Source organism: Zea mays, chromosome 1 (assembly GCF_902167145.1).
Source record: "Zea mays cultivar B73 chromosome 1, Zm-B73-REFERENCE-NAM-5.0, whole genome shotgun sequence".
In the NCBI taxonomy this organism is placed as follows: Eukaryota; Viridiplantae; Streptophyta; class Magnoliopsida; order Poales; family Poaceae; genus Zea; species Zea mays.
In genome coordinates, this window is record NC_050096.1 from 186,931,050 (window position 1) to 187,002,769 (window position 71,720).

Consider the following 71,720-nt stretch of genomic DNA (forward strand, 5'->3'; position numbering starts at 1 on the left):
AAAGTACAAGGGTTGAAGAACGCCAAGGAGGTTTGGGATGTACTCAAAACCGCGCACGAGGGAGATGAGCTCACCAAGATCACCAAGCGGGAAACGATCGAGGGGGAGCTCGGTCGGTTCCGGCTTCACAAAGGGGAGGAGCCACAACACATGTACAACCGGCTCAAGACTTTGGTAAACCAAGTGCGCAACCTCGGGAGCAAGAAGTGGGACGACCACGAAGTGGTAAATGTTATTTTAAGATCTCTTATTTTTCTTAATCCCACTCAAGTTCAATTGATTCGTGGCAATCCTAGATATACTAAAATGACCCCCGAGGAAGTCATCGGGCATTTTGTAAGTTTTGAGTGCATGATAGAAGGCTCGAGGAAAATCAACGAGCTTGGCGACACATCCGAAGCTCAACCCGTTGCATTCAAGGCGACGGAAGAAAAGAAGGAGGAGTCTACACCAAGTCGACAACCAATAGACGCCTCCAAGCTTGACAATGAGGAGATGGCGCTCGTCATCAAGAGCTTCCGCCAAATCCTCAAACAAAGGAGGGGGAAAGACTACAAGTCCCGCTCCAAGAAGGTTTGCTACAAATGTGGTAAGCCCGGTCATTTTATTGCTAAATGTCCTATGTCTAGTGACAGTGACCGAGGCGACGACAAGAAGGGGAGAAGAAAGGAGAAGAAGAGGTACTACAGGAAGAAGGGCGGCGATGCCCATGTTTGTCGCGAGTGGGACTCCGACGAGAGCTCAAGCGACTCCTCCGACGACGAGGACGCCGCCAACATCGCCGTCACCAAGGGACTCCTCTTCCCCAACGTCGGCCACAAGTGCCTCATGGCAAAGGAAGGCAAAAAGAAGAAGGTTAAATCCAACTCCTCCACTAAATATGAATCGTCTAGTGATGATAATGCTAGTGATGAGGAGGATAATTTGCGTATTCTCTTTGCCAATCTTAACATGGAGCAAAAAGAAAAACTAAATGAATTGATTAGTTGTGAGACCCTGTTTGGTTTTGGTAATTGATTGACAACTTATGTGGACTAATAAGTGTTTATGTTGAGATACACAGGTGATTAGTCCACAGGTACACTAGTGTGAGTTATTTTAGCCATGGTGATGATGTGGCTTGGTGATATTGAGATGCTCAACTAGTGTGATAAAGGAGCTCATTGCATATGAAGACATGACATGGTGTCATGTGGCTATATGGAGAAGATCAAGAGATATGGCTTGGTTTCGATGGACCGAGTGGCTAGTGTGAAGGGCAAGTCAAAGGCTCATGTGTGAGGGACCGCGTGGCGGTGAAGCAAGAGCAAGGACTTAGCACCGATGGACATAAAGCAACGGTGAAGAGCAAGCTATGTTGAGATTGATGAACCAAGAAGGCTATGTGATAACATGGAGTGGATCATATCATTACAGAAATATCAAGCCATGTGTTGATCTGGGATATTGATCAAGTGGCTTGATGATGATGGTGGAGGAACTTCATGCTATGGACAAATGGTAAAAGGTATCATGGTTAGCTACACTTATGGATGCCCATTGTTAATCATTTAAGGAGATGGAATTGAATGCTCAAGGCAAAGGTATAACAATAGGTTTTTGTTTTACCGGTCAAAAGGTGCTTAGAGGTTGATAATTGACCGGGTTAGTAGGCTAGATAGCCGTACTATCAAGAGGGGTCAATTATCTTACTTGACATGTCTTTAGTGCCTCATTGCTCATATAGTTGGTGCATTTGCATGAGGGCTAACAACGCTTTGGTTCGTGTAATAAAACTTATTCAAAAGCGATTTCTTGAATGTGAGCTGAATTGAGGTACCGCGGACCGTCCGGGCCAGCATGGCGGACTCTCTGCAGGTCTAACTTGAGATGATGGGCAGAAACACAGAGTTTCTGTGTTTCGTGAAGTTTTTGTACTGCGGACCGTCTGGTCCCAGGTGGCGGACCGTCCGTAGTTGAAGGATTGATGTTTGGACAGAACTCGAGTAGTTCTGTGTTGGTTTTATTTTTTGAACTGCGGACCGTCCGGGGCCTGAGTGCGGACCGTCCACAGTACAAATATTTTGTATTGCGGACCGTCCAGGGTCCAGGTGCGGACCGTCCACAGTACAAAGATTTTGTATTGCGGACCGTCCGGGGTCCAGGTGCGGACCGTCCGCAGTACAAATTTCAGCAAATGTGCAGAATGAGCAAAACTTCGTTTTGGCTCAGTTTTATGTATCGCGGACCGTCCGACCTTGAGGGGCAGACCGTCCGCAAGTCATTTTTGAATGCTCTGACATTTTTAAAACCGTTTATAGCCGTTGGGATTCTTGTGCGGACAGTCCGGGCTTGTATTGCAGACCGTCCGCATGTGCGCAGAAAAGGGGCAATTGACCCATAACGGCTAGTTTTGGAGAGGGGGCTATATATCCTTGTGTTGCCCCGGTTGAAAGTATGAAGGAGGCCATTTGGAACACTTGTGAGCATATTGGAGCCCTTTCCTCTCCCTCTCTCTCACTCATATTGGTTGGGATTGCATTCTAGTGAGATTGAGAGCCATCTAGTGCATTGCATCAAGTTGTTGATCTTTGAGGCACTAGGGAGATCATCAAGTGAGGTCGTTGGCTTGTTACTCTTGGAGGTTGCCGCCTCCTAGACGGCTTGGTGGTGGTTCCTCGTGAGCTCTTCAAAGGAGACTGTGAAGAGGCCGCGGTGGTGATTGTGAGAGGCGTTGTGCTTGCCTCGCCGGAGCGGTGAAAAGCAACTCTAGTGGAATCGAGGTTTGAGGGTTCATTGACCAATCCAGCTCAAGAGATCAAGTGGAGACTTGATAGAGGAGCGGTTGGGAGCTTTGAATCTACCTCAACGTGGACTAGGGGTGACCGGCAAGTCATCGACACCACGGGAAAAAATCATTGTGCCACGTGTCATCATCTTTCCGTTGGTTTGCAACTTTCCTCACTAGCTTGTATTTACTTGTTCATATACTTATGCTAGTGAGTATTTGTTGCTCGTATATGCTCTTGTATATCTAGTCATATCTATAATAAAATAGTTGCTCACTTGTTGTTAGCTTGTGTAGCTAATCTGTTTTACTTAGCTTGTGTAGCTAAGTAGTTGTTTCTCTCTAGTAGTGCTTGTGCTTTGTGCTCTTTGCTTACTAGTATGTTTAGGAGCTATCGTTGTGCTTAAAATTACATTTGCATAATTTGTATGTCGTTGCTAACTAGATATGTATGGGAGAGCTCTTTCACTATCTTGGCACCTTAGTTGTTTCAATTAGAATCTTTTGTCAGGTGTTTGTAATAGTTAGAGGAGTGTAGTCTTGGCTAAACCAAAATAGTTTTAATTCCGTATTTATTTGTGTTAGCCATTGTAATTAGTTTTAGAAAGGACTATTCACCCCCCCTCTAGTCCGCCATCTCGACCCTACAAGTGGTATCAGAACCTGGTTCTCTCATTTGGTGGTCTTAACCGACCCGAGAGTAAGCTGGATGGCGACTAAAGGGCTAGAGGTTACTTGTGAACCACATATTTTTGATGGCACACATTTTGCACAGTGGAAAACTTGCATGAGTCATTATTTTCATACAATTGATGCAAAATTGTGGTGGATCATAAGTGTAGGCTTTTATAAACCCTTTGATGAGAACACAAAAGATCTCACCCAAGAAAAAGAGAAATGCTTACATCTTGAACACCAAGCTACTAACATTTTATATCAATGGATAAGTGATAAGGTGTTTAAGGAAATTATGTATATGGAGACCGCCCATGATATTTGGACATATCTTGATGGCGTATATGGGAGGATCTCTAGCGAGGATGTGGAGCACATCCTCAACACGGTGGTTGTGGAAGATTGCTCCACCTCATGGTCAAGTGATAATGATGAAAGACACACCACAAGTTCACTTGATAATAATGATTGTGTTGGCTCTAACTCAAGTAATGCAAATGATGGTTCTATCTCAAGCATACTTGATGATTATGGTGATTGTTCATGCTCGTACAATGATATCGCTACTACAAGCCCAACCATTGCATCACATTGCTTCATGTCACAAGGTAATACGAAGGTATATAATGCTAATGTGACTAATCATTCATATTCATATGATGAGCTTGTTGGTATACTTGCAAGCATGAACATTGCTTTAGAAATTGAGAAAGATAAAACAAGAAACTTGGAAAATGAAAACTCATTTCTAAAGTATTCATGTGAACAACAAAAGCATCTACTTTATGTTGTTACTTGTTCACATGAGGAGCTAAAATTGAGTCATGAGGAACTTAGTGTTGCTCATGAAAATTTGATACAAGAGCATGTTTTTCTCACTAACGAGTTTTCTAGTAAAGAAAATAAAACTAGTGATAATTCATCCCATGAATTATATGATCAATTGAAAAATGTTGCTAATCCATGTGATGAAGACAAGAAGCATGTATCCACCTCTTGTGATGATTTATTAGCTATGCCATGTTCTTCAAGTATAGATTATTACTATTCTTCCTTGTCTTGTGAGACTAACCTTTTGAAGGAAAATAATAAGCTCAAAAACAAAGTGAAGAATTTAAGCAACATGTTTGAGAGATGGCATAAATCAAAAGTCACTCATGATCTTATATTGAAAAATCAAAGAAGATATGATGACAAGAGTGGCCTTGGTTTCAACAAGAGCAATATCAAAGGCAGACAATTCAAATTAAAAGGAAATGAGCTATCTCACTTCATGTGCTATAAATGCCATGAGATGGGTCATCTTGCAAAGGCATGCCCCAATAAAAGGAAGCTCAAGTTGAAGAAGGAAGAAAGGAGGCTAAAGCATGACAAGTGCTTCAAGTGCCACACTTGGGGTCACCTCACCTCAATGTGCCCAACCAAGAAATTAGTTAAGCCACAAGTGAAGCCTCAACCAAAGCCACGAGTTGAGCAAAGGAAGGATCCCCAAAAGCAAATCAAGATTAACCATGAATATAATGGTGATGTGGGGAAGAAAAAGAAAACAAGAAGAAGACATTCAATATATAATCAAGATAACATGATGAGCACAAATCAAAAGAAGAAGGATGGTTTGGCTCAAATCAAGTGCTACATGTGTGATGATATGGGTCACTTTGCCTCAAGGTGTCCCGACAATCTTGAGAAGAAGGCTCAAGCAAATGAGAAGAGGCAAGACAATGTGAAGCAAAATTTGAGAAAGAAAGAAAAGGCTCAAACAAAGAGAACTTGCTACACATGTCGGGAAAGGGGACACATGGCAAATTCATGTCCCTTAGGTAACAATTCTAAGCCTATTTTAATTCATAATAATATTATGCTTAGAAAGGATGGCAATGGTACCTCATTTGTTGCAATTGCAAAACATCCCGCTATTCATACTAAGGCAATGCCTAAGTATGTTGCTCCTAACTTAAGAGGACCCAACTTAGTTTGGGTACCATCAAAACATGGATGATCATGAACAGGTACCTTGGGTGTTGGAGGCTTGATTCAATAATATTCATTTAATCATCATATGTTGAATTAAGTGTTGAAGACTTATAAAATTCTATCCCAGTGCCAAGTCAATAATAAGTGAAGTCCAAATTCTACCAAATACAAGTGCTTTATTCAAGTTGGTTAAATTATGAATGGATTGCAAATAAGTTAAGCTCAAACTTGCTATTGGATGATCATGAGGTATATAAAGTATAATAATTGTCGATCAAATTCATTTGAATGCATATGAGTTGATTGAATTGGATATATATGCATATGTTGCTTGCTATAAGATGATTGAATGGACAATTTGCTAAATAATCAAGCTTGGATTGATTTATGTTGAATAAATTCAAGAGACTTCATTTACCATGTTTGAGTGATCAAATCTATTTGGATTGGCTTGAAATTCAGTGTACTTGCTCTATGCATATGATAGCAAAGTCTGTGCAAATTTCATAATCATTGGATAAGTGAAACTTCTTGATTAAGTCAATCTTGTCAGCACAAACACAACAGTTTTCAGCATATACCTATTATGGGAGATGTTATGGCTGGCAGCACATATGAAGTCAAATGAGTCTCAACTTTTTACAGCTGTTAGCAGACTTATTGAAGCACATCTCCACCAATTTTCGTGGTCATAGCATCTGTACATCAAAATTTATGAATGATTCTTTGGAGTATACAGAATCTGTCATAAGTGACAAGTATTTGAAATATTGAAAGTCACTTTGATTGGAAGGCTCTCATATAGGATAAATCACATAAGTTGTTTGAGAGACCATAGTTTGGTTTTGAATTGATCTATAATCATGGAAAGTGAAGGGGTACAAGGATATTTGTTAAGAAAAATTTTGGCACTTATCTTGCTACTCCAAGTTGAAGATCAAGACCAAAGATGATCAAAATTGAGGTTATCATATAACAGATTGCATAATCTTCTTTCTTACATATGGCAGTCCAAATACTTAAATTGGTTGTAAGTATTTCTTGGCACATTTCAATTTGATTACTCTATTATTGCCATGATCTAGACATAAAAGAGAAAAACCCCGTGTTCGTGAATGAATAAGGTGCTAAGTAAGAAATTCAAATTCTTAAAGCACTTATCAAAAAGGGAATTCTCTATATGACTAGAGTTGTGAAACTAATGTTTTTACCTAAGTGATCTATGTAGTTTCACAACATGAGAATGAGTTTCTCAATGGACTATGCAATTAAACGTATAAAGAAGAGCAATCCAAAACTATGTGATGTATTCTCTCTTGTACATTTGGATTTATTTCTTCTACATTAAATACTCACCATGATATGATTTAAAATTAGCCTTTGAACTTAATCAATTTATCATGCATGTTTAATTTGTTAAAATTAAGCATTGAAGATTAAGAGAAATTTAGTTCATATAATAAGATTTCCTTGTTTTAGTAACTGCCAACTTTATATATTCAAAGTGCTATAAAAGGGAAATTGGTGCTTGTATTACTAACGACATCTCTTTTGAGCTTGTTCATGAAGTTCAGTGAAAAGAGATTCCATATGTTCAAATTGGTTACTCCTCACCAAAAAGTAAGAAAAGGATTGCTAGAGGCAAAGTGGTACTTAATTGGAGCAATCAAAAGATTGATCGAGAAAGAGAGCAAGCAACACATTCAAAGGCAAATCAAGCAAATATGATTGATGTTTCAAACATGGATTGATTTTGAGTATTTTCCAAGTATTTTTGGTTTGACATCAATTCATGATCACTTATACTCAAATCATGTACATTCATGCAAATTATTTATATATGGTTGAATACTAATGCTTGGTGCAGTCATAAAGTTCAATGATCCTATTTTAAAATTCAACTATTGAGAAGTTAACAGTCAGCTCAATGGAATGCAAGTTCCAGGTCTCGGACCGTCCGGTCCTAGGCCACGGACAGCCCGAGAGATCAGGCCACGGACAGTCCGAGCTCCCACTGTGGACCGTCCGTGAGTAGCAGTCTTGCATAAACAAAGGAATTTTCTGGACCAACATCTCCACAAGTGGTATCATCCTTACAAGTGATATTCCTATATTCCGTGCAAATTCATAATTCTCTCACATACAAGTGGTATTGAAGGAACAAATGCATGTGAACTACAACATTCAAATTGTGCACTTGATCTTAAATGGGTTCTCGACTTCATACTGGTGAAGAATGGATTTCTTATTGATAATTGGTCTTCACCAAGCTATTAAATTGGACTTCACATTGCTATTGGAGAGCTAATCAAAAGAATCTTGACTATCCTCTACTCCAACATAGCAAAGGTATCATTGTGATGTGCATGATCATATCATCCCCTACTAGTATGTGGTTAGTGCATATAGTACATACTTAATAGTATCATGCATATTAAATGAAATATTTAAATTCATGTTCTACCACTATTGGTTATTTTCGTTGATTGAAACTAGTGGTAGCATATGAGTTTGTTCATGAGCAAAGTGAACACATGTACTTAATTTATTTTGGATTGCAACAAGCTACAAGAACAACCTCGATAAGATAACCGCTTAATGCGTGTGAAGAAGCTTAAAGAGGGTTCAACCCGAACTTGGAAGCTTAAGCAAATCTATTTGGTTAAGTCACATATTGAGCTGCTCATGAGGATGACTTATGAAGAAGATACCAATGCAAATGAATATCAAAACCTTCAAGTGGCATCAATATCTACAGAGAAATGTCTAGGCCAATATTATTCCTTCAATTGGTATTCACTAAGTGGTTTCTAGATCAATCATACAATTGATATCCTTTGAGTGGTACAAGACTTCAAGTGATCCACAACCTTAAGTGATCATCAACTCAAGAGATAAACTCTCTCCTAAAATAAGTTCATGCAAGTGATGTCAAGGATTTTTATCATGCATATGGTGTCCATCAAAAATTTATTGAGTACTTTCAAGTTGGTATAATATTCACAAATACATTTTCCCAGAGCCTTCGAACAACCCTTTTATGGTAATTAATGACAAAGGGGGAGAAGTTGGAACAAAGATATGTAAATGAGCAAGTTGGAACAAAGATATGGAAATATGCACAAGAGAAAACTTGGACATGAACTCAGGGGGAGCTACTGATCAATTGAGTTAGATTGAATACAAATGGATCAAGAGCAAAGTATAATGGTATGAGATTTTATTGAAAAAGAGATGCACACAAGTAGGGGGAGCAAGCTTGTGAATATATGTTTGATGCATTTGTTTGTGCACTACATTGCTTGCTTGCATCACATTTGTCTTATATTCCTACATACTTGTGTTTAAGTGCTTGCTAGAACTAAGACTTGGATGATGATTGATTTAGCGATATTTTTAAGCCTAGTCTTAGTGTGAAAGGAGTAACTAGAACCCTATTTATTATGTTGATCTCATGTGGTATCTAGTTTCTCTTGTTTCTAGCAAGATGATGCTAAGGATGAAATGAAAAGTAGTAAACACGCTACAAAGGTACATTTCTATTTTGTATACTTTAGCATCATATGGTAGTGATAATGTCCCCTCAATTTTCATATCTTTGCATGTGTGTAAACTTGAAACCAAACCATCCAGGCACACATGTAGACAAGGATATCACTACCAAACCGTTTTTATGGTGCTTATCCAAATCCTAACAAATGAGCTTAAAGTTGGATAAGGAACATAAGAACTTTGCAAAACTAGCAATTTACACTTGTGTGAAAAGCTAGCTTGGAAAAGAACAAAAACAACAAATCTTTGTAGAGTTGTCATCAATTACCAAAAAGGGGGAGATTGTGAGACCCTGTTTGGTTTTGGTAATTGATTGACAACTTATGTGGACTAATAAGTGTTTATGTTGAGATACACAGGTGATTAGTCCACAGGTACACTAGTGTGAGTTATTTTAGCCATGGTGATGATGTGGCTTGGTGATATTGAGATGCTCAACTAGTGTGATAAAGGAGCTCATTGCATATGAAGACATGACATGGTGTCATGTGGCTATATGGAGAAGATCAAGAGATATGGCTTGGTTTCGATGGACCGAGTGGCTAGTGTGAAGGGCAAGTCAAAGGCTCATGTGTGAGGGACCGCGTGGCGGTGAAGCAAGAGCAAGGACTTAGCACCGATGGACATAAAGCAACGGTGAAGAGCAAGCTATGTTGAGATTGATGAACCAAGAAGGCTATGTGATAACATGGAGTGGATCATATCATTACAGAAATATCAAGCCATGTGTTGATCTGGGATATTGATCAAGTGGCTTGATGATGATGGTGGAGGAACTTCATGCTATGGACAAATGGTAAAAGGTATCATGGTTAGCTACACTTATGGATGCCCATTGTTAATCATTTAAGGAGATGGAATTGAATGCTCAAGGCAAAGGTATAACAATAGGTTTTTGTTTTACCGGTCAAAAGGTGCTTAGAGGTTGATAATTGACCGGGTTAGTAGGCTAGATAGCCGTACTATCAAGAGGGGTCAATTATCTTACTTGACATGTCTTTAGTGCCTCATTGCTCATATAGTTGGTGCATTTGCATGAGGGCTAACAACGCTTTGGTTCGTGTAATAAAACTTATTCAAAAGCGATTTCTTGAATGTGAGCTGAATTGAGGTACCGCGGACCGTCCGGGCCAGCATGGCGGACTCTCTGCAGGTCTAACTTGAGATGATGGGCAGAAACACAGAGTTTCTGTGTTTCGTGAAGTTTTTGTACTGCGGACCGTCTGGTCCCAGGTGGCGGACCGTCCGTAGTTGAAGGATTGATGTTTGGACAGAACTCGAGTAGTTCTGTGTTGGTTTTATTTTTTGAACTGCGGACCGTCCGGGGCCTGAGTGCGGACCGTCCACAGTACAAATATTTTGTATTGCGGACCGTCCAGGGTCCAGGTGCGGACCGTCCACAGTACAAAGATTTTGTATTGCGGACCGTCCGGGGTCCAGGTGCGGACCGTCCGCAGTACAAATTTCAGCAAATGTGCAGAATGAGCAAAACTTCGTTTTGGCTCAGTTTTATGTATCGCGGACCGTCCGACCTTGAGGGGCAGACCGTCCGCAAGTCATTTTTGAATGCTCTGACATTTTTAAAACCGTTTATAGCCGTTGGGATTCTTGTGCGGACAGTCCGGGCTTGTATTGCAGACCGTCCGCATGTGCGCAGAAAAGGGGCAATTGACCCATAACGGCTAGTTTTGGAGAGGGGGCTATATATCCTTGTGTTGCCCCGGTTGAAAGTATGAAGGAGGCCATTTGGAACACTTGTGAGCATATTGGAGCCCTTTCCTCTCCCTCTCTCTCACTCATATTGGTTGGGATTGCATTCTAGTGAGATTGAGAGCCATCTAGTGCATTGCATCAAGTTGTTGATCTTTGAGGCACTAGGGAGATCATCAAGTGAGGTCGTTGGCTTGTTACTCTTGGAGGTTGCCGCCTCCTAGACGGCTTGGTGGTGGTTCCTCGTGAGCTCTTCAAAGGAGACTGTGAAGAGGCCGCGGTGGTGATTGTGAGAGGCGTTGTGCTTGCCTCGCCGGAGCGGTGAAAAGCAACTCTAGTGGAATCGAGGTTTGAGGGTTCATTGACCAATCCAGCTCAAGAGATCAAGTGGAGACTTGATAGAGGAGCGGTTGGGAGCTTTGAATCTACCTCAACGTGGACTAGGGGTGACCGGCAAGTCATCGACACCACGGGAAAAAATCATTGTGCCACGTGTCATCATCTTTCCGTTGGTTTGCAACTTTCCTCACTAGCTTGTATTTACTTGTTCATATACTTATGCTAGTGAGTATTTGTTGCTCGTATATGCTCTTGTATATCTAGTCATATCTATAATAAAATAGTTGCTCACTTGTTGTTAGCTTGTGTAGCTAATCTGTTTTACTTAGCTTGTGTAGCTAAGTAGTTGTTTCTCTCTAGTAGTGCTTGTGCTTTGTGCTCTTTGCTTACTAGTATGTTTAGGAGCTATCGTTGTGCTTAAAATTACATTTGCATAATTTGTATGTCGTTGCTAACTAGATATGTATGGGAGAGCTCTTTCACTATCTTGGCACCTTAGTTGTTTCAATTAGAATCTTTTGTCAGGTGTTTGTAATAGTTAGAGGAGTGTAGTCTTGGCTAAACCAAAATAGTTTTAATTCCGTATTTATTTGTGTTAGCCATTGTAATTAGTTTTAGAAAGGACTATTCACCCCCCCTCTAGTCCGCCATCTCGACCCTACATTAGTGCTATTCATGAAAAGGATGACCTTTTGGACTCCCAAGAGGATTGTCTAATTAAAGAAAACAAGAAACATGTTAAGGTTAAAAAGGCTTATGCTCTAGAAGTAAAAAAATGTGAAAAATTGTCTAGTGAGCTAAGCACTTGCCGTGAGATGATTGACAACCTTAGAAATGAAAATGCTATTTTAAATGCTAAGGTTGATTCACATGTTTGTAATGTTTCAATTCCCAATCTTAGAGATGATAACATTGACTTGCTTGCTAAGATTGATGAATTGAATGCATCTCTTGCTAGCCTTAGATTAGAGAATGAAAATTTAATTGCTAAGGCTAAAGATTTTGATGTTTGCAATGCTACTATTTCCGACCTTAGAACTAAGAATGAAATGTTGCATGCTAAGGTTGTAGAACTTAAATCTTGCAAACCCTCTACATCTAATCTTGAGCATGTTTCTATTTGCACTAGATGCAGAGATATTGATGTTAATGCTATTCTTGATCATATGGCTTTAATTAAACAACAAAATGATCATATAGCAAAATTAGATGCTAAAATTGCCGAGCACAACCTAGAAAATGAGAAATTTAAATTTGCTCGTAGCATGCTTTATAATGGGAGACGCCCTGGCATTAAGGATGGCATTGGCTTCCAAAGGGGAGACAATGTCAAACTTAATGCTCCTCCAAAGAACTTATCTAACTTTGTTAAGGGCAAGGCTCCCATGCCTCAGGATAACGAGGGTTACATTTTGTACCCTGCCGGCTATCCTGAGAGCAAAATTAGAAAGATTCATTCTAGGAAGTCTCACTCTGGCCCTAATCATGCTTATATGTATAAGGGTGAGACATCTAGCTCTAGGCAACCAATCCATGCTAAGTTGCCTAAGAAGAAAATTCCTAATGCATCAAATGATCATGCCATTTCATTTAAAACTTTTGATGCATCTTATGTGCTTACTAGCAAATCTGGCAAGGTAGTTGCCAAATTTGTTGGGGGCAAACACAAGGGTTCCAAGACTTGTGTTTGGATACCCAAAGTTCTTGTGTCTAATGCCAAAGGACCCAAAACCGTTTGGGTACCTAAAGTCAAGAACTAAAATTGTTTTGTAGGTTTATGCATCCGGGGGCTCAAGTTGGATACTCGACAGCGGGTGCACAAACCATATGACCGGGGAGAAAAGGATGTTCTCCTCATATGAAAAAAAACAAGATCCCCAACGAGCTATCACATTCGGGGATGGAAATCAAGGTTTGGTCAAAGGATTGGGTAAAATTGCTATATCTCCTGACCATTCTATTTCCAATGTTTTTCTTGTAGATTCTTTAGATTACAACTTGCTTTCTGTTTCTCAATTATGTCAAATGGGCTACAACTGTCTATTCACTGATGTAGGTGTCACTGTCTTTAGAAGAAGTGATGATTCAATAGCATTTAAGGGAATGTTAGAGGGTCAGCTTTACTTGGTAGATTTTGATAGAGCTGAACTCGACACTTGCTTAATTGCTAAGACTAACATGGGTTGGCTCTGGCATCGCCGATTAGCCCATGTTGGGATGAAGAATCTTCATAAGCTTCTAAAGGGAGAACACATTTTAGGATTAACAAATGTTCATTTTGAGAAAGACAGGATTTGTAGCGCATGCCAGGCAGGGAAGCAAGTTGGAGTCCATCATCCACACAAGAACATCATGACGACCGACAGACCGCTTGAGCTACTCCACATGGATCTATTCGGACCGATTGCTTACATAAGCATCGGCGGGAGTAAGTATTGTCTTGTAATAGTGGATGATTATTCTCGCTTCACTTGGGTATTCTTTTTGCAGGAAAAATCTCAAACCCAAAAGACCTTAAAGGGATTCTTGAGACGGGCTCAAAATGAGTTCGGCTTGAGGATCAAGAAAATTAGAAGCGACAACGGGACGGAGTTCAAGAACTCTCAAATTGAAGGCTTCCTTGAGGAGGAGGGCATCAAGCATGAGTTCTCTTCTCCCTACACTCCACAACAAAATGGTGTAGTGGAAAGGAAGAATCGAACTCTTTTGGACATGGCAAGAACCATGCTTGATGAGTACAAGACACCGGACCGGTTTTGGGCCGAAGCGGTCAACACCGCCTGCTACGCCATCAACCGGTTATATCTTCACCGAATCCTCAAGAAGACATCATATGAACTCCTAACCGGTAAAAAGCCCAACATTTCATACTTTAGAGTTTTTGGTAGCAAATGCTTTATTCTTGTTAAAAGAGGTAGAAAATCTAAATTTGCTCCTAAAACTGTAGAAGGCTTTTTACTTGGTTATGACTCAAACACAAGGGCATATAGAGTCTTTAATAAGTCCACTGGACTAGTTGAAGTCTCATGTGACGTTGTGTTTGATGAAACTAACGGCTCTCAAGTAGAGCAAGTTGATCTTGATGAGATAGATGAAGAACAGGCTCCATGCATAGCGCTAAGGAACATGTCCATTGGGGATGTGTGTCCTAGGGAATCCGAAGAGCCTCCAAATGCACAAGATCAACCGTCCTCCTCCATGCAAGCATCTCCACCAACTCAAAATGAGGATGAAGCTCAAGTTGATGAAGGGCAAAATCAAGAAGATGAGCCACCTCAAGATAATGGCAATGATCAAGGGGGAGATGAAAATAATCAAGAAAAGGAGGATGAGGAAGAACCAAGACCGCCACACCCAAGAGTCCACCAAGCAATCCAACGAGATCACCCCGTCGACACCATCCTTGGCGATATTCATAAGGGGGTAACCACTAGATCTCGTGTTGCTCATTTTTGTGAACATTACTCTTTTGTTTCCTCTATTGAGCCACACAGGGTAGAGGAAGCACTTCAAGATTCGGATTGGGTGGTGGCGATGCAAGAGGAGCTCAACAACTTCACTAGGAATGAGGTATGGCATTTAGTTCCACGTCCTAACCAAAATGTTGTAGGAACCAAATGGGTCTTCCGCAACAAGCAAGATGAGCATGGTGTGGTAACAAGGAACAAAGCTCGACTCGTGGCCAAAGGGTATTCACAAGTCGAAGGTTTGGATTTCGGTGAAACCTATGCACCCGTAGCTAGGCTTGAGTCAATCCGCATATTATTAGCCTATGCTACTTACCATGGCTTTAAGCTTTATCAAATGGACGTGAAAAGTGCCTTCCTCAATGGACCAATCAAGGAAGAGGTCTATGTTGAGCAACCTCCCGACTTTGAAGACAGTAAGTACCCTAACCATGTCTATAGGCTCTCTAAGGCGCTTTATGGGCTCAAGCAAGCCCCAAGAGCATGGTATGAATGCCTAAGAGATTTCCTTATTGCTAATGGCTTCAAAGTCGGCAAGGCCGATCCTACACTCTTTACTAAAACTCTTGAAAATGACTTGTTTGTATGCCAAATTTATGTTGATGATATTATATTTGGGTCTACTAACGAGTCTACATGTGAAGAGTTTAGTAGGATCATGACACAGAAATTCGAGATGTCGATGATGGGGGAGTTGAAGTATTTTCTAGGATTCCAAGTCAAGCAACTCCAAGAGGGCACCTTCATTAGCCAAACGAAGTACACTCAAGACATTCTAACCAAGTTTGGGATGAAGGATGCCAAACCCATCAAGACACCCATGGGAACTAATGGGCATCTCGACCTCAACACGGGAGGTAAGTCCGTGGATCAAAAGGTATACCGGTCGATGATTGGTTCATTACTTTATTTATGTGCATCTCGACCGGACATTATGCTTTCCGTTTGCATGTGTGCAAGATTCCAATCCGACCCTAAGGAATCACACCTTACGGCCGTAAAACGAATCTTGAGATATTTGGCTTATACACCTAAGTTTGGGCTTTGGTACCCTCGGGGATCCACATTTGATTTGATTGGTTATTCGGATGCCGATTGGGCAGGGTGCAAAATCAATAGGAAGAGCACATCGGGGACTTGCCAGTTCTTGGGAAGATCCTTGGTGTCTTGGGCTTCAAAGAAGCAAAATTCGGTCGCTCTTTCCACCGCCGAAGCCGAGTACATTGCCGCAGGTCATTGTTGCGCGCAATTGCTTTGGATGAGGCAAACCCTGCGGGACTACGGTTACAAATTAACCAAAGTCCCTTTGCTATGTGATAATGAGAGTGCAATTAAAATGGCCGACAATCCCGTCGAGCATAGCCGCACTAAGCACATAGCCATTCGGTATCATTTTCTTAGGGATCACCAACAAAAGGGGGATATCGAGATTTCTTACATTAACACTAAAGATCAATTAGCCGATATCTTTACCAAGCCACTTGATGAACAATCTTTTACCAGACTTAGGCATGAGCTCAATATTCTTGATTCTAGAAATTTCTTTTGCTAGCTTGCACACATAGCTCTTTTGAATACCTTTGATCATATCTCTTTTATATGCTATGACTAATGTGTTTTCAAGTCTATTTCAAACCAAGTCATAGGTATATTGAAAGGGAATTGGAGTCTTCGGCGAAGACAAAGGCTTCCACTCCGTAACTCATGCTTCGCCATCACTCCGAGCAACTCTCTATTCCTTGGGGAGAAATGAGCATCAAAGAAAAGGACTCTATCCTTGGGGGAGAGAGTAAAAGCTCAAAAGCAAAAGGACCGTACTTCATCTTTGGTATAATCTTAACTCATTTACTTATGACCAAAGAGGAAGATAGTACTTCGAGGGCTCTAATGATTCCGTTTTTGGCGATTCATGCCAAAAAGGGGGAGAAATGAGCCCAAAGCAAAAGGACCGCACCACCACCACCAAATTCAAAAACTTAGTGCTTTCCAAAAGTATTTATCATTTGGTATCCTATTGTGTTCAAAAGGGGGAGAAAGTAGTATTTCAAAAATGGTATATCAAAACCCTCTTGAACACTAAGAGGTGGATCTCTTTTAGGGGGAGTTTTGTTTAGTCAAAGGAAAAGCATTTGAAACAGGGGGAGAAAATTTCAAATCTTGAAAATGCTTTACAAACTCTTATTCATTTACCTTTGATTATTTGCAAAAGAACTTTGAAAAGGATTTACAAAACTCGTGGTGCAAACGTGGTCCAAAATGCTAAATAAAGAAAGAAACATTCCATGCATATCCTGTAAAGTAGTTATATTTGGCTCAATTCCAAGCAACCTTTACACTTACATTATGCAAACTAGTTCAATTATGCACATCTCTATTTGCTTTGGTTTGTGTTGGCATCAATCACCAAAAAGGGGGAGATTGAAAGGGAATTAGGCTTACACCTAGTTCCTAGATAATTTTGGTGGTTGAATTGCCCAACACAAATCTTTGGACTAACTAGTTTGCCCAAGTGTATAGATTATACAGGTGTAAAAGGTTCACACTCAGCCAATAAAAAGACCAAGTTTTGGATTCAATAAAGGAGCAAAGGGGCAACCGAGGGCACCCCTGGTCTAGCGCACCGGACTGTCCGGTGTGCCACCGGACAGTGAACAGTACCTGTCCGGTGCACCAGGGGACCCAGACTCAAACTCTTCGCCCTCGGGAATTCTCGGAAGCCGGCGCGCTATAATTCACCGGACTGTCCGGTGTGCACCGGACATGTCCGGTGCTCCAAGGAAGCTCGGCCTCCTGAACTCGCCAGCCTCGGGTTCGCGCGGCAGCCGCTCCGCTATAATTCACCGGACTGTCCGGTGTACACCGGACTGTCCGGTGTGCCAGCGGAGCAACGGCTCCCTGCGGCGCCAACGGCTCCCTGCGGTGCATTAAATGCGCGCGCAGCGCGCGCAGAAGTCAGAATCGCCCATGCCGGTGCACCGGACATCAAACAGTACATGTCCGGTGTGCACCGGACACCCAGGCGGGCCCACAAGTCAGAAGCTCCAACGGCTAGAATCCAACGGCAGTGATGACGTGGCAGGGGCACCGGACTGTCCGGTGTGCACCGGACTGTCCGGTGTGCACCGGACTGTCCGGTGCGCCATCGAGCAGAAGCCTCCAGCCAACGGTCAAGTTTGGTGGTTGGGGCTATAAATACCCCAACCACCCCACCATTCATTGCATCCAAGTTTTCCACTTCTCAACTACTACAAGAGCTCTAGCATTCAATTCTAGACACACTAAAGAGATCAAATCCTCTCCAATTCCACACAAAGCCCTAGTGACTAGTGAGAGTGATTTGCCGTGTTCATTTGAGCTCTTGCGCTTGGATTGCTTCTTTTCTTTCTCACTTGTTCTTGAGATCACAACTCCATTGTAATCAAGGCAAGAGGCACCAATTGTGTGGTGGCCCTTGCGGGGAAGTTTTGTTCCCGGCTTTGATTTGAGAAGAGAAGCTCACTCGGTCCGAGGGACCGTTTGAGAGAGGGAAGGGTTGAAAGAGACCCGGCCTTTGTGGCCTCCTCAACGGGGAGTAGGTTTGCAAGAACCGAACCTCGGTAAAACAAATCTCCGTGTCTCACTTGCTTATTCGCTTGGGATTTGTTTTGCGCCCTCTCTCGCGGACTCGTTTATATTTCTAACGCTAACCCGGCTTGTAGTTGTGTTTATATTTGTAAATTTCAGTTTCGCCCTATTCACCCCCCCTCTAGGCGACTATCACTTACGCGTACTTTCACCCGTCCATGAGGCCCTGTCCCCGACTTAGCCGAGAAAGCTTGAAGGACTGCTTCGGCAGGAGAGCTTCCGAACGTGATGACTCGTTCGGTCCACGGAGTCGCCTTACCCGAGCGCAAGTTACTTATCGCAGAAAGGGACGAGTGAGGTATCCGTATCCCGGAGGCGTAGGAGTCCCTCGGCTCGGTCAGCCTTGGCTGCTTACGTGTACCTCGTCGTTTCCAGGATCCGCTTTCCGAAGTAGTCAAGAAGCACGAAAGAAATCCTGCTAAAAAGAGATCCTTTTTCGAGGAAAGATTCGACGCAGAGGGGGTCTCCCCCCTTTTAGCCCCCGAGGGAGGGTCGGGCTTTGCCGAGGCTAGGCCGACCCTTCCTTGACAACTAAACTTTGCGTAGGTGCGAGGTATATGAACAACTTGAAAACATCTTAAGGGTAGAAGCGACGTAGTTGTTTGATGTTCCAAGCGTTGCCGTAGATCTCGCCTTGATTGCTGGCCAGCTTGTATGTTCCGGGCTTCAGAACTTTGGCGATGACGAATGGCCCTTCCCAGGGGGGCGTGAGCTTGTGCCTCCCTCGGGCGTCTTGTCGCAGCCGAAGCACCAGGTCGCCCACCTGGAGTTCTCGGGACCGGACCCCTCGGGCGTGGTAGCGTCGCAGGGACTGTTGGTACCGCGCCGAGTGCAGCAAGGCCCTGTCCCGAGCTTCCTCCAGCTGGTCCAGCGATTCCTCTCGGCTGGCTTGGTTGCTTTGTTCGGTGTAGGCCCTCGCCCTCGGGGAGCCGTATTCCAGGTCAGTGGGCAAGATAGCTTCAGCCCCGTAGACCAGGAAAAACGGCGTGAAGCCCGTGGCACGACTCGGCGTCGTCCTTAGGCTCCAGACCACCGAGGGGAGTTCCTTCATCCATCGCCTGCCGAACTTGTTGAGGTCGTTGTAGATCCGAGGCTTGAGCCCTTGTAGAATCATGCCGTTGGCACGCTCTACCTGCCCATTCGACATGGGATGAGCCACGGCGGCCCAGTCCACCCGGATATGGTGATCTTCGCAAAAATCCAAGAATTTTTTGCCGGTGAACTGGGTGCCGTTGTCGGTGATGATGGAGTTCGGGACCCCGAAGCGATGGATGATGTTGGTGAAGAATGCCACCGCCTGCTCGGACCTGATGCTGTTCAGAGGTCAGACCTCGATCCACTTGGAGAATTTGTCGATGGCGACCAGCAGGTGCGTGTAGCCCCCGGGCGCCTTCTGCAAGGGACCGACGAGGTCCAGACCCCATACAGCGAAGGGCCAGGTGATGGGTATTGTCTGCAGAGCCTGAGCGGGCAGGTGTGTCCGCTTCGCATAGAATTGGCACCCTTCGCAGGTGCGGACAATTCTAGTGGCGTCAGCCACCGCCGTTGGCCAGTAGAAGCCTTGCCGGAAAGCATTTCCAACAAGGGCTCGGGGTGCTGCGTGGTGGCCGCAAGCCCCCGAGTGTACTTCTTGCAGCAGTTCCCGACCTTCGGCGATGGAGATGCATCGCTGGAGGATGCCCGAGGGGCTGCGATGGTAGAGCTCCTCTTCGTCGCCCAGCAAGATGAATGACTTGGCGCGTCGCGCTACCCGCCGAGCCTCGACTTGGTCGAGGGGTAGCTCTCCTCGACGGAGATATTGCAGGTACGGGGCCTGCCAATCTTGGTCTGGCGTGGCCCCGCTCTGCCCTTCCTCGATGTTCAATGCCCCGCCCTCGGGGGCCGAGGGTACCTCGGGCTGGGTCGAGGGTGCCTCGGGCTGAACCGAGGGTACCTCGGGCTGAGCCGAGGGTACCTCGGGCTGAGCCGAGGGTACCTCGGGCTCGGGCGCGTCGTCGAGCTTGACGGAGGGTTGATGCAGATCCCGGGAGAAGACGTCCGGGGGGACTGTCGTTCGCCCCGAGGCTATCTTAGCCAGCTCGTCTGCGGTTTCGTTGTAGCGCCGAGCGATGTGGTTGAGCTCGAGCCCGAAGAACTTGTCTTCCAGGCACCGAACCTCGTCGCAGTAGGCCTCCATCTTCGGGTCGCGGCAGTGGGAGTTCTTCATGACTTGGTCGATGATGAGCTGCGAATCACCGCGGGCGTCGAGGCGTCTGACCCCTAGCTCGATGGCGATCTGCAATCCGTTGACCAGAGCTTCGTACTCGGCCACATTGTTGGACGCCGGGAAGTGGAGGCGCAGCACGTAGCGCAAGTGCTTACCGAGGGGCGAGATGAAGAGCAGGCCCGCGCCGGCCCCCGTCTTCATCAGCGACCCGTCGAAAAACATGGTCCAGAGCTCCGGTTGGATCGGAGTCGTTGGCAGTTGGGTGTCGACCCATTCGGCCACGAAATCCGCCAACACTTGGGACTTGATGGCCTTCCGAGGGGCGAACGAGATCGTTTCGCCCATGATCTCCACCGCCCACTTTGCGATCCTGCCCGAGGCCTCTCGGCACTGGATGATCTCCCCCAGGGGGAAGGATGACACCACAGTCACCGGATGGGACTCGAAGTAGTGTCGTAGCTTCCGCCTTGTCAGGATCACAGCATACAACAGCTTTTGAACTTGTGGGTAGCGGATCTTAGTCTCGGACAGCACTTCGCTGATGAAGTAGACCGGCCTCTGAACGGGCAATGTATGCCCTTCCTCCTGCCTTTCGACCACAATCGCGGCGCTAACCACCTGAGTGGTCGCGGCGACGTAGACCAAGAGGGTTTCTCCGTCCGCCGGCGGCACCAAGACTGGCGCCTTTGTAAGGAGCGCCTTCAGGTTGCCGAGGGCTTCCTCGGCCTCAGGGGTCCAAGCGAAACATTCGGCCTTCCTTAAGAGGCGGTACAGAGGCAGACCTCTTTCGCCGAGGCGTGAGATGAAGCGGCTCAGGGCCGCGAGGCATCCCATGACCCTCTGTACCCCCTTTAAGTCCTTGATGGGTCCCATGCTGGTGATGGCCGCAATCTTCTCCGGGTTGGCTTCGATGCCTCGCTCAGAGACGATGAACCCTAGGAGCATGCCTCGGGGTACCCCGAAGACACACTTCTCAGGATTAAGCTTGACTCCTTTCGCCTTGAGACACCGGAATGTCACTTCAAGGTCGGAGAGGAGGTCGGAAGCCTTCCGTGCCTTGACTACGATGTCATCGACGTAGGCCTCGACTGTGCGACCGATGTGTTGGCCGAACACATGGTTCATGCACCGCTGGTACGTCGCGCCTGCATTCCTCAAGCCGAACGGCATGGTGACATAGCAGTACATGCCGAACGGCGTGATGAAAGAAGTCGCGAGCTGGTCGGACTCTTTCATCCGGATCTGGTGATACTCCGAGTAGGCATCGAGGAAGGACAGGGTTTCGCACCCAGCAGTGGAATCCACGATTTGGTCGATGCGAGGCAGAGGGTAGGGAACCTTCGGACATGCTTTGTTGAGACCAGTGTAGTCTACACACATCCGCCATTTCCCCCCTTTCTTCCTCACAAGCACAGGGTTGGCAAGCCATTCGGGATGGAATACCTCTTTGATGAACCCTGCCGCCATTAGCTTGTGGATCTCTTCGCCAATCGCTCTGCGCTTCTCCTCGTCGAATCGGCGCAGAGGCTGCCTGACGGGTCGGGCTCCGGCCCGAATATCCAGCGAGTGCTCGGCGACATCCCTTGGTATGCCGGGCATGTCCGAGGGACTCCACGCAAAGACGTCGGCGTTTGCGCGGAGAAAGTCGACGAGCACTGCTTCCTATTTGGGGTCGAGCCCGGAACCGATCCGGATCTGCTTGGTGGTGTCGCCACTGGGGTCGAGGGGGACGGCCTTGACCGTCTCCGCTGGCTCGAAGTTGCCGGCATGGCGCTTCACGTCTGGGACCTCCTTGGAGAGGTTCTCCAGGTCGGCGATGAGGGCCTCGGACTCGGCGAGGGCCTCGGCGTACTCCACGCACTCCACGTCGCATTCGAACGCGTGTTTGTACGTGGGGCCGACGGTGATGACCCCGTTGGGGCCCGGCATCTTGAGCTTCAGGTAGGTGTAGTTGGGGACGGCCATGAACTTCGCGTAGCATGGCCTCCCTAGCACGGCGTGGTAGGTTCCTCGGAACCCGACCACTTCGAACGTCAGGGTCTCCCTTCGGAAGTTGGAGGGTGTTCCGAAGCAGACTGGGAGGTCGAGTCGCCCGAGGGGCTGGACGCGCTTCCCAGGGATGATCCCGTGGAAGGGCGCAGCGCCTGCTCGGACGGAGGACGGATCGACGCGCAGAAGCTTGAGGGTCTCGGCGTAGATGATGTTGAGGCAGCTGCCCCCGTCCATCAGGACCTTGGTGAGCCTGACGTCGCCGACAACGGGGTCGACGACGAGCGGGTATTTCCCCGGGCTCGGCACATGGTCGGGGTGGTCGGCCCGGTCGAAAGTGATGGGCTTGTCGGACCAGTCTAGGTAGACTGGCGCCGCCACCTTCACCGAGCAGACCTCCCGGCGCTCTTGCTTGCGGTGCCGAGCCGAGGTATTCGCCGCACGCCCTCCATAGATCATAAAGCAGTCGCGGACCTCGGGGAACCCCCCCTGCTGGGTGATCTTCGTTCTTGTCGTTGTCGTGGGCCCTGCCACCCTCGGCGGGTGGCCCGGCCCTGTGGAAATGACGCCGAAGCATAACGCACTCCTCGAGGGTGTGCTTGACGGGCCCCTGATGGTAGGGGCACGGCTCCTTGAGCATCTTGTCGAAGAGGTTTGCACCTCCGGGGGGCTTCCGAGGGTTCTTATACTCGGCGGCGGCGACAAGGTCCGCGTCGGCGGCGTCGCGTTTCAATTGCGACTTCTTCTTGCCTTTCTTCTTGGCGCCGCGCGGAGCAGACGCCTCGGGAGCTTCTTCCGATGGGCGGCCCTGGGGCTGCTTGTCCTTTCGGAAGATAGCCTCGACCGCCTCCTGGCCGGAGGCGAACTTGGTGGCGATGTCCATCAGCTCGCTCGCCCTGGTGGGGGTTTTGCGACCCAGCTTGCTCACCAGGTCGCGGCAAGTGGTGCCGGCGAGGAACGCGCCGATGACATCCGAGTCGGTGATGTTGGGCAGCTCGGTGCGCTGCTTCGAGAATCGCCGGATGTAGTCCCAGAGCGACTCCCCCGGCTGTTGCCGGCAGCTTCGAAGGTCCCAGGAATTCCCGGGGCGCACGTATGTGCCCTGGAAATTGCCAGCGAAGGCTTGGACCAAGTCGTCCCAGTTGGAAATCTGCCCCGAAGGCAGGTGCTCCAACCAGGCGCGAGCAGTGTCGGAGAGGAACAGGGGGAGGTTGCGGATGATGAGGTTGTCGTCGTCCGTTCCACCCAGTTGGCAGGCAAGGCGGTAGTCCGCGAGCCACAGTTCCGGTCTCGTTTCCCCCGAGTACTTTGTGATAGTAGTCGGGGGTCGGAACCGGGTCGGGAATGGCGCCCGTCGGATGGCCCGACTGAAGGCCTGCGGGCCGGGTGGTTCGGGCGAGGGACTCCGATCCTCCCCGCTGTCGTAGCGCCCCCCACGCCTGGGGTGGTAGCCTCGGCGCACCCTTTCGTCGAGGTGAGCCCGACGGTCGCGTCGATGGTGCTCGTTGCCGAGGTGGCCCGGGGCCGCAGGCGCGGTGTTGCGCGTGCGCCCGGTGTAGACCGAGGCTTCCCGCATGAATCGGGAAGTCGCGGCATGAGGTTCCGAGGGATATCCTTGTCTCCGGGATGCAGTGCTCTCGGCCCGTCGGGCCGCAGCGCCTTCCAGGAGATTCTTGAGTTCTCACTGGATTCGCCGACCCTCGGTGGTTGACGGCTCCGGCATCGCGCGGATGAGCATTGCTGCGGTTGCCAGGTTCTGACCGGCCCCGCTGGATGCGGGCGGCGGCCTGATCCTGACATCGTTGGCAACGCGGTGCTGGAGACCTTGGGGCAGATGACGTATTTCTCCGGCCAGGGGTTGGCCCACCCATGCCTGTCCAACGTCCCGACGGATCGGCTCAAGCGCTCCTGTTCCCTCGTTGAGCCTGGCCTGTGCCTCGCGGACTTGCTCGAGTTGTGGGTCGTAACCCCCCGCCGGAGCGGGGACCACAGCTAGCTCCCGTGGGATGTCGGCGCGAGGCACCGGCCCGGGGAGGTCACCATCCTCCGGCATGCCAAGATGGTTGCCTTCGGTGGGATCCCCTAGCTCGATGTGGAAACATTCGCGGCTTGGGCCGCAGCTCTCGTCGCCAAGGCTGCGGCTTCCATCGGAACAGTCGGATAGACAGTAGTCACATGCGGTCATGAAGTCCCGCACGGCACTGGGGTTGCCAAGTCTAGAGAAATCCCAACCGATGCTGGGATCGTCATCTTCCTCGGACCCAGAGGGCCCGTAGGTCGAGACGTCCGTCAGTCGGTCCCAAGGCGACCGCATACAGAACCTCAGTAGGGTTGCACTCGCCTCAATGAGAGCGCCCGCCAAAACGAGGTCGTTTGGCGGGTTGAGGCCGAGTCGAAATGACGCAAGATGGGAGTTAGTCGTTACCTTTTGGTCGACGAGGAGCGACGTAGTCACACCGGGGACTGGTTGCGCTGTCATCTCTGGTTCGAGGGCGACGTCCTGCAGGCTTTCCGCGAGCGCGCCGGCGTCGTCTTCTTGCTCAAGGTCAGCGTGCCGCGGGGGGACGGCGCTCGCCTCCGTCTCGAACGCGAGGTCGACGTCCGACGTGCCTTCCGTCGGGGCGTCGATTCGCTCGACGGCCGACGAAGCGCGGCCTCCCGTCTGGCCTTGACGGCTCCGCCTCCTCCTCCGTTGGCGGGGGAGAGAACGGAGCGAGCCCGAATATTGCTCTTCCACCACGCGGGGAAGACGTCGTCGATTCTGCCGCCGGCGGGCGGGTTGTCGGCCGCCATTGTCGTAGTCGCGCGGCGGTGGAAGAAGTGTCATGTCGTAGCTGCCGTCGAAGGACATGAACTCGAGAGTCCCGAAACGAAGCACCGTCCCGGGCCGGAGAGGTCGCTGGAGACTGCCCATCTGGAGCTTGACGGGGAGCTGTTCGTCAGCACGCAGCAGGCCCCTACCTGGCGCGCCAACTGTCGGCGTTTCGAGACAGGGGGGTCCCTAAGCCGACGAGTGAGTGTGCTGCGTGCCCCAGCCCAGATGGGTCGAGCGCGTGGGCGAGCGCGAAGGGGGGAGAGGCGAGGTGGCCGGAGCCGAGCGTGAGAGAGGTGGAAGTCCCGCGGCCTTCGTGTTCGTCCCGCGCCCAGGTCAGGTGCGCTTGCAGTAGGGGGGTTACAAGCGTCCACGCGGGTGAGGGAAGCGAGCGGCCCCAAGAGAGCGCCTGTCCCGTCCTCGGTCCCGCGCGGCCAACCTTCTCTGAGAAGGCCCTGGTCCTTCCTTTTATAGTCGTAAGGAGAGGATCCAGGTGTACAATGGGGTGGTGTAGCAGAGTGCTACGTGTCTAGCGGAGGGAGAGCTAGCGCCCTAGGTACATGCCAATGTGGCAGCCGGAGAGATCTGGGCACCCTGCTGGCGTGATGTCGTGGCTGTCGGAGGTGCGGCGGAGCCTGATGGAGGGACAGCTGTTGGAGCGGTCGAGTCCCTGCTGACGTCGTCCGGCTTCCGTAAGAGAGCTGGGGGCCGCCATCGTCATGGAGCTTGTGGAGCACCATCATTGCCCCTCTGGCGGAGCTGGCCGGATGAGACGCCGGTCTTGTTCTCCGTGACCCGAGTCGATTCGGGGTAGGATGATGATGGCGCCTCCTGTTGACGTGGCGGTCTGTGCCCTAGGCAGGGCGACGTGGGGTTTCCTCCGAAGCCGAGGTTGAGTCTGCCTTCTGTTGCCGTGGCCGAGCCCGAGCCAAGGGGTCGGGCGAGGCGGAAGTCGTTCGGCCGAGGCCAGGGCGGAGTCCGAGCCCTGGGGTCGGGCGAGGCGGAGTTTCGTCGTCTTCCGGGTCTTAGCCCGAGTCCGAGCCCTGGGGTCGGGCGGAGCGGAGTTCGCCGTCTTCCGGGTCTTAGCCCGAGTCCGAGCCCTGGGGTCGGGCGGAGCGGAGTTCGCCGTCTTCCGAGTCTTAGCCCGAGTCCGAGCCCTGGGGTCGGGCGGAGCGGAGTTCGCCGTCTTCCGGGTCTTAGCCCGAGTCCGAGCCCTGGGGTCGGGCGGAGCGGAGTTCGCCGTCTTCCGGGTCTTAGCCCGAGTCCGAGCCCTGGGGTCGGGCGGAGCGGAGTTCACCGTGGCGCCTTTGGCAAGGCCTGATTGCCTGTCAGACTCACTCTGTCGAGTGGCACTGCAGTCGGAGTGGCGCAGGCGGCGCTGTCCTTCTGTCAGACTGGCCAGTGGAGCGGTGGAGTGACGGCGGTCACCTCGGCTCTGCCGGGGGCGCGTGTCAGGATAGAGGTGTCAGGCCACCTTTGCGTTAAATGCCCCTGCAATTTGGTCAGTTGGTGTGGTGATTTAGTCAAGGTTGCTTCTGAGCGAAGCCAAGGCCTTGGGCGAGCCGGTGATGTGTCCGCCATAAAAAGGGGGCCTCGGGCGAGACGGAAGTCTCTCGAGGTCGGCTGCCTTTGGCCGAGGCTAGCCTCGGGTGAAGCGTGATCGAGTCACTCGTCTGCACTGATCCCTGACTTAATCGTGCCCATCAGGCCTTTGCAGCTTTATGCTGATGGGGGTTACCAGCTGAGAATTAGGCGCCTTGAGGGTACCCCTAATTATGGTCCCCGACATGTATGATACTGATGGTTGAAATATAGTGATGAAACGACTAGATTAAAATAACAAAATTTATGTATGGCCATGATCACAAATGGATTATAAAAATATTTTTTCTTATAACAGTATAACACATATTATATATATAAATTATCGTTATATTATATGTTGTCGTTGCAATGCACGAGTACTCACCTAGTTTTTTTATAGAAAACTCGTATAAAATAGAAAAATCTTTCGTTTTTTAGGCAAAAATGAAAAAAACTTTCACGGGACGTTTGGATCCCTTCATTTCAGAGGAATTGGAATTTACTCAATAAAATAACTTATTTAGTTTGAAATTTGACATTCCACCACTTTCCAAAGCTTAGATATTAGTCTATCTCAAATTCATGGGGTGGGGGATGGGAAATGGTTTTATACAGTAGTAGAATTTGTTTCTACTCTGTAACTTACGTGACACTCTTCGTCTCACTCCTCTATAGTAAAAATATAGCGCATAAATATCTTCGACATCTAGCTAATAATAGTATACAAATATATTTTGTATAAAATTGAATTAGCTTAATTGATATATGCCTAAATTATTATTATTAGAATGGAATTCAATTCTAATGATGCAAACGGGGTGTCATTTCAAAAGGCTCTAAATGGATATGGATTGAATATTATATCGCATAATATGAAGATTGAACTCTTGTTTGTCTTCTTCTTCCTCCCTCCTCTTGCATTGCTATTGTTACCCCTTCCCCTTCGCTTGCCACATCTGTTCTCCTGAGTGGTAATCCGAGCACACGGCGCCGTGCGAGGACTGCTTCCTGCTTCTTCCGGTCGCGCCCGACCCGGCCGCAGGTGCGCTCCCAGCTCCTCTTTCTTCTTGCCGCATCTTGTGGATCGAGACGAGGGGCGTCGACGATCTGCCGAGGGAGGGGTACAGTAGAAAGCCAGTCTGAACAAGAGGCTCGCTCTTATGAATGATTAAATTAAGAAGAGTACAAGTTTGAAACAGCAATGCCACTGGAGTTGCTCTAAAACCTCTCTATTTCTCGGTTTCTCCACAGAATCAGATCCGGTGCCACTGGTGCCTTCCCTCCTCCTCATCGAAGCTTTGGGGCCCGTCGCTGCCTCCCTGCATCGCACCCTGTTACTGCCTTCTGCGCGAGAGGTACTTCCCGTCGTGTATACCCTTCAAGGTTTCTGCGATTCGATGCACGGATTCGTTTTCAAACCTCCAGTTGCACACTTGCACTTCCCCTCCGAAGACCCGCCTTTTCATTGTTCACATAGATCGACAGCCATTCAGATTTCCATAGGTGATTGGCTTTTATGGTTGCATCTATGGTGGTATATTGGGCATTCACCCCTTGTCTACTCAATATAACTAGCTCTATTTTAGAGAAGAATAGGGACACAACAATATAGCTAAATCAATTGTGTCGTAGTTGGGACCCAGACTCAGTTTATCTTAGAATGAGTAAAGATGTCTTCTTCAAGCTATGCACAAAGTTTCGTTCTATGGATGCACTCCGTGATACTTGGCACTACTCAATGGAACAAGTTGTCATGCTTCTTCAAACAGTTGGCCACAAGGAAAAGAATGGGGACATTATTTTTTATGCTCTACTAAAACTGTTAGTAGATGTTTTAGTGAAGTTTAGTGACACAGGTCAACCGTCAACAGATGCACCCTTCAGAATCCTAAACAACACAAGGATTCTACCCATATTGTGTGGTCCGAAACAACACAGGATTTTATCCAAAAAACGGGCACAATTTATAAGTGCTAACTTCTAATTTCTATAAAGTAGGATCGAGCCAGCAACTTATAAGAATACTATGAAAGATGATAAGATCTTATTTGGCTATAGGGGGGCCTATTTGTTAGAGCTCCAACACTTCAAAACGTGAATCTGAGTCTAGGATTCACTTCACCTGGATTTGGTTATATGGATGTGTGTAAATTTTCTCAACTCTACCAAACTTGAATTTGGTGGATCACCCATTGAGGTGCTCCGCCAATTTGGTGAATCTTGGGGCCGGCAGATCCACCTTTTGGTGGATCAGATCCACTGTGGAGCTGGAAGCATTTGGGTAGAAATTTTTTATCTGGATCTGTTTTTGGTGTATATGGAGCGGATGAAGCTCTACCAAACAGGCCCTATAGTGTGTTGCACGTGCTTTGCGACCATATCAAAAACTGATGTGCACTGCAGTTCTTATCATTCATTCACATTTTACATTGTCCTTTGCAGATATGGTTGGGAACAGTGTGATGTGGCAACACCTGGAAGTGGAGGATCTCCTTCTCTACCACAAGGAGAAAATCCTTCTTTACTACAAGGAGAAAATCCATGAGTCGGGGAGGGCCTTTGTTCTAAGGGAGGTCCATCACGAAGAGTGTGCTCGGAGGCTTAATGAGAAGTATGGTGCTAACTTCACGTGGAAACAAACCTACAACAAGTACCACAAGCTGAAAGGAGAATGGAAGGTGATCATGGAGGCGAAGTCTGCTAGGGGTGCTGGTTTTGATGATGTTCAGAAGAAGATAACCTACGACGAGATCGAGGTTGTCAAGATGAAAGCTGTAAGCACACATACTAAATATCTTGTGTCACATATATAAGTTACATTTGCGAACTGGATGGGTATCCTGATGAAACGTAGTTTCCTTTTGTGCGAATGTAGAAAGGCGACAAGAAGGCTAAGTACTACAATGTTCCGATCCCCTTGTATGATGAGATGGAGTTTGTCTTCACGGGGAAACACGCTACTGGAGAGTTCAGTGTTATTGAAGCACCGTTTGATCGCTCAGGAAGGCAAGAGGATGATGCCGTTGGGAATGTCAACCTAGATCAAGAGCCAGCAGATCTGAATGGTGACTCTTCTCAACACGATTTCGACACCCTCGCAGAGTCTGATAGTCCGAACCCAGTAGGCTCGAAGCGCAGGCACGAGGAGAAGGAGAAGGAGAAGGAGAAGGAATGGAAATGGGCTAGGCAAGGCGTCCCCATCTTCATGCAGGCCCTGTCGGAAGCTGTGAGCTTTACCCACGGTGGCACGGACCCATACGAGGGTATTTACAAAGCCATTGAAGACATGGATGAGTATCCTTTGCCGGCACGCCTTGATCTGCTGACCTATCTTGCTCAGAATCGTCACATTGCCAGCATGTTGAAGGGACGGCAGGAGGAAACTTTCAAGCAATGGGTGGCACGATGGGTTGCTGGTCACTACCCTTTGTGATTCGTGTTTGAAGCTCAAGTCGTCTTATGATTCGTTTGCGCTCGGAGTAGGGTCTAACTTGATAGGGCAAGATGCATATTTTGGCCGTATGTAAACTATGCATGGCAGAATGTATAGTTTTTTTTCCTGATAGTATGAAACTAGATAGTGAGTGTTACTAGGCATGCATGGCGTGTTGAGGTGAGGGTCATGAGATAATCACTTCATCTATTATTATACTACTAGGAGAAGAGAGCTTAACAAAAGACCTACTTTATCTTGTTCCTATAAGATTTTGATGGGGATGAGAATCCAATAGAATTTGGCTTCGTGCAGACGATCGATCACTGCCACTGCAATAATAAACGTCACATGGAATGACAACCATTTGTCAACAGAGGAACAAGCGAAGCAAGCCGGTATATTTATACAAAGTCTCACATACTGAATATTCCATCTAGCAACAGAACGACACCTCGATTTATTTCTGTGTCTTTGTTTTTAGATATTTGACGACCCATAAAAACATGAGACAACTAGCATCCAGGGAAGGCGATCTTTGTGTAGCACATAACAGATTCCAACCGCTGATATCTGCACATGAGAAGGAAGCCATGAGTGACCATAAAATGAACGCAGGAATTTATGTAGCAGTGATCACTTTTTGAACTTAAAAGGGAGAACAAAAACACAACTAGAACCAGAAGATGCAGGTGTGGCAGTAAGAAGTTTAACAACAACATTTTTAACACACAAGTAGCAACAGTTTAAAGGCGGGAAAAAAAAATCGTAAAAAGCATATTGTTATGTCACACTGTTAACCATAACTTGGAAGTACCATACTCAACCAAACAGATACAAATAAAACTTTGGGCACATATTTCTCTGATGATACATAAATAATGTTATGTCTAGATACATAACAAAAGAAATGTACCTAGAAAAGCATAAAATGACTTATAATTTAAAAAGAAACAGAGAGAGCTGTAAGGTAGTAAAAAAATAAGGTGTTGGCATGCATTGACACATCAACAGTAAGACATGGCAGTTGATTGAGAAATACTAGCATTCCCATACTGGCTGATTGGTTGCCTGGGCGTCACGGACCAGGTTCCTGCCATCCAGGCCGGCTAGAAACCGAAGTTTTTGACGTATGAGCGGATGCAGTCAAACAGCCTCAAAATAAATTATTTTGCATCCACTCGTGCAGGTCACGCTTCAAAAATACAGGCAACCAAACAAAGACTTAAATAAAGTCAATGCACGCAATGATGCAGGATGAGACAGTGCGACTAACCAATCAGATGGATAATGAATCCACGAAACATGGATGTGCCTGCCTAATAAGGGGCGTTCGGTTGGTTATTCAGGAATTGTTCCCTGGAATAATTCCCCACCTGGAATGGTTGTCTAATTTGTATAATAATTAAACACTTGGAATCTTTCCTGGTTTGGTTCTGGGTTAACTGAACAGGCCCTAACTAGACTACAAACCAAACCTAAATGATCGGAAACGGGCCATGTTCAGTTTGAACTTGAACTCAAGGAATCAGACACGGAGTAAATCTGATGTCCTAAATTGATTAACAGAAATCCAGAAGCACAGAAAGAACTAGCATGCATCATGAATTTTATCAGTTTATAGCTAACCACTCCGAGAGGACTACTTCCAGTGGCCAAATTAAGTAAATACTCTATTTTCAATGACGAATCAAACATCCACCATAATAGAAAAAAGAGGCATCTGGGTTAATATTTGGATTACATTAGTTCCCGACTTCCTGAAGCGCATCAGAAATAAAATGGCAAAGTAGATTGAGTGAAATAAAGTGCAGGTCTCCTAGATTATCATGCAAAGCAACTTCACCAAAAATCCTATATTAAGATTCATCCCTATAACTAACAATATAGGACATAGAACAACTATATATGTCACCATGTACTTCTGCATGCCAATCATCATAAATTGCTCTTTGAAACAATTCATTCTTGAATTATATTGTGGCTACTGGCTAGTCTAACAGATGCTTGAATTGCATGCATTTCCCAAAGCTGTATGAATCATATCATGTGTTATCTTATTGTGGAAGCAAATAGATATTCCGTTGACCTGTAGTGTCTTTGAACCAAATTGCTAGTTCACCATGGCACTACCACCACAGCATGCAGATACAGCGAATTGTTCCCATTTCTGAAATACGGAGAACAGCCTTCACAGAAAAACACAGCCAATGCTACATACATCGGACTGCAGTGTACAACAGAACAGCCTTCACAGATTTACTCTTGTTTACATTTTGGAAGCTAACTTAATTACAAGGTGAACTGACAAAATAACAAACCTTGCATAACTTTGTGTACCTAAAAAGTTACATGAAGAATATCTGTACAGAAACTTATGTTACACAGCCACACCAGTATCAAAAAATAGTGGGCATGCTATCTAACAGTTACAGGCTTATGTTTTAGACAAAGGCCGATATGTTACAATTCTTTGCTAAAACAATGCCAACTAGCTACAGAAAGTATCAATCGAACCTAAAGACCTATACAAATGAAGTTACATAAAGGCCAGTACAAAAAAATTTACATGGCAATGTTGTGGACGCTTTTGTCCTAACCTACCACAACAGACAATGTCGCTATGCCACATCACTACCTTACAGAACAACTCAAGAGTTACATTCCAAAACAAACAAGAGATCAGATCAAGCATAACTTACATCTCAAATTATTGCTACAACAGACCGCGGAGATATATGCAGTGAAAGCCATCACAGCTACAAGCAGTAAGCAGTTGATGGTTGTTACTGAACAATGCCTGGGTGCAAAGAGGTCGCTGCCCTGGAACGTCATAGCCTCTACACTAGATGTAGCTCAGCCAGCTACACTATTGAGCAGTCATCCGTCTACGTTTAGAATGGTCAGCTTCCCTGGACCTGCTGCGTTTCCCAGATGACCTCCCCCTGTCCCAGTCTTCATTACGCTCTGAATCACGGTCCCTGTGCCTGTGATGATCACCATAACGATCTCTGTCATCCCTGTGTCTGTCCCTATCTCTGTCTCGGTCTCTCTCTCTGTCACGATCTCTTTCCCTGTCTCTGTCATAGTTGCGATCTCTCTCTCGGCCCATGTCACGCTCATTCCGGTGCCTCCTCTCCGGCTGCTCCTGTTGAGGGTGCATATCTTTCTCTCTGTCCAGCCTCTTCTCTGGTGCACCAGACCATTCCCTATCCGGTGGCCTCTCCTTCCCATGGCCTCCCCCTTCCCCATATTGATGGTCAGACACTGCATTATCCCCATAATTTGATTGTTCTTCCACACCCCAAGCCCCCATGCCGGGATCAGGCCACATCCCCACCCCACCAGCCCCCATCGCACCACGACCAAAGAAGGCCGGGTTTATGTGTGGTGCAACAACTGGAGGAAATGGCTGCATCATCCCAGGAAACGGCCCAGCACCTGGTCCAACAGGGAAGTTACCAAACCCACCACCCATCCTTCCCATGGCGCCATAACCAGGATCAAACCCCTGCCCCAGCATGCCTCCCTGAGGCAGCATTGGGGGTGGCGGCGCAACCATGCCATTCCCGATTCCACGGCCAACTGCCGGACCCATTCTGTTGTTCCTCATATTACCAATAGGGCCTCTACCACCACCACCTCTACCCCAGTTCCCACCACCGCCTCCTGATACAGCACCTCCACGTCCGCCACTGTAATTACCACCGGCATGAGGCATTCCGAAACCACCACCCCCTCTACCACCCTTTGGTTGCAGTGATGATGTCTGTACAGCCAAGGCCTGCTGGGACTTCGCCTGCGCCTCGCCCATGCGACGCACAGTGTTGGGAGATGCGAATGCCACAACACATGGACGGCCATTAAAAGAGTGGCCGTTCATGCCCTCCTTGCAGGAAGCAGCGGCACCAGGGTCGTAGAAGTCGACCTGGCAGTACCCCTTGGACTTGCCGCTGGCCTTCTCGTCGAAGAACCTCACCTCCTTCACCGTCCCATACTTGCTGAGCTCAGCCTCCAGATCAGCGTCGGTAGTCCACCAGTGGAGGTCGCCGACGAACAGCGTCGTGCCGCCGGAGACATCGCCCCCGCCAAAGCCGGCTCCGTTGGCGACAACGACAGGACCACCGCTGTAGTTCCCTCCAGGACGGTGGAACCCGTCGCCCTGGTGGTGCTGAGGCGGCAGAAGCACGGACGCGGATGGGGGATGAGAAGGTGGCGGCGGGAGATTCGTCTGAGGCGGCGGCTGACTCGGACCCGGCGCTGCAACAGCAGGCGCGTAGGCCTTCTGCTGGGGCGGAGCATGCGGCGGCGGCGGCGGGAGAGAATGAGGCGGGGCCTGTAGCGGCTGCGACAGGGGCGGAGGAGGGAGCTGCTGCTGGTGGTGGTGATTCTGCTGCGCGGGCGTTGGAGGGAGCTGCTGGTGGTGATTCTGCTGCGCGGGCGTTGGAGGGAGCTGCTGCTGGTGGTGGTGGTGATTCTGCTGCGCGGGCGGCGGCGGCGGATGGGCGTTGCGGAGGAAGACGTCGCCGACGTTGACGTCGTTGTAGAGCTCGTCGAAATCGTCGTCCTCTCCGTAGTACTGGTCGACGTCCTGCACGGCGGAGATGGCCTCGTTCCGGTGGAACGCCGGGTCGCCGTCTCGGTCCATGGCGACTAGGGTTAGGGAATAGATTGGGGGTGGGTGGGGAAGAAGCTGAGCAAGAAGATGGAAAATAATATTTAGTATATATAGTAAAAGAAATAGAAATTGGAGCCGGAGACCGAAGAGCCCACTTGCGGCTTCTCGAGTCTCGACTTCTGGAGCACTCGCGCTCGTCCCGGTCCCGCACGAGCGCGCGCCGTGGGCCCAAGCGACGGCAGATGGATGATGGGTTAGGCCTTTATTTCTTACTAGGTCAGTACTCGTGCGTTGCAACGGGAACATATAATACCATGATAACTTATATACAAAATGTGTCTTATATTGTTATAAGAAAATATTTCATAATCCATTTGTGATTCTAGCCATACATAAATTTTGTTATTTTAATTTAGTTGTTTCACTACTACATTGCAACCATCAGTATCATGCAGACTTCGATATATGTCATGATTTGCATGGTCTCATTATTAGAGAGCACGTGCCACACCTGCCGATAGAAGTTCCGTCGTACATCGTTAGTCATCAGGCACGCACCACCATACACGCTTGCTTAAACAAAAAATGCAAGTGTGTGTTTGCGAAGAGAATTAAAGGCAGACCGGCACAAAAGGTACTGTGGGGGATGGATATCCCCCGGGTCCACTAAAAGAGTAAAAGACCTCACGAAAGGCCCAAGGGCCCAATAAATCGTAAGGTCATTCTTTCGTGGGCCTGGGGAGAGACGACCAGCAAAGCAGAGCGACATGAGGCCAGATTGATGCAAACCTGGATGGCCCACAACGTCGAGCGAGTGATCGCAACAGAGATCCGACTTTCCCGCGCTGGAGCCCCCATGCAGCGGAGCCATGCGAGGATAAGTCGGCAGGATTACATGGAGATAAACTCAATCAGTTCACTATCTTTTAGCTACTCGTTGTTATCATATCCACTTGTATTGCCCCACGGTCGAGTATATAAGGCCTAGGGGGCACCCCTTCAGAACGATCGACCCTATTACTTAGCCACCCACGTCAATTCTCTACATTCTCAATCCAGAGAACTCTCTTGTAACCACATTCACCAAGCATACTCACCAGGACGTAGGGTGTTACACATCTCTAAGCGGCCCGAAACTGTAAACCTTGTCCACTGTTCCTCGTGCAATCGGCACGAACCATTTTGCTACAGTTGTCGACACCGTCCTACTCCTAAAAACACCTTGAAGGGCAACCCCGGGTGTGCGGTCGGACCCAAAACACCGACAGCTGGCGCGCCAGGTAGGGGCTGTGTCGACGATCCAAGCTAGCTCAATGGCCGTCACCTTCTACAACAAGATCACCCTGCGTCCCGGATCCATATTCTGCTTCGGAACAATCTCATCCGTAGCGGATGAAGAGGGAATTCTACACCGTATCGCGGATCCGCCGGAAAAGAAGTCTCCTCCAACGAACTCCGAAAATGCCGAAGAAACGCAACCTCTAGCTCTTCGGAAAAAGATCGTCTCCGGAAAGTCGGGGGCCGAAGGCTTGCTGACCCGGAAAACTCCACTGTCTACTTCCCCGACAAAAGAATGGACACAGATCGCGAGGAAGAAGGAGACCAGGGAGAAGCAAGTTGTTCTTTCCGTTCCTCCGACCTCAAAGGAGAACGGAAAGAAGGTCGCCACGACAGCAGCACCATTCTACCCCGACGTCCTCTTCATCGGGAGAGTGGAGTCGCCTACCGTCTCCGACGACGAGCCGACCGCACCCGGAGAAGAACCGCCTCAACGAGAATCCCGCCGACGGAGGAATCGGCGCAGGAACGTTCGACGACATCACGCGGCCGGAGAACGAGATCCGGAGCAGCCTGTCTCGCGAGACGAGGTCTCGGAGATAGGAGAGACTCCGGAAGAACGCGTCTTCAGAGAGCGAAGGAACTCCCGACGATGTGATCGCCGACGGGCTCAGGAACAAGCCGAGCAAGATGCAAGGCAACGCCGGGAGAATCCATTCTTCGGGCGCAACCTGAATCCCGACTTCGCCCGAGCTATGAACACGCCGAGCGAAGTCGGAGGGGTACTAGCTCGGATAGCTGATGGACTTCCTCGGACTCCCGACGCTGAGGGCTACCGACGCCTGTTCACCCAGGCAGCCAACCATCTTCTACCGCTTGCTCACCCACCGAACGATCTACGACACGCCATCAACAGTCGCCGAGATGCGCGAAGCTCCATCAATGCTTCGCGCGAACGGCGGCATGAGAACGAGATTCGACGCCGAGAGGAGTACGACACGGATCATGGCATCCCGGCTCAGAGCCAGGCCACTAGAACTGAGTCGGCGACGGCCTCAACTGGCGGTACCACCCGGGGACGGTCGAGGAACCACAACCACAACTCCCCTCCCCGGGACAGACATCGTCCCCGATGACAGGAGGACACGTGCGGAGTATTCGCTCTTACTCCGTGCCTTAGGGCCATCTAATGGCCTCCCAACTTCAAGGTATCCAATGTCGAATAATATGAACCTAAGCAGGATACAGGGGGTTGGCTAGCCGTCTACACCACCGCTGCTCGAGCTGCCGGGGCGTCCGAAGACGTGATGACCGCGTATCTACCCATCGTCCTTGGGCAAGACGCGCTGCAGTGGCTGCGACATCTACCCCGACACTGCATCGACGACTGGGGAGACTTCAGTCGACTCTTCACCGCCAACTTCCAGTCCCTCTCCGACAAGCCGGCGCAACCGTGGGACCTCAAATCCATCAAGCGCCGGGGGGATGAGACTCTCCGGTCGTACCTCAAAAGGTTCCAGACCATGAGAAATCGTATCCCCGAGGTCACGGAGGCGGCCGTGATCGAGGACTTCTACAGAGGATCCAATGACTCGGCTTCCGTCCGAGCCATACTACAGAAGGCGCCGACTACTTCCGAAGAGCTGTTCCGGGAAGCCGACCTCTACATCACCGCCGATGAGCGAGCTCAGGACCTCATCGGAGGAGCAAAGCCCGCACCGGCAGCACCACGACGTGACGCGAACCAGCAACCCGACAAACGCTGGGAGAAGAGACCTCGCGAAGAAATACACGCCGCCGGACCACCTGCCTCTCGCGCCCGAGGAGGACCCCGCGGAGGCGAGCGCACGCTGGACGACATCCTCGACGCCCAGTGCCCGTACCACAAGGACATGCGCCACACTCTTCGTAACTACCGGGACTTCAAGCACTCCGTCGGGCACGGTCGACCCTTCCAACCTCTACCTCCTCCGCCGCCGAGGGGAGGGCCAGATGAACCACGACGACCCCATCAGCAGGAGGAGGGAGGAGGAGGAGCCTTCCCGCGCGTTGACAGGGAGGTCAACGTCATCTTCGGCGGACATGGGTCGCAGGAGAACAAAAGACAACAAAAGCTCAACGACCGCCAGATACTGGTGGCGACCACCGGTCCTCCCGCCCCATACCGGTGGTCGGAGCACCCGATCACTTTCACTCAGGAGGATCAATGGCTCAACTTCGACCATCCAGGCAAATACCCGCTCCTCGTCAATCCGGTGATCCGAGAGAGCCGGGTAAAGAAGGTGCTAGTGGACAGGGGGAGCAGCATCAACGTCACCTTCCCCCGGACACTCCAAGGCTTGTGAGTTCACCTCAAAGAACTCCACGAGTCGGACACTCCTTTCTTTGGCATCGTGCCGACGGAAGGGGAATACCCGCTGGGCCACATCTACATGCGAGTCACCTTCGGAACTCCGGAGAACTACAGAACCGAGTTCCTGAGGTTCGAAGTGGCGAACTTTGATTGCGGGTACAACGCCATCATCGGGAGGCCGGGACTGGCCAAATTCATGGCCATCCCCCATTACATATACATGATACTAAAGATGCAAGGACCGCAAGGAATCATAATTGTGCGCGCCGATTTCCAAGGCGCCGCAGAGTGCTTCCGAGTGGCCATCCAAGCAGCCCTCACCACCAAACCGACGACGGTCTCTTCAGCACAGGCGAACTCCAAGCCTGAGGAAGACCTCGCGGTACCGGCAAACGAAGCTCAGGCCGCGACCTCTATGCGACCGACTGAAGAAACCAAGAGGATCAACCTGGGGTTCGCTGATGAACGCAAGACGACCATCATCAGCTCCAGCTTGGACGACAAATAGGAAAGCGCGCTCGTCCAGTTTCTGCAAGATAACCGAGATGTATTCACATGGCAACCCGCGGATATGCCGGGAGTCCCAAGAGAACTGGCCGAGCACAAACTGAAGGTCTATCCCCAGGCGAGGCCGATTCGGCAAAAGCTACGTCGTTTCACGCCCGACAAGAGAGAGGCCATTCGCGCCGAGTTAGCTCGCTTGGTCGCGGCTGGATTTATTAGAGAAGTGTTGCACCCCGAGTGGTTAGCCAACCATGTTCTTGTACTCAAAAAGAATAAAGTGGATTGGCGCATGTGCGTCGACTATACTGATCTCAACAAACACTGTCCGAAGGATCCCTTCGGGCTCCCAAGGATAGATCAGGTGGTGGACTCCACCGCTGGATGTTCCGTGCTGTCTTTCTTAGATTGCTATTCCGGGTATCATCAGATTAGTTTGGCGAAGGAAGACGAGGAAAAAACGACGTTCATCACTCCGTTTGGTGCTTTCTGTTATACCTCCATGCCGTTCGGCCTCAAAAACGCTAGAGCGACTTATCAGAGAGCCATTCAAACATGCTTAGCCGATCACTGGGGCAAGCGTGTGGAGGCCTACATAGATGATGTGGTAATCAAAACAGAGAATTCGGAGAACTTCATCGAAGACTTACAGCTGGTTTTCAATAGCCTGAGACGATATAGATGGAAGCTCAATCCCGAAAAATGTGTTTTCGAGGTACCAGCAGGAAAGTTGCTCGGGTTTATCGTCAGCCACCGAGGAATTGAGGCTAATCCAGATAAAATTGAAGCTATCATGAAGATGGAAGCTCCTCGATCACAAAAGAAGGTTCAGCGACTTACTGGATGTATGACAACTTTGAGCAGATTTATATCCAGGCTGGGGGAAAAAGGTTTGCCGTTTTACAAGCTACTCAAGAAGGTGGATAAGTTTCAATGGACTTCAGAAGCACAAGAAGCTCTAGATGCACTGAAAAAATTCTTGACAACACCACCAGTACTGAAGCCACCCCGGCGAGCTACATCAACTCAACCGGCTGAAGATTTGCTACTGTATATCTCTTGCACGACTCACGTGGTAAGCACCGCGTTGGTAGTCGAGCGAGTAGAAGAAGGACGTGCCTACCCAGTGCAACATCCTGTTTACTTCATCAGTGAAGTCCTGGGCCCCTCAAAGAAAAAGTACCCTCAAGTTCAGAAGCTATTATACGCAGTACTTCTAACTGCCCGCAAGCTGCGTCACTACTTTGATGACCACAAAGTCATAGTAGTCACTGGTTTTCCGATAGGTGATATTCTTCACAACAAGGAGGCCATTGGCCGAATAACCAAGTGGGCTTGCGAACTGGGATCTCATGACATCGAGTTCCGACCTCGCACTGCCATCAAAACTCAAGCACTGGTTGATTTCGTATCAGAGTGGACCGAACAACAAGTACCAGATAAACCAGAGACTGCAGAAGTATGGCGAATGTATTTTGATGGCTCGCTGAAGCTGCAGGGAGCAGGAGCAGAGATCCTCTTCACCGCACCTGGAGGCGAACACCTCAAGTACGCCCTCCAATTGCTATTTCCGGCCTCCAACAATGCAGCCGAGTATGAAGCTCTGATCCATGGATTGAACATCGCCATATCATTGGGCATCAATAGATTGATGGTGTACGGAGACTCTCTGGTAGTCATTAGCCAGATAAACAAAGAGTGGGATTGTTCAAGCGATTCAATGGGAAAATACTGCACTACCGTCCGAAAACTGGAGGATAAATTTGAGGGTCTGGAATTTCATCACGTAGAAAGAGATCGGAACACAGCAGTCGATGTACTGTCCAAGCTAGGATCCAGTCGAACTCAGGTCCCACCCAGAGTCTTTGTGCAAGAAATACTACAGCCGAGTATCTCAATGGATCAAGCAGAAGAGTGCAACATTATAGATCGACCCGAGTCAGACTCTGATGACTGGAGAAGGCCGATCATTAAGTATATAAAGAATGAAGAAGAACCAGACGACAAGAACTCGGCAGAACGCATTGCCAGACAGTCGGCTCACTATACACTCATTGGGGAGACATTGTATAGAAGGGGTGCATCAGGCGTCCTCATGAAGTGCATCCTCCCGTCCACTAGGAAGCAACTTCTGGAAGAGGTCCATGCTGGGCAATGTGGAATACATGCAGTCTCCAGAACACTAGTAGGGAAGGTCTTCAGGTCAGGATTCTATTGGCCGACAGCGAAAAACGATGCAGCCGAGTTAGTTCAGAGGTGCGAAGCTTGCCAATACTTGTCAAAGCAACAACACATGCCGACACAGCAACTGCAGACCATACCAGTGACTTGGCCTTTTGCATGCTGGGGACTGGATATGATTGGACCTTTCAAGAAAGCTCAAGGGGGATACACTAATGTATTGGTGGCGATTGACAAATTCACTAAATGGATAGAGTTCAAGCCCATTGCCTCTTTAACCTCTGCTAAGGCCGTGGAATTCATACAAAACATAATATTCAGATTTGGGATACCAAACAGCATCATAACTGACTTAGGATCCAACTTCACAAGTTCAGAATTCTTCGACTTCTGCGAGCAAAAGAGCATTCAGATCAAGTATGCATCTGTAGCACATCAAAAAGGTCTTCGATAAGAATGAAAAATTCGCAGGAAAGTGGATAAGGGAATTGCCTTATGTCGTTTGGAGCCTAAGAACCCAACCTAGCCGAGCCCTGAATGGAAACACTCCTTTCTTCATGGTCTATGGGTCGGAGGCAGTGCTACCCGCTGATCTCAAGTTTGGGGCGCCAAGGTTGATCTTCGAAAGCATAGCGGAAGCTGAGGCCACCAGGCTGGAGGACATTGATGTACTTGAAGAAGAACGGCTGAATGCGGTAATCCAATCAGCACGATACCAGCAGACTCTAAGGCGCTATCACGACAAGGCTGTGCGACAGCGATCCTTCTCAATAGGAGATCCCGTCCTCCGCCGAATTCTAACGGGGGAGGGACGGCACAAGTTATCACCCTTATGGGAAGGACCCTTCATGGTAGCAGAAGTCACTCGGCCCGGATCATATCGTCTCACTCAGATGGATGGCACAGAAGTTGGGAACTCCTGGAACATAGAACACCTCAGAAAGTTTTATCCCTAGCTGTATTTCAAAACTGCTGGGACGACGATGTACTCTGTAAAATGGAAATATGTCATCAATAAAAAAGGGGTTTCAAAGATATTCGGTTTGTTCACGATTGACTTGCACTCTTACTTAACTCGGGGTGACCACTATGCCCTGCTAACGGAGCAATCGACTTAAGTCGGCAGCGACCTAAGGCGGTGCAACATGCTCACGCTTACTTAACTCGGGGTGGCCACTATGCCCTGCTAACGGAGCAATCGACTTAAGTCGGCAGCGACTTAAGGCGGTGCAACATGCTCACGCTTACTTAACTCGGGGTGACCACTATGCCCTACTAACGCAGCAATCGACTTAAGTCGGCAACGACTTAAGGCGGTGCAACATGCTCACGCTTACTTAACTCGGGGTGGCCACTAAGCCCTGCTAACGGAGCAATCGACTTAAGTCGGTAGCGACTTAAGGCGGTGCAACATGCTCACGCTTACTTAACTCGGGGTGACCACTATGCCCTACTAATGGAGCAATTGACTTAAGTCGGCAACGACTTAAGGCGGTGCAACATGCTCACGCTTACTTAACTCGGGGTTAGGGCTGGGCATTCGGTTTTTTTCTAAACTTCAGTTCGGTTTTTTGGTTTTCAAAAACTTCGGTTCTTCATACATTAGAAACCGATCGGTTTTCTAGAAAATGAAAAACCGAGAAATTCGGTTTCGGTTTTTTACTTCGGTTTTTCGGTAAAAACCGAATACCAAACTTATACTCAAGACAATACATACAACAAGTTTACATAATAGATTACACATAATTTTAAAAAATAAAAATTATATAGCCACAAATATTTAGAGATACATCATACATCACATACAAACAAGTGAATAATAATTTAATTGTATCACACATTTAGTTCACATAATCTAATAGTCAAATTTGAGAATTGATAAAGTTTGGTGTTCGGTTTTTTGGTATTTCAGTTCGGTATACGGTGAAAACCGATTACGATACCGAAAACCGAACTTCTTAGATACAAAAACCGAAACCGAACCGAACTACCGAAAAAACCGAAATTTCGGTTCGGTTCGGTACGGTTCGGTTCGGTTTTCGGTTTACGGTAAAAAAGTGCCCACCCCTACTCGGGGTGACCACTATGCCCTACTAACGGAGCAATCGACTTAAGTCGGCAGCGACTTAAGGCGATGCAACATGCTCATGCCTATGCAATTCAGGGGATGACTTCTATATCCCGCAAACAAATTTCATAATCATCGTGCGTCATTTCATTGCTGCAAAATTACGAACTGATGAATTCTGATACAATAAGAGAGTGATTATATCATTCGAATACTGAACTGATGTCCTCTAACAAATACTCGATCATGCTAACCGCACGCTCAAAGCACGCAAAAGTGTTTCTCTATTTCGCAATGTTTTTCTCAGGAGCAACCGACGAAGAAGGGCGACTCGAGGAATCAGGGGCAGCATTCACGTCAGCCCTTATGTCTTCAGGAACAACCACGCCGGGTCTCCTCATCAAGATTCGTCCCGCCCGAATAGCCTTGTCCATGGCTCTGTCGCGCTGGGCTTTGAGAGTAACAGAAGTTTCTTCGGCAACTTTAGCAGCCAGTTGAGCAGTCTCTAACTCCTGGGCAATGGATTTCTTGGAAGCTCGGAGTTCTTTGATGGTGGCATCCTTTGCTGATATCAACTGCTTGAGGCGGGTCACTTCGTCCGCGGATTCCTGCAGCTTACAACGTTGATTGTCCAATTCCTCCATTGTAAAGTGGTGACTCCTCTCCAAGATGGTCAGCGAGTTGCTAGAATCACGATACAATCTGTCAAGATTGTCTCGAGAAGCAGCAAGGATACGTTTTTCTTCCTGCGAGCAAAAGTCAACTCCTTCAAGAACCAAGCAAATAATAGGAACACAGCAAGGCAAGGCGCAGTTTTGTAAATTACCTTTTCAGAATTGAGCTGAGCATGAAGAGAAGAACTCAAGGCATTGGCGTCATCCAAGGCAGCGGAGACCTAACCCAGTTCAGTTTGGCTCTGAGAGTACTTCTCCTCAAAGTCAGTGCACCGCTGAGCCAATTCAGCCTGATCTCGGGAATGTTTCTCCTCAAGAATTGAAATCTACCGAGTCATTCCTAGCAAGAGATAATCAAACAAAACGGGGTCAGAAGGTAAGGCAATCCACGACGAAGGCAAAGAGAAGCAAAAAAGCACTAACCAACGTTGGTTGCCTCCAATTCAGAGACACGATGTTGAAGTGACACTGGATTCCAACACGCAAGAGACGAAGCCACTTCTGGGACGGAAGCACCCTGTAATCTCAGCTGGCTGGCCATCCCATCCACCAAAGCCTGATGAGGAGAACAGATGAGTATAATGACAGCAGTTCATGCAATGTAAAAATCAAGCTAAAATACATCACAGTACCTGGAGGTTGGAGAAGAACGAAGGGATCCCCAAATCAGGAGAGATCAGTCGATAACCAGGCGTGAGGCCACCATCCGAAGCAGCTTGCAACGAACCAGTAGGAATCAACTCGGTGCCTTCAACAGAGCCAAACACCTGATCAGCGGGGACGCTGCCCTCTAAAGCGACTCCTTGGTCCAAGGTTTGAGCTACCACCATACAGCCAGAGTGTGGAGGAGATCCTGCATGAACGTCCATGGAAGTACAGGAAGGAGACCCTGCCCGGGCACCCTCGGGGGCTGGGTCATAGTTGGCACTGCCCGCTTGAGCCGGATCACCCCCGGCAGCACCCTCGGGGGCTGGGCAGTGGCTTACACTCTTCACCCGAGCTAAGTCATCCCCGACGACACCCTCGGGGGCTGGGCATGTGTCAGCACTATTCTTGAAGACCAAGCTCTCTGCAGTAACCACCTCTAAGGTTGACGGGCCCTCAGCTACTTCCATAGGACCAAGACGATCCAAGTCAGCCTCCCGGCCCTCGAGATCGCGCTCTAAGGTCGACGAGGCACGGGATGACCTCAACCCAGCATCGGGCACGTCAGCGCAAGCCTCCATTGCACCATCATCCACTGGCTCCGATAACAAGTCCTCTGGGACCATATCCTCCAGAGTCTGATCAAAGTTGGCCAGGGACAGTTCTTGCAGACCAATGAGGGCAGACAAAGCGGGAGAGGGAACTCCACTACTTTCACCGCTGGCGATGAACTGCCGACTATTTTTCCGAGTCAAAGGAGCTTCATTTTCTTCCTCCTCATCATCCACATTGGCAACACAAGCAGCACCCCCATTGGGACCAGCAACAGATGGGGCACCCACTATAGGATCAACAGCGGATTGGGTACACCCATTGGGGTCAGCATCAGTAAACCCAGTCGCAGACACTTCTTCAATAGCAGGAACTGAGGTACCAGCGTCCTGATCAAAACTGGATACTCGCCGGAGGCGTCTTCTTTTCTTCTTCTGCTCATTAGCAGAAGGATCAGGCCGATTGGTTCGGCAAGGGCGCCTCGGATGAGTACTGACAGGTTTCTGAGCATCCAAAGTCGTATCAACCTCTGGGAGGGGCACCACTGCCAACGCCCCAGCAGGAGCAGCATCGGAAGAATCCTCGGCTAGCAAATCGAGCATAGCGTTTATATCTGCATCACTAGGGTTCAGGGGCACCTCAAAATGGACCTGCCGTTCGTCATCAGGAATCTCCCCAAGCGAAGCAACCAAAGCACTGACTTCTTCAGCAGAGGGTCGCACTCTAAGGCCCAAACTGCCATCAGTAATGGGTGGATTCGATACGAAAAGGGTGAAGGCTTTGGGAGGAGGCAAGTTCCAGGCCGAGTACGCCACTGGAGCACCAACATTTGACACCTTGCCCCTGAGGATCATTTCAAGTCGGCTCACCAAATCTGCAGAAGGAATTCTCCTATTGGTAACCCGAGTTGAGACGGCTAGCCCTCGATACAGATAAGCTGGATAGGCCCTGTCTTTCAGTGGCTGAATATTCTTGAAAACAAAGTCAGTAACCACAGCTTCAGCAGTCAGACCCCTTTCTTTCAATAGTCCAACTTCGGTTAGAAACACACTTGCCTCAGCTACCTCCTGATCTGTGGGAGACTCGGTCCAGCTTGGGGTGCGAACGTCCGGCTGTCTACCCGACCGGGAGGGGAGAGAATTCCCATAATTCTCAACTATGAACCACTCTAGGCGCCATCCTTTAATGTTGTCCTTGAGGGGGATCTCGAGATATTCAGTTTTCCTCCCGCGGCGCATCTCCAAGCTGGCACCCCCGACCAACTGATGCTGTCCCCCGGCCATCCCAGGGCGACAATGATACAAGTATTTCCATAAACCGAAATGTGGCAGCACGCCAAGAAAGGCCTCGCATAAGTGAACGAAAATGGAGATTTGCAGAATTGAATTGGGGTTCAGATGGGTCAAGTTAATATGATAGAAATCAAGGAGGCCACGGAAAAAGGGAGAAATGGGAAGGCCAAGGCCGCGGAGAAGGAAAGGGGCGTAAACAACAGACTCATGGGTATCCTCTGTCGGAACAGTAAACCCATGGCAAATCCGCCAAGAACAGAGTTCCCGCGGAGGAAGAACCCTGATGGATACGAGGTGGAGAAGTTCAGTTTCAGAAATGATGGACATATGGTTACGTGCGAAAGGCAACTGGCTGTTGGGGTCGATTGGAGGAATCACCACAGCAGACGAGCTCGCGGTCTTCCTCTTGGGTGCCATCTCAATTCTACCAGCGAGCAGAGCGGGAGGCGAATGGCAGAGAGGATTCGGAAGCGAGAAAGCAAGAACTAGGGCACGGAAAGCAAAGGCGGCTAAAAGTGCAGCTCTTAAGGGATATTCTCGAGCCAGATACCATTTCAGAAAGTGCCCAGTCATCACCCGACGATTATTCACAAAACCCCAACATGCCACGTGGAAACCCGACAGTTATCTCCAGAACACTGGTGCACCACCTCATCACTCGGCCATCGTCTTCAAATTGGCTCGCGCGGCCTGCTATCACTCGGCGTTGCCTTCAAAACGCCGATTTAGTGATCAGTCGCTCGGCGTTGCCTCTAAAACGCCGACATCGCCCCTTAGTCGCCCGACATTACCTCTAAAAATGCCAACGTCGCCCTCCAGTCAGTCGGCGTTGCCTCCAAAACGCCGACTTCGCGCTCAGTCGTTTGGCATTACCTCTAAAATGCTGATGTCGCTTTCCAATCACTCGGCGTTGCCTCTAAAATGCCGATTTGGTGTTCAGTCGCTCGGCGTTGCCTCTAAAATGCCGACATCGCCTCTCAGTCGCCCGGCATTACCTCTAAAAATGCCAACGTCGCCCTCCAGTCAGTCGGCGTTACCTCCAAAACGCCGACTTCGCGTTCAGTCGTTTGGCATTACCTCTAAAATGCTGACGTCGCTTTCCAAACACTCGGCGTTGCCTCTAAAACGCCGATTTGGTGTTCAGTCGCTCGGCGTTGCCTCTAAAACGCCGACATCGCCTCTCAGTTGCCCGGCATTACCTCTAAAAATGCCAACGTCGCCTTCCAGTCGGTCGGCGTTGCCTCCAAAACGCCGACTTCACGTTCAGTCGCTCGGCATTACCTCTAAAATGCTGACGTCGATTTCCAATCACTCGGCGTTGCTTCTAACACACTGATACAGTCTTCAGTTGCTCGGTGTTACCTCTAAAACGCCGGCACCGCCTACAAGTTAATCGGCAGCTATTTCTGGAAGCATCAGTTTGATCCCCAAGTTATTCATCTACTGTCTCAAAGGAATCAGTTTTACAAACAAGCAAGACGAGTCATCAAATAGAAGCCAAACTCATTCTTTCATTAAAAGGGAAGATAACAAATTTACAAATCAACTCTTCGCGAGTTAATACTTCCCTATTACTACATTACATTACATTTACTACTACTACTACTACTACTACACTACGCTATACTACTCTACATTACTACTACATTATTCTAACTATACTATACTAATATTTAAAATACCAGTGGCATCTAGCCACTGGCCCTGTTGCTGCCGCCGCCGCTGCCGCCCTTGGTGCTGCCCTTGCTGCTGCCGCCCCGGTCGCTGCCCCTGCTGCCGCTGCCGTCGTCGTCCTTGCCGCCGCCGCTGCCCCTGCCGCCGCCGCTGCCGTCACCGTCGCCATCGTCGTCGTCGTCGCCGTCGTCGTCGTCGTCTTCGTCCTCACCGCCGCCGTCCGAGTCCTCCTCATCCGAGGAGTACTCCGACTCATCCGAGCCCTCGAGCCCGGAGCGCTCGACGGCCCGGATGTAAGTCCAGACCTCCGCGGCAATCCCCTGAGAGTCGTCCGAGTCATCGGACGACGCTGGGGGAGAGACGGGAGCCGGAGACCCCTCGGACTCAGAGGAGAACTCCTCCTCTGAGTATTCCGAGTCGCCAAAGTCCTCTGACGGAGGAGACGGCTCGCGCTTGCGTTTGTTGTTCTTGCCCATGGTGGAAATGCAAGGAGAGGAAGAAAGCAAGCAGCGGAGAACAACAAGAGATGTGAAATAACCAGAGAGGCAAAGGCACTATTTATAGAAGAAGAAGGCAACCGCTCACCTCCAACCGCGGTCACTGAACAGTCGCAAAGCATTCAATAAGCACTTCAACCCGTCTGAAGACGCGTCAGGCGGCTGACGCCGTTTCACGCAACACTACACCCATTGGGACTCCAGTCAACAGCGCGGAGGATATGATTACACTCGCCGTCACATCACATTACTACTCAGAAGCAGCCGGCTAAAATACTCAGCGTACCAAGCCGTCCCTTGCCCACACCCATTGGGGGGGACGCCCAGGAATTATCAGTATATTTTTCAAAACGGTCACATCTGTGCAGGGCACACAGTGAATACCTCAAGACAAAAATGAGATATCAGTAAGGATCAGAGGAAAGCCAAATATAGCCAGTGAAGTACAAAGTATGACCGACAGAAGCGATGTGAAGACTAGACAAAGAACGTCCATCAAACGTCCAATCAGTCGCAGAGCAAATAAATTGCATTACCTAGCAAGATATGGATTGATTGCGAACTCGGCTGCTAAAGACAAAACATATGCTGACCTCCAAAGCAAAATATTGATGACATAATGCTGACCTCCAAAGCATAATGCAGATAACTTCATGCCAATTTCTACAAACGAAAAGGATATTTTTCAGCAAAGGGGCACGAAAGGAAGACCTTCGAATGGATTATCCTTAAAAATCCATTTGAAGGTCGGGGGCTACACCCATTGGGTGCACCTCCGGTGCACCCCATGGATTATCATTCCAGGCCAAGATAATGCCGATTTCTAAGGCATGGGACAAGATTAAAGACAAGGCTGGCCCTCAACCAGAACACAGGAGTACAAATGGAAATAATTTCTGAGGAAGACCTTCGAGCAGATTATTTTCTAAAATCTACTCGAAGCTCGGGGGCTACACCCATTGGGTGCACCTCCGGTGCACCCAATGAAGTTTAGAATCCTACAAATTGTAATGCCGACCTCTAAAGCACAAGCACGAAACTAAGCTTCGGTCTACGAGTGATCAAAGCAGAAGAAGACAACATGAAGTGATTTTCTTCAAATCACCTGCAAGCTGGACCTGGGATCTTTGGGCTGATTACCTCTAAATTAACCCAAAGATCGGGGGCTTGTGGGGGATGGATATCCCCCGGGTCCACTAAAAGAGTAAAAGACCTCACGAAAGGCCCAAGGGCCCAATAAATCGTAAGGTCATTCTTTCGTGGGCCTGGGGAGAGACGACCAGCAAAGCAGAGCGACATGAGGCCAGATTGATGCAAACCTGGATGGCCCACAACGTCGAGCGAGTGATCGCAACAGAGATCCGACTTTCCCGCGCTGGAGCCCCCATGCAGCGGAGCCATGCGAGGATAAGTCGGCAGGATTACATGGAGATAAACTCAAGCAGTTCACTATCTTTTAGCTACTCGTTGTTATCATATTCACTTGTATTGCCCCACGGTCGAGTATATAAGGCCTAGGGGGCACCCCTTCAGGACGATCGACCCTATTACTTAGCCACCCACGTCAATTCTCTACATTCTCAATCTAGAGAACTCTCTTGTACACATTCACCAAGCATACTCACCAGGACGTAGGGTGTTACGCATCTCTAAGCGGCCCGAACCTGTAAACCTTGTCCACTGTTCCTCGTGCAATCGGCACGAACCATTTTGCTACAGTTGTCGACACCGTCCTACTCCTAAAAACACCTTGAGGGGCAACCCCGGGTGTGCGGTCGGACCCAAAACACCGACAGGTACCCCGACGATGGCGAGTGGTCATTGTTGTCGGTCCACCTCTGCTCACCTCCGGTGTCGAGATGACGCCACAATCCTTGATATAATAGTCGTCGAACGCGCGTGATATGGTGAGTACCGATCACTCTTGGCTGGGCTGCCAAATGAAGTGCACCCCGGGCTCATCAGCGAGGTAGTACACCTGGTCGTTGCACCACCGGATGTGCTACTCCTCTACATACATCTTGTTCGAGGACACTCACACAACAACAACAATGGTCATCATTCCAGTGCACAAGAATTCATGGTCGGTCAGTAGCGATTTACGTGGCAGGTTAGGCTTCAGGTGGATGATGAGCTAGACGGCGTGATGGCGTCGTCGTAGGTTGTGATGCCCAGAACAACCCGAGAGTCGTCGACATTGGCGACGACCATGAGGTCCCCATGTTTGACGATGGACAGCGCGGTGCAGCCGCTCTGGACCACGTCCAAGCGGCGGCTGCGTCGGAGCTTGCCGTACACAGCGGCGCATGGGCCATGTAGGACTGCTTCCAGAGTTCGAACTGACAGTCGCCAAGTTTCTTCTCGTCGGCGGTGAGCGACGCCAACGCGAGCGCCTCGTGCTAGTGGTGTTTGTTCGGGGTTTCCAAGTAAGAAACATGGATTCATCTTTGGCATTGGTTTATGAAAATGATTTATAAGTTAGATCCATGGAAAAATATTATGAAGAATAAATGTTACACATGCAAAAAAAAGTATTTAAGTTGAAAACATTATTCAAACAAAAGAAATTGCATGCAAGACTCTTCTTTAAATACTACTCCCTCAATCCAAAAATATAATTTAATAATCTCAGTGATACTTATCTACTACTACACATTGTGCAAGGGTAGCAGGTGGGCTTCGGGAGAGATGTATTATATGTTTTTACTATAATAGATGTAGACATAAACACACATGTGGTGTAGTGGTAGCTACAAACACATTTATTTGAGAGGTCGCATGTTCGAATCTCCTTGGAGCCTGTTTTTTTAATGGGAAATTTGGATCTATACCATTAAAAGATCACCACTTTGGATCCATACCATTACTATCTCACTTACATGTGGGTCCACATGAGTCAATGACATGTGTGGTCCATAGTATATATCTAAAGTTTGGATCTTTTAATGGTATAGATCCAATTGTTCCTTTTTTAATTTAATTTTAGCTAGACGTGGGATGCACGTGGGAATGAGAATAGGCTTTGTGGGAGGGGGAATGAGAAAGACACGTGATAGCCGGGAATGGAAATGTGAATGAGCTTTGCAGGGAGGAGGCGTAGTGGCACAGATAACAGAAAGAAAAATGTTGATGGTAAAGAACTAAAGATTAAGAATATTTCTTATCATTGAAACAATCAGATATGTTTCCTCCGACGCATGGTCGATGAAATTGATACTGTAATGCAACATAAAAAAAAATAACGCCGGCGACTAAAACCTGATAAGGCAACAAAATTTAATATATATGCTACACTGTTCTTAACACAGGTGGAGCGTTACAGCTGGTCCCCTGGACTCTTCTCAACCACAAAACATTTAGCAAGGAAGCAGCTATGTCTGCCTGTCAGCTATCTCAGGAAGGATAAACCTCAAGAATGTCAAAACACATTTCTCCGTTACAACAGAGGAAGGATGAACATAGGACAGTCATAATACAGACCAGTTTATCATCGCCCTACAAGGCTAGGGCAGAAATACTGGTGTCTTTAACAACAACAACAAGGATGCAAAAGCATCGGTCCTGAATTACACACTAAATAGATCATTTGTATCTTTGGGAAACGCAGACATTTAACACGGCGCACAATAAGAGGCAGCAGCTATCATCCAGGGAAGTCCATCTCCGCACAGCTGAACAGGTTCCAACCAAACATTCCTGCAAATCAGAGGAAAACATTAGTCCAGTTGGCAAAAGCCACACCAAAGCATACCCTATGGCTTCACGTGATTGAAAATAACTCAGGATGGGAAATGCAAGAACTCATAATAGCAAGAGCACTCCAGATATTATCCAAAAAGTTATAGCAAGGAATATGGCATTGGCCCCATAACCATACTACTTCTATGATTCTCGGAAACTTCAATGCACCCTCCTCGAAAAACAAATCAAAGCACCCTAGCCTAGCATGTTAATCTTACATGTAAAAAAGCTCCAAACCTCAGCAGCTCATGGACTATCTATCCTTTTTTTAAGAAACAAGAATATCTGTCCTTTTTTTTAAAAAAAAAGGATATATATTCCCAGACAGCCAAGATTCACGTGGAGTGGTGGTGCCATGGCAAAATACAGGTTAGTTTCAGAGAAAGAAGTCACACAACATATGCGTTCAACTATTGGCAGGGTTTTTTACAAAAAAAAAGGCACCAGTCAAGTAACAGAATGCAGCCCTTATTAATGGAAACCAAATTTTTAAAAATATCATCATCTGTCAGTATTTACATGAGTTCACCAGGAAAAGTTAATGTGGTCAAGCTGAATGCAAGAAAAAGCTAACAGCTAAGCCATTAGAACTGGGAGAAGACTAACATAACCTCAATGCAAGAATAGAATAAATTTAGAGTGCGTTGAAAATGGGACCATGGATATGCTCTGCTAGTTCGAAGGGGCAACAAAGTGATATTACCAACACAAACATGATCATGTCTGGTAGGGCACCAAATTGCAAGTGACGAAAGATATCATGCTACATTGATTGACGATAATTTTTGGAGCAAGAAAAATAAGATACTTATGATTATCCACAATCTATCTAGGTACTTTGATCCCCCCCCCCTAGGTAGCCACCGACATAAACAAAAAAAAATCCTCAACACCCTAGTCCTACTTATGTGAAAATACAAGTCAGTTAAACATGTTTAGTGGAAAAGATAAACATTATAGAGCGGCCAGTAGACTGGCAGAAACGAATTGTACCAGATATTTCGACTAACCATACTTTCTTATAGAACGAACCATCCCTCATTTTCAAGGCCATACTCATACTGCCAGTTCAATACATTGTAGAAAATATTTCAACTAAAGCATTTATCTAATCTTTGAGCTTCTATTTTTCAAGAATCGTTTTTTTTGGGCACAAGCAACTATGCTTAGTACATCAGGTGCTTGAATGATTCATCTTTCTTCTTCTTTAAAGTTTAAACTGTGTAAATGGTTTACAGATGCTATTCTATATAATATTAAAGCTGCACAACCGTACGAGAACATACTCAGTCACATTGAGGAAGAAAAACATAAACTGCATTGTCCAGCAGAGATTTGAAATAATGTGTTAATTCGACATAGCATCCTTTATATGAGTAAACGTTAAATGCATTGCTCCCTGTTCCAATAAATAATGTTTACAAAGCTAAAATAGACGAAACCAGTGCTTCTTACAAGGAAATGCAATGTACATCGAAGTCGTCTTTACAAATTCATTTATCCTAAATACATATTGAAAACAAAGAAGATTGCAAGGAAGAAATCTGAGCTATAGCAACAAAATTTTACATTCCGTGGCACATGACAAGGAATCTATGGTACAATTCTTGCCTTGAACAATGCCATGTAGCTACAAAAGATCACAACAGGGAGAAAACAAACAACTTTGTGTACATAACAAGTTACAAGAAGTGTAATGGTACAAAAAAATAATGTTACATGTTGTTACCAGCACATGACTACCAACAGTACATTGAAAAAAGAGGGTTACAGTTGAAAAATAAACATGGGATCAGATTAGGCTTCACTTACATCTCACATTCTTGCTACAACACATCGCCAGAGACACAAAATATTAGAACCACCACAGCCAGAAGCAGTAAGAAGATGCTAGCTTTCAACCATGCCAGTGTGCAAGTAAGACTCAGGTCTGGATAAACATGTGCCATTTTGCCTCTACATTAGTATCTCACTAGCTATGACTACTGAGGTGTCATCCGCCTGCGCTTAGAGTGGTCAGCCTCCCTTGACCTGCTGCGTATCCCAGATGACCTCCCTCTGTCCCAGTCCTCATTACGTTCTGAATCACGATCCCTGTGCCTGTGATTATCGCCATAGCGATCTCTGTCATCCTTGTGTCTCTCCCTCTCCCTATCTCTGTCCCTCTCCCTCTCCCTCTCCCTATCTCGATCTCGGTCTCTTTCCCGGTCACGGTCTCTTTCCCTGTCTCTGTCATAGTCACGATTCCTCTCACGGTCCATGTCACGCTCATCTCGGTGCCTCCTCTCTGGCCACTCCTGTGCAGGGGGCGCATCCTTCTCCCTTTCACGCCTCCTCTCTGGCACACCAGACCACTCCCTCTCTGGTGGCCTCTCTTTCCCATGGCTCCCCCCTTCTCCATACTGCTGATCAGAAGCTGCATCATCCCCGTAACTGGACTGTTCCTCCCCACCCCAGGCTCCCATGTTGGGATCAGGCCACATTCCACCGGCACCCATCCCAGCCCGACCAAAGAAAGCTGGGTTAACATGTGGAGCGACAACCGGCGGAAATGGCTGCATCAGCCCAGGGAATGGCATAGCCCCTGGTCCACCAGGAAAACCGCCAAACCCACCACCCATCCTTCCCATAGCGCCATAACCAGCAGGATCAAAGCCCTGCCCCAGCATTCCACCCGGTGGCATCATTGGTGGCGGCGGTGCAACCATCCCCCCATTCCCCATTATCCCGCGGCCGCCGCCAGCTGGGCCCATCCTGTTCCTCATGTTACCAACAGGGCCTCTGTTCCCCATGCCTCCGCCACCTCTTCCCCAATTTCCACCACCTCCGCCTGCTCCACCACCGGCACCAGATCCAACAGCTCCTCCACGCCCACCACCATAATTACCGCCCACCTGTGGCCCTGCGGCACCACCGCCCCCTCTGCCACCCTTGGGCTGCATATTCGATGTCTGTGCAGCCATAGCCTGCTGGTTCTTCACCTGCGCCTCGCCCATGCGGCGAACGCTGTTGGGTGTGGCGAATGCCACAACACATGGACGTCCATTAAATGTGTGCCCGTTCATGGCCTCCTTGCAGGCAGCAGCTGCGCCAGGGTCATAGAAATCGACCTGGCAGTAGCCCTTGGACTTGCCGCTGGCCTTCTCGTCAAAGAACCTCACCTCCTTGACCGAACCATACTTGATAAGCTCAGATTCCAGATCCGCGTCCGTCGTCCACCAGTGGAGTTCCCCCACGAACAGCGTCGTGCCGCCAGGGCCGTCACCCCCGCCAGCAGCGCCACCATTCCCGACCACGATGGGGCCGCCGGCGAAGTTCCCTCCAGATCGGTGGAACCCGTCGCCTTGCTGAATCTGGTGGTGCTGAGCTGGCGGCGGCGCGGGCGCGGCTAGCGGCTGAGGCGGCGGATGGAGGTTGGTCTGACCTGGAGGTATGCCAGGAGCAGGGACGGCCACCCCCGGGATGCGTACCTGCTGCGGCGGCGGCGGGACATGCGGCGGCGGCGGTGGGAGGGTGTGGGCCGGCGGCTGCTGCTGTGGTGGCGGAGGGGGCTGCTGCTGTGGCGGAGGATGGAGCTGCTGCGGCGGTGGGGCCTGCTGAGTCGGAGGCCGCGGTGGTGGCGCCTGGTGGGAGGCGTGGAGGAAGCCGTCCCCGACGTTGACGTCGTTGTATAGGTCGTCGAAGTCGTCGTCGTCTCCGTAGTACTGGTCTACGTCCTGGACCGCGGAGATAGCCTCGTTGCGGTGGAACGCCGGGTCGCCGGCGGGGTCCATGGCGGCGGCGGGGCGATGTCTAGGGTTAGGGTTTTCGGGATCCGTGTGGGCGGAGGGAGTCGGGAGCGGAGGTGCAGCAGGTGGAGCTGGTGTTGAAGTTGACGCTGTTGGCGCGGGCGCTGAGGGGGTGGGGCCCTGGTGTCGGTGGCTTGTGCGGAGGAAGGTGTGAGAATGTTCCCTTGTTGACTGATAGTGGGCTTCTATCCAGTGGGTCATAACGTGTTGTGAGTCTTTCAAGCCCAGTAGAACTGCGCTTTTCCCTTTTTTGTTTTCTTTTTTTCTGACAACACAGTAGAACTACCCTTGTGAAGCTCAAACGTCATCGTCTTCTACCCTCAGAAATGGTAGATATGCATGTTCGCTCTGGTTTGCTGTAGCTTTAATTCGGGTGGAGCTATGACTTCTAAAGTATTTTATCTCTATCGATTGCAGCTGCAACAGTTCAAACAGCTACGACGGCTATGACTACAGGGCAGCCAAACAGATTATCATCTCTGGTTTGGGAGCTGCAGATAATCTCTAGTTTGGGAGTGCTGACAACTGGCATCCCATACTATTAAAACATCATCTTTTTCTAGCTTGAACTGGAGCATGAACATAAGAACAAACTCGAGGTGACACTCACTCGCACCGTCAATCACACAGTCAAGTCTAGTCAAGCTTGCAACCACTCTTGCATGCATAACTGCATACATACGTATAACCGTCGGATTTGAGAGAGAGGCAGATCCAACGGTTGCAAATAAACATGCCAAAAATACCCGCCCATTTTCGGCCTCCGTATGGCGCGCACCACCCCATCGGCTACCGCCCTCGTCGGCAGGCCGCAGGCGGACGAGAGGAGACCATGCACTCAACATGCCGCGACGCAGAGAGACAAACAGAGACCCCCCAAACATAGCCACCGACTCCACCGTGCTCCTCTCATCGTCGCTTATATATAGCTCCCGTGGCGACGCTAGCTACCTTCCATGTGTTGTGACACCGCCACACACTAGTCGGGGAAAACGATCGAACGAGCACAGGCACGCACGCACCATGGCCCGCGCTCTTGCCCTCTCCGCCTTCCTCCTCGTCGCCTCCGCCGCCGTGGCTTTCGCCGCGGAGGCCCCGGCAGCCTCGCCGAAGCATTCGGCCTCCACGCCGTCAAAGGCACCCAGCAGTTCGCCCGACAAGTCTGAGAAGGCCCCCACGGCGTCGCCTGAGAATGCTGCAGAGACACCGAAGGCAACCCCGGCCAAGGCCCCGGCGACGGCCTCCAAGTCAGAGGCGTCGCCTTCCGAGGCGCCCGACTCCGGGTCCAGCGCTGCGTCACCTACTAGCGAGAGCGCCGCGTCAGAGAAGGCCCTCGCCGGTGCCCCCAAGGACTCGTCGGCCAGCCCTTCCGCGTCCCCGTCCGAAGATGAAGCCGCCGCATCGCACGATAGCAGCAGCGGCGGTGGCAGTGCCGCCTCGGAAGAGCCGTCGACGGCCGAGGCCGGCGGCGAATCAGCCGATAGTCCACCCGAGCCAGCCCATGCTTTGGAGTCACCAGCAGAGTCTCCTGGCCCGGCCGCTGACCACGAGAGCGGCAGCCCGAGCATGGGCACCGGTATCGTCCTGGCCATGCTGGCCGCCGCTGCCACCGCGATGCTTCCTTTCTAGATGACCATGGTGGCTTTGAGCTAGCATCATAGTCACAGAGCAGCAATTCTTCTGGGAATCTATGTTCTCATGGTCATGCATGGGAATGGGAGTCGATATGACTACGCTTATTAGGAGTTTATGAATTTCTCCTCAAGATATCTAGGCCTTTGTTTCATCCTTTGGGACTGGTTGGTTAACTTTTTTGCATGTTTTTCTTCGTTTGTAATTTGAATGACAATCAATGAATTTATTGTGTAGTTGTATTTGATTTGTTTTTTGTTGTATGCATGTAATATATTATTAGAGCACTTGTTTATCTATTTTTCATCATACCATGGTTTGGTGAGTGAGCATCTATATGACAATAGCATGTTATCACTGAAACATAACTAAAGGTCTAGGTGCTTTCACCTACCTTGTTATATTGCCATATAGTGATGTCGTGGTTTTTTATAGGAAGCTTCATTAAAATCAGGAACATCTTACATTCAAGAGCTCAAAACGTCTACAAAATACATGAGAAAAATACATGTTTGAGCGGACATTGGACAACATGATAGGAGTTGGTACGAGAGAAACTAACTAGGGGAGCTTCTCAGGTGATATTCCTAGTTTGAGATGTTCAAATACATGTTGTAGAATTTACACTACTATGGATCTTCATATTCTCGTAAGTGTTGTTGTGATTGAGCCTTTTGAATCTTTTATAACTGTCTTAATAGGCCATAGAGGTTGGGATATCGTTCTGAAGAGTTGAAGTAGGAGACCAGGCTCTGATTGTTAGAGACAGGTGACCTTGTGGCAATTAAGCATGGTAATGATGTTTGTTGCTAGAAGAAGAGCCACAACCTTAGCTTCAATTATACAGTGAGCTTGACACAATCTTCTTTTCACAAATGTAGAGTTCATACTTTATAGTTCGTCCTAAAGGAATTACAATGAACACCCTAATGTCTACCTTTTTTGTGTCACTCAATCCATTGGATGTTAGGGCAGCGTCCATATAGCATTTTGTACTAGTGAGAGTTATAGGAAAAGTTACTTGGTGGTCATATATCGTTGTGTGCTGCCATAAGTCTCCTTGTATCGAGCTAGTGGTTATTTTTGCTTCATTTTCATGTAATGTACATGTACATGTGGATGTAAACACGTCCGCATTAGTTTCAAGGTGGACCTTTTTGATGGTCCACTTTTTGTTATTAAACTTTAAGTCGTTTTTAGCTTTCCAAATATGCAAGGAAGTGGTGAGAGCCTTTTGTACATCTCATTAGAGCAAGACTCAAGAATGATAGGAGACAACGGAAGTTGTACACCACCTGCTTCTATAGGGAGGAAGTCACTTCTAAGAGGAGGATCTAAACTAAACCTTATAGCTCTGGCAAATCACAGTCAAAGAAAATATGTTTCATCTTCATTCTTACCACAAAGTTTGCAATGGTTGTCAACGTTGGAGGGGTACCGTGGTCTATGAAGCCCATTCACCTATTGCTAATGCATGTTGAATGCGTCTCCATGAAAAGCTTTATTCTTGGAGGGGCTATTTCGTGATGGAACACATTGTTAATTAGAGTAGAGTTCCAAGAGTTAGAACCTTGATTCCAAAGGTTAGACATTGTATGAGGAAGAGAGATGCTAGAAGGAATAAGAGGTGATCATGGATGTGCTCTTAATCACAACATTAGGGTGAAGGCTAAATACTAGAATCACTTTGATGAATTTAACTGTGTTGTTTGCATGGATATGATGCTTAACATTCATGAGAGAGGCCCAAAAGGTCGGACGAAAATTGACTAAATGACCATTCTAATGGATTTATTCGGGAATTATTTAGATTTAAGAATATCTACGAGAAATTGATCATTTGATGTGGACACCATACATTCAGAATGTATGGCCATACTAACATTATTAGTGTTCAGGTCTCTAAACCCAAACCCCCATGTGATCTAGGTTTACACATGTTATCCCAAGCTTTGAAGTAAAGGGTTGGTAGTACTGTCATCTAGAACACCAGCCCACATGAAGAATGGTGCTAATTTTCTCTATGGAGGACTTTGGAAAAGGGATATTGGACATGTAGTAAATCAGAACAAATGGTAGCATAAAGTTTATACAAGTCAACCAACCAACATGATCTAGTATGTTTACCTTTCATGGAACCAAGTTTGGCTATAAATTTCTATACACTACATAAAAATCGAGATTTTTCAGTGTCTGGCCTAATTTTCGGCAGTCACACTGGCAGTCGCTGGAAATAATTGTGTATTTTCGGCGGCCAACTCCATAGCCGCTAAAAGTTAATTGTTTTCGGTGGCCACTGAAGGAAACATGTGACACCTAAAAGGGGGTGAATTAGAACTTCTAAAACTTTCTCTAAACTAGGCCACAAATAAATCCCTAGAACAAAACCTATGCAAATAATCAAACTAGAATGTGCAACTAGGTTTTGTCTAAGTGTTGCTATCTCTACTGCAATGTCTAAGTTTCAATCCTAAACAATATAAGTATAAAGACAAGATTGAAACTTAAATGCTTAATATAAATGTGGAAGCTAAAAAGCAAGGTAGAGATGCAAACTCTCGTGGATGACGCCGGTATTTTTACCGAGGTATCTGGAACCACGCAAGGTCCTGACTAATCGTCGTTGGTGCCCCTACGCAAAGGTAAGCCCACGCGAGGGCCAAGCACCTCGGTCGAGTAACTCCGTAGAGAGCTGCGGGCCTTCTCCACGCGCAAGTAGTGCTCCGGTTCCTCTCGGACGCTCCCTGAAAGTCGCCTAGAGGGGGGATGAATAGGCAAAACCTGAGTTTTATAAACTTAAACTCGCACTAAGGTCGGGGTTAGCGTTAGAAATAACTCGGAGTGCGGAAGATAGTTCTCCTTGCTTAGAGTTGCTGAATCAATGTGGATAACGTTTGGGAGCAAACTCAAATCAATAAGAGCAAGGGAACTTTAGAGAGGGAAAACAAATCAAGTGAGAATCAATGCAAGTGGACATGATGATTTGTTTATCGAGGTTCGGTTCCAAAGAACTTAGTCCCTGTTGAGGAGGCCACAAAGGCCGGGTCTATTCCAACCCTTTCCCTCTCTCAATCGGTCACACAGACCAGTTTAGGCTTCTCCTTAATCACTTGGGTCACTATGACCCCGCAAGGATCACCACACACTTAGTTGTCTCTTGCTAGCTTTACAAAGCACTTATAGGAATAAGAATAGAGAAGGAGAAAGCAATCCAAGCAACAAGAGCAACTAAAGAACACAAATAATCCTCTCACAAGTCTCTAAGCACTAGAGTTGATTTTGGGAGCTTGGAGTGGATTGAATGCTTTGAATGTGTCTTGGAGTGTTTGGCTTTGCTCTTGCAATGAATATGGAGTTCAGAAAACTTGGATGCCATTGAAGGAGGTGGTTGGGGGGTATTTATAGCCTTCAACCACTTCCTAGCCGTTGGCTGAGTTTGCTGTCGATGGCACACCAGACAGTCCGGTGGTGCACTGAACAGGTACAGTTCATATCCGGTGCGTGCCACGTCAGCACACCCGTTGGGGTTTGGAGTGGTTGACCGTCGCAACCCTTTGTCCTTTAACTGCACCAAACAGTCCGGTGGCACACCAGACATGTCCGATGTGTTCTGACTTTCTGCTCTGACTTCTGACTTGCAATGTTCCCTTTTGCAGTCGACCGTTGGCGCCAGGTTACAGTTGCTCCGTTGGCTCACCGGACATGTCCGGTGCACACTGGACAGTCCGGTGAATTATAGCGGAGCGCTCCCTGAGAAAACCCAAGAGTGGCCTGTTCGCTTGGTGCTCGGCCTGGTGCACCGGACACTGTCCGGTGCGCCACTGGCAGCACACTCTCAAGTCCTTTGCTCCAAAATTTATTTGAGTCCCCAACTTAAATTCTTTCTTGGTTTGTGTTGAACCTTATGCACATGAGATAAATGACATCTAGGCAAACTAGTTAGTCCACGTGGTTTGTGATGGACGTCAACCACCAAAATCGATTATAAGAAATGATTAAGCCCATTTCCCTTTCACTCCCGCTGTCTCCACTAATGAGCTTCCGGTCGAAATGTCGCGGGCCTCGTTCCCTCCGATACACGATGGCGGTCGTGACACAAACGTGGTTGTCACGGTCTCGCAAGACTCTCGCCTCACTCGGTACAATTACAACGGCTCACGCAAGAGCCGAGAAGTTGTGTGGTTTTTCTAAACTCACTCAACTAACTAGGATTCACCTAGAGCAAGCTCTAAAGCGGTCTAACTAACCTAAGCACTTCTCAAAGCAACTACGCTAATCACCGAGTGATTCTATTAAGCACTTGGGTGTATAAGCACTTGGAAATGTCTATACTATGCCTTGGTATGTTGCTTGGGCTCCCACACCTTGAAATGGCCGGTTGGAGTTGTATTTATAGGTCCCAACCCTATTTCTAGTCGTTGGACAGAAAGCAGCAACTTTCTGTCGACGAGCACACTGCCGACACCGGACAGTCCGGTGCACACCGAACATGAACTGTACAATGTCTGGTGCCCTGCCACGTCAGCCGATCGTTGGGGTCTATAGCAGTCGACCGTTGGATCCGAGTTATCCAGACTGTCCGGTGCTACAGCCCGAGGGCGCCTGTCTGCGGGCCCCTCGGCGCAGATTGTCCGGTTGTCCCACCGGACAGTCCGGTGCTGTAACATCCAAAAATTACATTTTGTGATTTAAATAAATAAATAATAAAATGTCTTCCAATAATGATTTCCTTCCTTCATGAAGTAAATCTCTCTAAAAATAACGAGTATGGTAACTTAAAACATAGATCCAAGTCTGGAAAGCAAAATTTAAATTTGAGACTTGAAACAATAAAAGAAAGGTTGCACACTATTTCTTTTCCTTTATAAACCATTTCTAAATTAAAATAAGTCTTGACAAATATTACACTTTACTTTCTCCTAAAATAAATAAGTAAAATGAGTACTTATTTTTGAATTAGTCGTTGATCTTGTCAAACCTTCAAAATAACATTTTCCCAAAAAATTATATATATATATATATATATATATATATAATGTGAGAAATGCATACTTTAAAGCATTAGCCTAGTTAAGAGAAATATAAATAAACATATAATTTACGGTTGCATCTCATGCTGGGTTTTTGATATGTGCATTTGAATTTAAATGTGCAAACCCAAAACATAACCGAAAGTGTAATTTGAACCAAATTTGAATTTAAGCAAAAGAAAAGAATAAAAAAGAAAAGGAAAACTTGTGCCTACCTGGTGGGCCAAAAGTATCACCCTGCGGCCCAACTCCCCTCCGCACCGCCAACCCAGCCTTCTCTACCGCCCCCTTCCTCTGTGGCGCTGCCAGGTGGGCCCCACCGAAAAACCAGTAGCCGGTGTCCGCGAGCACTCGCCCTTAGTCGTTGGAACATGGGCCCGCACCCTCAACCGCTCGGCCCTATCCTCGTTCACTCACAAACCGCGACCGGTGGGACCCCCACAACAGGATGTTCTCCTAGCTCGGTCTGTTACACCAATCTCCACGAACGCAGGTGGAAAATCACGCAGAATTCGTGGAGGTTAGTTGAGATCCGGCCTAGGGATATATATAGGGTGGCATCACGGCTCCCTTCGGATCTGTACCCGTGCCGTGGGCCTGCCCTCTGGCGTGCTAACGAGGTACTAGGGGGAGGGTCAGCCGAAGATATGGCTTCGCGGTCGGGGGCGACTTCTTCACCAACACAGGCGCTCCACCGTAGACCCACCTCGCACCGAGGACCAGCAACATCGCAGAGCCGCAGTACTTCATGAACCAGTCTCCTCCGTTGCCTCGAGCCTCGGTAAAGTGCACCTCGCGTAAATTTGTTTCCTTGGCTACATTTTGGAGTACTCGGAGATGGATTTTGGTCACCGGGCTTTGACATGTGTTTCCTTGCTGGCGTGTGCTGCCATGAGGAGCTCGTGCGCCACTGTTCGGTCGGCTGGCTAAGGAGAAGCCCGAACGACCGTCTGATTCTGAGTGAACGGCAGAGATTAGATCACATGTACCACTTCGTCATAATAGATCAGAACCGTTGATTCACTGATAGGTGGCCATGATTTGATCAGGCATACCCTTTCGTCTAATAGAATCGTGGTCGTTCATCTTTGATGTACGCATCATATTAGATCTGCCATCATAAAATCATAGTCGTGGATCGACTATCTGAAAGGGAAATGTACCCTTGGGCCATTTCTATAAATATTTTGGTGATTAGATGTCCAACACATGGTTTTAGTTAATATGTGCTGAGTGGTTGAGAAGTGCAAAATCAAGAATCAAGGTACGTTTCTGGACTTAGTAAATTGCTTTTGGATACTGTTGGGGACCTTCGGCGTCCGAAGGTCCTCAAAAACAGGATTTAACAGTATTTCTGCAGTACAATGTGTGAACAGGTATCCTTGAACTAAAGTCGGCATTGCAGTAGACCGGAATAATACGAAGGTTGATACAGAGCCGAAGGTGCGAGCAGGAAAGCTTCGGCGCGACAGCAAAGAGTGGAACCGACTTAAAGATGAAAAGGCTATTCAGACCTCGATAGACTACTATAGAGTTATTATCAAATGTAAAGGGCATGAATGTAATTTTGTAAGGGCTGGGTCCCGTGTCTATAAATAGGTGAACAGTATCCCCGTACTGTTCACGCTGACTTGGCATTTGCTTTTGCGTCACGCTTGTACCTTTACCTTTCCTCAAGCCGAAGGTACATTTGTAATATGAAATCATTTCTATTCTTCCATTATAATAAAATAGAAATGATTTTATGATAATGTTTAAATACTTATATTATATCTCTTGTTTCATATATGAATTCTTCGTTATTATTTGTTGTGCTTACGAAGGTTTGCCTCTTGTAACCTTCGTCCTTCGAGACTCATAATGCTTCGGAGGACGAAGGACTTTAACGATTAACATTTTCTATGTTGCCTTGTTCTTAACTCTTAGTACTTGAGAACAAGTCCCCAACATTGGCGCCCACCTCCGGTGAACTCACTTCCATTTCTTGAGCTTTTCAACACCTTCGGCAAGCATCACCTTCGTCATGCCGCCGAAGAAGGCTTCAGCAGCAGGGGCTGGCACGCTGCAGCCACTGGACCCCAATCAAGACGTCCTTTCTCTTAGAGAGGCACGAAGCCAGAAGAGGAAGGCTACCAGTCCAACACCTCCGGAGGATGATCTAGATCAGGAGATTCAAAATCTGGAAATCCTTCAGCAGCAGGTTCAACGCAAGAAGGAGAAGATGGCCAGGCTAGCTGAACTGCAGAGGCAGATAGACGAAGCCTCTGAAGAAGTTCGTCATCTTGCTCAAGATGAGCAACACCGAAGGCCTCAGCATCAAGACCTTCATCAGGAGGGTTTTCCCAACGAAGATGACTGGTATGACAATTTCCATCATGGGAATTTTGTTTTTGATGATGCTTCTCCCCTGCCCGCTGAGCTGCAGGCTACACCTTGGCCCCCGTCCTACAAGCCGCCTCAGCTCCCCATATTTGATGGCCACTCAGACCCGAAGCAGTTTTTGATGAGCTACGAAGCAACAGTGTCTTCGTACGGTGGCAATGCTTCAGTCATGGCCAAATCTTTTGTTATGGCTGTCAGAAGTGTTGCTCAAACCTGGTACTCCTCCCTTCGACCAGGAACGATCACTTCATGGCAGAAGCTGAAGGACTTGTTGTTAACTAGCTTTCAAGGGTTTCAGACGAAGCCGGTCACTGCTCAGGCTCTCTTCCAATGTACCCAGGACCATGAAGAGTACCTTCAGGCGTACGTCCGAAGGTTCTTGCGCCTAAGAGCACAGGCGCCGACGGTGCCCAATGAGATTGTTATTGAGGCCATGATTAAGGGGCTTCGGCCGGGGCCTTCAGCGCAATATTTTGCCAGGAAGCCACCACAGACGTTGGAGAAGCTGCTCCAGAAGATGGACGAATACATTCGGGCTGACAACGATTTTCGTCAAAGAAGGGAGGAGGCTTTCAGGTTTTCTGAGATGACCAGGGGCTTCGGAGGAAGGTTTTACCCGAGGCATGTCAGGTCAATTCATAATTCTACTCAAAATGATGATAAAGGGAGTCGGCAGCAAAGGCCACAATACTCCTCACAGGCTTCGGGGCAACAACAAAGCTCCTTCCGACCACCAGCTCCAAGAGGCAGAGGCGCCAGGGGCTTCGGAGGAAGATTTGGCGATCAACCGAGAAAGATCTTTTGCTTATTCTGTGGTGAGAACAAAGGCCATACTACCAGGATGTGCCATGTTACTATTCAGAAGCAAAAGGAAATAGCTGAAGCAGCAGCACAACAAGCTCAGCCGAAGCAGGTCATGCATACAGCTTCGTATCATTCGCCCTACATCCCAGAATATGTGGGCAATCATCCTGCAGTTTCTGTTGCTTCGGCGAGTCAGCCTCAAGCTTCCTGGCAACAGCCTCCGCCTCCACCACCGCTGCAACAAGGCCAGCAGCTAGAAGGGAGCCAATATCCTCCACACCAAAGGGACTTCAGAGAACAGTCCGAAGCTCGCACGGTCAACAGCACTGTGCCAGAATCAAAGCACATCTATTGACAAATATCCTACCTTAATAGCAATCTTTTCCATTCAGTTTTATTTTCTGTGTAATAAAGGACATCGTTTAAATTTCATGTAAATAGTTTCGTTGATTCACACAAGGACAATATATTTTCTTCACAGGCTTTAGTTGTTGAAGTTTAAAGATTTGTCACAACAAAGAGGACCTTCGAATTATCGAAAATTCTTCGAAGCAACGCAAAGTCGTTCTAAGGAACGCAGAGTAAGTTTGACGAAGTCACACAAAGCCGTTCCAAAAGGAGCGCAGTGTAAGTTTTCTAATACCGCCTAAGTAAAAGGCGAAGAAGCTCCAAAGACGTTCCTAAGGGAATGCAGAGCTTACAGCGAAAAGTCAACGCTGATACCGCCTAAGTAAAAGGCGAAGAAGCTCCAAAGACGTTCCTAAGGGAATGCAGAGCTTACAGCGAAAAGTCAACGCTGATTCCGCTGAAGTAAAAGGCGAAGAAGCTCCTAAGGGAGGCTTACAGCGAAAATCAAACGGTGATTCACAAAAAGATTATGTGTTTTATCGCGCGGATGTGCATGTACCTTCGGAATATCATCTTACATAGCATAACATCATCACATCATTTTGCATAGCATAAGCATCATACATCATGCTGCATGTGGCACAAGAAGGGAGTATAATATCGATCTTCGAGAAAATGCTTTGAAAAAGGGGCAAATCATGCCAAGTCACAAGGAGAAACAATATTGATCTCTGAAGTATAACTTCGAAGAATATTTCTACGAAGCTTGGACACTTTTCAAATAACTTCGAAGAATATTTCTACGAAGCTTGGATATTGTTGTCATAAATGCCAATTCTTCTTCACGAAGCATGAAAAGAAGGGAAGGTGTTTTTTCGTCAAAGACTCAAAAACGGTATGTGTTTACAGTTTCATGCATCGTAAAGAATTGAACCATAAAATATCATATGCAGGATTACAAGATATTACAGCATATTACGTCTCAAATGTTTTTACAATAGTACTCAGTCTTCCCTAAGTACTACCTCTGCAGCTTCGTTCAATAATCGATCGACAACTTCATCCATGATAGCTTCGGCCACCTTTTTAATTTCATCGTCATTTTTAGGCTGAGGACCCGGAGATACTTCAGTAGGATCTGAGGAAGGACAGGACACAACTACATTGCTATTACAGATCGCAAACGAAGTTTAAGATCAAAAGTTACAACACAATAAAAACTACTCGTTAGTACCTAACTGACTTTCGGGCTCTGCGCTCCTCTCAGCAGCCTCCGCTACTTCTCTAGCGTCGTGAATGCCTTTTTCGCTTTTTCGAATAATCTCTCCGGCCATTTCTCGGCCACCGTTATCCCAGATATCAGTGAAAAATTTTCCACCGACCGTACTAGCTTCGGCCGAAGGATCCTTTGCATCTTCGAAGGATAAGGCAGCTTCGGATTGCGCTAAAATCTTTATATGCTCACAGCCCTTTTTCTCTAAAATGGTGGCAATCCCTCTGGCACCTGAGAAAGCACATATATCTCCACGGCTATTTAAAATTTCATCGAAGGCCTCAGCTTCGTGATCGATCCATTCGATAGGACCTTCGGGATTGCCTCTTGTAAAGTTTTCTACGCTTGAGAATGCACCGACCCTGGCAAAGCTAGCCTTTAGCTTCTTAACACAATCTATAGATTTGTCATAGCATCTCTTTTTGGATGAACGAAGCTCTTCAACAGTCACTTCTAGGTGATCTGCCCATTGATCGCTGAGTTCACGCTTTGTTTCTTCAAGTATGCGTTCTTCCTTAGCTCTGGCCAGTTGTTTCCGAAGATCTTCAATTTCCCGCTTCTGAGCTTCAGCTTGAACTTTAAAAGCAGCTTCGTCTTCCTTTATTTTATTTATTAATGAGTATAATATTTTATCTTTTTCGAGACCTTCGTTCCTCAGTTCAATTACTTCGGAACGAAGGTTGCTCAGGGCTATAGTACACCCTTCGTCTTCAGCATCTTTCTGTGCTCTGAGGGCATTGCTAAGTATCAGGCCCTACAAAGAGAAATATGTGTGTGTCAATAGGTTTAAACGAACGAAAAAATACAAGGATTTCATTTGTTGTACCTTTAAGCTATTGTAAGCAAGGCTGTCGGCCAGATCGTTCTTCGACAGCACCGAAAGCCCGTCTTCTAAGGTCGGGAATCCGAAGCTCTTGCTCATTTCCCGGCAGACAGAAATCTCCTTACTGTCGGGAAGACAATACAAGAAATCTTCTTCTCCACTGCCGTTGAATATTAACGCTCCCTTTGGATATTTCAGTTTTTGGGCATAGTGCTGGGCCTCTTGTTCTTCTTTTTCTGATAAATTTTTCCCCGAAGCATGACGAAAAATATAATCACGAATTTTGGGGGATGCTTCGGGGGCAATAGCACCGGTTTCTTCAACAAAGGTTGGCTCTGTTATTTTTTCTGCCTCACTTTCCAAGGGTTTTATCTTTCCGGGCTCTGAGGGCCCAGCTTCGGCTTCAATCTCTTGCTCTGAAGCTGTAGAACCAGATATTTCAGTTGCTATTTCAGGAATGACAGCAGCCTTCTTCGGAGGTGTGCTTGAAGATTTGATTGTTTCCAGTACATCTAGCACATTGGCCATCCTCTTTCTTTTCGGAGTCATTGTTGGCACTTTTTGATTTTTTATTGTCTCAACGTTTGCTGCAGGACTCAAAATTCCTGATGTTTTGGAGCCCTCAGTTGCCTCTTTTACCTCTTCCATTTTTTCTGTGGACGGCACTTCGGCTTTCTCTTTTGTTTCTGATAACAAAATGTTTGATTGTTCCAATTCTATCTTTGTTGGCACTTCGGCCGTTTCCGCGACTTCTGGCAACAAGGCTGGCTCGGTTGGTTTTTCAGCTTCGGTGGCCGAAGAAGGTTCCCCGGTAAACTCGGGCACCGAAGCTGGTTCAATATAGCGCGGCCGATGCGTAAGAACCTTTATCTTTTTTCTTTTCGGTTCTGGCTCACTAGGAGCAGTTGCAGTTTCTTCTATTGCAGAGGTTGTGTTTTTTCTTTTCTGTCTTCGGATGGGATAGCAATAGTCAGGGTAAACAAACCCGATTGCATCAAATACCCGATTCAGCCTTTTCTTTTTTCGGCCTCCGAAGGCTGCTGACATTGCAGTATCTTCGGCCTTTGAATAGGTCCCAAGCAGCTCATCACTTAAATTGTCAATGCTTTTTAACCACTCATCATCTGGCTCAATAAATTTATCTCCAAACTTAAAAGTGTACTTAAACCTGACAAGTCCACCTTCGTCGGCCTCTTTTATGGTTTCTTGTGGCATTTCCCATTTCTCCGCAAGCGGCCACACCCTGAAGGCAATATGCTCTTGTACTAAGTCCCTTGTCCCTATAAAAGAGCAGACAACGCCGAAGGCTCTTTGGCATTCTTCGGCAGCTTCACTCATTTCAACCTTCGGCCTGCGAAGGCCGAAGCTTTGCCAAATAGGGCGCATAATTATACCCTTGATGTCTTCTCGTGCTTTCAGATCATTTTTTACATAGAACCATTCTGTCATCCAGCCGCTGGGCCATCTTTTCCGAAAAGTTGGCACGGGGCAGCTTGACCCAGACCGAGAAACAAAATTGTAGCAGCCAAAGTTATTGTGATACTGTTCCTTACCCCAAGGTATTGTCTCGTATGATAATTCGTGCATATTGCAGAAACTTTTTGCATCAGGCTTCAGACCTTGGCTTCGCACGGCCCACACGAAGATGTTCAGCCTTATGATTGCCTCGGGGGTAAGTTGGTGAAGGTAGACTTCGAAAATTTTCAGCACCTCCACGACGAAGATGCTCAAGGGAAATCGCAGCCCAGCCTTCAAAAAGCTTCGGAACACTACGACTTCATTCTCTTCAGGGTGTGGACAAGTCTTCTCCCCTTCGTCGGCCCTCACAACGGACAAATCCCGGAAATACCTTCCTCTCATGTTAACAAGATGATTCTCTTTGATAGTTGATTTACCATAAACTGAATGGCTTGGTCGCCAGGGGCGATCTTCGGAGTCTTCGCCACCGCTGTCCACATCATAGCTTTCACTGTCACCAGTATCTTTAGACAGCCCTTCCAGAATTTCCTTGGTGATTTTTTCTGTGTTGGTCTTCGACATCGCTATAAGAAACCCTAAGTTCTTCTCTTCATCAAGACTCAGCTTCATCTCAGCAGCAGCCTTCTTAGCAGCTTCAGACATCTTCGGAAACACTAAAAAACTGTTTTCAAAGCTGAAGCTTCAAAGCTAAAAGCTTAGCAAATTACAGTGCACAAGAGCTAAAAATTGAGTGAGCGGGAGTGGTTGGCCAGAAAGTGTGCAAAATGAGTTTGCGGTATGGCCGTATTTATACGCTCGGTGCGTTGAAAGCTGAAAGACCCCACTTGTCATTGAATGTTGCTATTCTAGCAAAGGGAAGGTGTTTTTTCGGACCTTCGGCGTAATACCTTCGTCCATATCGCAATCTAAATTTATTATTTCGAACAAATTAATATTGCGAGGGGCTACTGTTGGGGACCTTCGGCGTCCGAAGGTCCTCAAAAACAGGATTTAACAGTATTTCTGCAGTACAATGTGTGAACAGGTATCCTTGAACTAAAGTCGGCATTGCAGTAGACCGGAATAATACGAAGGTTGATACAGAGCCGAAGGTGCGAGCAGGAAAGCTTCGGCGCGACAGCAAAGAGTGGAACCGACTTAAAGATGAAAAGGCTATTCAGACCTCGATAGACTACTATAGAGTTATTATCAAATGTAAAGGGCATGAATGTAATTTTGTAAGGGCTGGGTCCCGTGTCTATAAATAGGTGAACAGTATCCCCGTACTGTTCACGCTGACTTGGCATTTGCTTTTGCGTCACGCTTGTACCTTTACCTTTCCTCAAGCCGAAGGTACATTTGTAATATGAAATCATTTCTATTCTTCCATTATAATAAAATAGAAATGATTTTATGATAATGTTTAAATACTTATATTATATCTCTTGTTTCATATATGAATTCTTCGTTATTATTTGTTGTGCTTACGAAGGTTTGCCTCTTGTAACCTTCGTCCTTCGAGACTCATAATGCTTCGGAGGACGAAGGACTTTAACGATTAACATTTTCTATGTTGCCTTGTTCTTAACTCTTAGTACTTGAGAACAAGTCCCCAACAGATACTAACATATCTCTCTTAGTGCTAGGAACATTGCCAAGAAAACTGGAATCAGATTGGAGGAGTTTTGGCTGTGTTCAGCCAAACCAGCACCAGCCTGTGGCACACCGGACTGGCCGGTGGTGCACCGGACAGTGTCCAGTGCCTAGGCTGACCCGACGACGAACTCGTCGCTCTCAGGAAAAAGCGAAGGCGCCGTGGCTAAAATTCACCAGACTGTCCGGTGAGTCAACATCGCCCGCGCCAACGATCGACAACGCAATTAGCGAGCGACGCGTGGCCTGAGCCAACGATCACTTGGTCGCACCGGACTATCCGGTGTGCACCGGACAGTGTCCGGTGTGCCAAGGGGGTCGAG

At 47.9% G+C, this 71,720-nt stretch overlaps 3 protein-coding genes across 4 annotated transcripts; 1 reads left to right on the forward strand and 2 right to left on the reverse strand.

Moving 5' to 3' along the window:
• The first annotated feature begins 27,566 nt into the window (after positions 1-27,566).
• LOC100273940 (uncharacterized) lies at positions 27,567-30,458 on the forward strand. Of its 2 annotated transcripts, NM_001148331.3 has the most exons (4): positions 27,567-27,741; positions 27,951-28,054; positions 29,142-29,473; positions 29,575-30,420. In NM_001148331.3, the coding sequence occupies exons 3-4, from the start codon at positions 29,144-29,146 to the stop codon at positions 30,130-30,132; spliced, it is 888 nt and encodes a 295-aa protein (NP_001141803.2). In that variant the 5' UTR covers positions 27,567-27,741; positions 27,951-28,054; positions 29,142-29,143; the 3' UTR covers positions 30,133-30,420. The 2 variants fall into 2 exon arrangements, with proteins under 2 accessions (NP_001141803.2, XP_020403597.1); XM_020548008.3 differs by lacking the exon at positions 27,951-28,054 and having other exon boundaries at positions 27,591-27,741; positions 29,575-30,458.
• A 40-nt stretch (positions 30,459-30,498) lies between these two features.
• Positions 30,499-34,897, reverse strand: LOC103641415 (cleavage and polyadenylation specificity factor subunit 6). Its single transcript, XM_008664770.4, has 2 exons — positions 32,835-34,897; positions 30,499-30,705 (listed from the first exon to the last, which is right to left on the reverse strand). The coding sequence occupies exon 1, from the start codon at positions 34,778-34,780 to the stop codon at positions 33,002-33,004; it is 1,779 nt and encodes a 592-aa protein (XP_008662992.1). The 5' UTR covers positions 34,781-34,897; the 3' UTR covers positions 30,499-30,705; positions 32,835-33,001.
• Positions 34,898-51,727: 16,830 nt separating this feature from the next.
• On the reverse strand, positions 51,728-56,285 carry LOC103641426 (cleavage and polyadenylation specificity factor subunit 6). Its single transcript, XM_008664777.3, has 2 exons — positions 54,019-56,285; positions 51,728-52,161 (listed from the first exon to the last, which is right to left on the reverse strand). The coding sequence occupies exon 1, from the start codon at positions 56,193-56,195 to the stop codon at positions 54,189-54,191; it is 2,007 nt and encodes a 668-aa protein (XP_008662999.1). The 5' UTR covers positions 56,196-56,285; the 3' UTR covers positions 51,728-52,161; positions 54,019-54,188.
• Positions 56,286-71,720: the final 15,435 nt, after the last annotated feature.

Coding starts and splice junctions, on each gene's coding strand:
- LOC100273940 (NM_001148331.3), top strand. CDS start 29,144: ATGGTTGGGAACAGTGTGATGTGGCAACACCTGGAAGTGGAGGATCTC. Junction 29,474..29,574: donor AGGTTGTCAAGATGAAAGCT/GTAAGCACACAT, acceptor GTGCGAATGTAG/AAAGGCGACAAGAAGGCTAA.
- LOC103641426 (XM_008664777.3), bottom strand. CDS start 56,195: ATGACCCACTGGATAGAAGCCCACTATCAGTCAACAAGGGAACATTCT.
- LOC103641415 (XM_008664770.4), bottom strand. CDS start 34,780: ATGGACCGAGACGGCGACCCGGCGTTCCACCGGAACGAGGCCATCTCC.